The 72,089-nt window shown below is 40.6% G+C and overlaps 2 protein-coding genes across 2 annotated transcripts; one reads left to right on the top strand and one right to left on the bottom strand.

Annotated features, from left to right (window-relative positions):
- Positions 1–31,594: 31,594 nt before the first annotated feature.
- LOC138907442 (uncharacterized) lies at positions 31,595–32,067 on the bottom strand. The gene is made up of 2 exons (XM_070198039.1): positions 31,983–32,067; positions 31,595–31,869 (listed from the first exon to the last, which is right to left on the bottom strand). The coding sequence occupies exons 1-2, from the start codon at positions 32,065–32,067 to the stop codon at positions 31,595–31,597; spliced, it is 360 nt and encodes a 119-aa protein (XP_070054140.1).
- Positions 32,068–34,812: 2,745 nt separating this feature from the next.
- On the top strand, positions 34,813–35,259 carry LOC138907441 (uncharacterized). Its single transcript, XM_070198038.1, has one exon. It carries the CDS (start codon positions 34,813–34,815, stop codon positions 35,257–35,259), a length of 447 nt encoding a protein of 148 aa, XP_070054139.1.
- The last annotated feature ends 36,830 nt before the right edge of the window (positions 35,260–72,089 follow it).

Raw genomic sequence — 72,089 nt, 5'->3', positions numbered from 1 at the left:
TGACTTAGTAATTAAATAGGTGCCCTAGTATATCTTTAAATATTAGGTGACGACTCTTTTTCATCAACAACAGAGAAACCACAGGTTGAATCTTTTTTTGACTTGTGCAAAATAGGGTGCAACAACATGGCGACTCTATTGGGAATTTCACACTTAGGTTCTGACCTTAGCAGACTTAGACTAAATTTTGCATTTAGATCTATTTGTACATTGCTTTAATTGTAGATAAAATTGCAATTACGTGCTTACCTGCTTTACTTGCTCTTTATGCTTAGTATTTTAATTATTATTGGTACACTCTTATCTGTTACTGCATTATATACACTGTCATCAAATTTCTTCCTATCGAGTCTTGCTCGTACACTATAACACACAATGGCATGCGAAAGTTATCTTTTACACCCTTCGAGCCTTCTTTTCAAAACCCTCTAGTTTTAGAGAATGGTTTTGTCAGGTCAATAGACATAAGTTCTCGCAGCCTTCAGTCCAGCTCAAAAATAGGAAATACTCTAGTCTAGCAAAATAGGTCATACTGCATAAACCTTAGGTGAGTCGGTGCTTGGCATTGACACACAATTAGGAAAGCCACCCTAATGTCAACAGGTCATGCACCCAACGATATAACTTATGTGGAAAGACAAACAAACCTAACAAGACACTTAAGGATACGAAGAAAACACTTACCAAACATCCTTCTTTTACCCACCTCAGAAAATAAAAATCAACCAAAACATCACTGAGATTAACATGGTGATGGGAGCGCCACACAAGTTGAAGTAGTGGTGGAAGAACATTCGTCGGGAACATATAGATGATATTGGGGAACACATGGGGGCACTGGCCGCTTTGCTAAACATCCGAGCAGATAGTGTGCTCACTCGCCTGTTGATAGAGTTTTGGGATCTGGCTAAGGTGGTATTCAAGTTTGCCGACTGTGAGTTAGTACCGATATTGGAAGAAGTTACTAGTTTCACAGAGCTGCCGTTCAATGGAAGGAAGCCGATACTTCTAGTTACTATACCCGGTTACATATTTTTGGATGCTTTAGGCCTGACTAATAGTCGGGGTTTGAGAAATATTGAAGACGGATAGGTGAGCCTCGACCAACTATTTGACGGATTTGGACACCGTGAAAGCTATAAGTGGTATTCGGGAGAGTTTCAATGTGACCAAGCGATGTGGGAGAGTCTCAGGCCTATCACCTTCTCAATGGCACTGTTTGGATTATTGGTCTTCCTGTAGAGTAGGGGTCAGATCAACATCAACTTATTACCCATGGTTCTGGCGACCTTCCATGGAAACCTTCAAGCTACTTTGGTGCTGATGGTGCTAGCTGAGATGCTGAGGGCTTTGTCCGCATGTGCACGAGGGTATGATTTCTTTAAGGGCTATAACTTGCTACTTCATATTTGGGCTACCGAACATTTCTTCCAACAAGAGGCCACCATTGACTACTTTATTGGCGTCATCAACATGATCCGCAGCCATAACGAGAGGATGAGACATTGGGACTCCCCACACAGGTAAGAAAAGTGGAGAGAAATGCTAACTAATCTAAGTGGAGAATGGATCATTTGGAAGCTATCATGGTTAGGTGGAAGAGCAATCTTAAGGACTCCTCAGAAATACTTTATTGAGCTGATCGGACTTGAGGGCATTCAACCATACTCACCCCTGCGGGTTCTTAGACAGTTCGGGAGGATCCAGGATGTGCCTCTGTGGACAAGGGCAGTGTTGTATGAGGATGAGTATAACAGACAAATTCCAATACCTAGGATAAGAAGGCTCCAAGAAGAGTGGAACGACTTGGTCACAGTGCCAATGGGTCAAAACTCGTGGTGCAATCTTGAGTATTATGTCTGGATCAATGAGGAACACGAGCTGGCTCGACCAAGCAGAGAGGGTATAGTCTGGCTAGAGGATGCAGTGGCTGCTTTGCAAATTTTCCATGAGATCCTGCCATATTACCTTGTGACTACTTCGATTCATTGTCAAGAGGTCCCAGGATCCATCGATCCCATGTTGCCACCTACTGAAGACGATGACTGGGTAGTGGAGTGCATCTAAATAGAGTCTAGTACAAAGCCAGATGAGGGTCCAGAAGAGGGGTCAGAGTTCAACGATGATGAGGAGGAGTCTGAAGAAGACCCAAAGGAAGATACAGAAGAATAACCAGAAGCAGAAGATGGGTTGGGAAGCGACTCCGGGGATGGTTATTGGAGTTGGTTGATTTCCCCTTCTTCCCACTTTGTACCCTATCCCCATTTTTCTTTTACTTTCCAAAAGGGCAAGTTGTCCAAGCCCATGTAGTTCTATGAAACACTGATGTAATCTTTATTCCCACTTATCTCAGTCCAACTTATCAATGAAAACAAACTTGCTTCAGATTTAAATGTGTCAAGTCTGAATGTTTTTCAAACATCTACGATTTAGGCCTACCTCCGACAATGAGAGGTCCCCATGAATTTTAGGAAACATGCTAGCCTTAATGCGTGAATTAATTGCTCTTTGTGATTTCCTGCATGTATAAATGAAGAAACTGAGTCCTCCTTCTTTTTCTTTTCTTTCTTCTTATTTTTATTTTGCTTTATTATTACCCCCTCCCCCCAAAAAAGAAAAGAAAGTTGGTTTGTGTTATTCGAAACTGGCGGAACCACCATACAATCTAAGATCAAAGGGAAAGATGTCAGCTATAGAAAACCCGACTGAACATGCTCTAGTCATAGATGACAGCCCGGGGTGATCGGGGGAGAAGGATAATATCAGGAATAATGAACACGCAGCCAAGATGGCATAGGAAATGGAGTCTTTAAGGGAAGAAGTACAACATATCAGGGAATTAGAACATCTGGTCGTGACAACGCTGCCTCAACTACCTCGGTTTCCTTCTTTGGATTCAATTCCTGACCACTTTCCTTTCACATCACGCCAAAACAACAACACCCCAACTTCAGTTCCTACCACTCAAGTCATACCTCCAGTAACCCCCGCAAACCCACCGAATCCCCCTATCTACACTCCCTACATATCACAGTACGTTCAGACACAACAAAACCCACCTATCACCACCAATGCAATGCATACCCCTCCTCGTGACGGAGTCACTTTTATCACTCACCCAAACCATCATATACGTGTGGCATAAACCGCCGCTCATGGGCGATATGTTCCCCCTGTATATGCTATTTATGAACCTACCTTTACAGCGCATGTCACAATCATGGTGCCTTATGAGATTGACCAATATGCCGAGATGGAGAGGGAAGCTAGGCGTAAGGAAGAGGAGTCAATATTTGAGCAGCTGTAAATCTTGAGAAAGAAAATGAAGAACCTTCAAGTTGCCCGAGGAAGTGAAAGTTTGGACTACGTGGATCTGTGTATTCATCCGGATGTGGATATACCAATAGGGTATAAGCCTCTGAAGTTCAATATCTTTGATATGACGGGTGATCCCCACGTGCATTTGAGGGTATATTGTGACAAGTTAGTCGGAGTGGGGAGGAATAAGAAGCTGAGAAAGAAGTTATTTATAAGGAGCCCGCAGGGAGAAGCACTCACCTGGTATACTTGATAGGACCCGCAAAATTGGAAAACTTGGCAAGATATGGCAGAAAACTTCATGAATCGCTTTCGATTCAACACAAAGATCACTCCTGATAGGTTCACACTGGTTAACCTGCAGAAAAAACCATCCGAGTCATTCCAAGAATATGCACGTCGGTGGAGGTCAGAGGTCGCCAGGGCGCAACCTCTGTTGGACGACAATGAATTAACCAAGTATTTCATTAGAGCCCAGGAAGGGATATACTTTGAAAAGATGATGGGAATGATGGGATAGAAATTCTCCGAGCTTGTCAAGATGGGAGATTTCTTAGAAGAGGGCATAAAATCCGATAAAGTACAATCCATGGGAGCACTACAAGCGGCTAGGAAGGCAATCCAATCAGGGTCAATCGATAGCAGAAAGAATAAGAAAGTGTAGGTCTCGGCAGTCGTCCCTTACTATCAACCCAACCCACATCACGGAAACACTTCCTATTCCCCATACAATCATTCACCATCACCCACTTACGCTCCAGTCTATAACACCTAACCATATTATCGTCCTCAACCACAATACAACACTCATCGAGCCAACAACAAACCGAATCCATAACAAACATATGCTCTTGTCCAAACCACTCCTCACCAAAACCGACCCGATTATGCACCATGCCTTCGTCCTAATTTTGAAGAGAGGGGTACTAGCAATTATACCCTGATTGCTGAGCCTTTAGCCCAATTATTTGAGATATTAAAAAGGGCAGGATTGATACATCTAGTGGAGGGAAGGGTCACTGAGTATCCCTCCAAGTATTTTGATGCAACTAAAAGGTATGTGTACCATTCTAATATAACTGGGAATGATACTGAAGATTGTATTATGCTGAAAAAGAGATTGAATCATTAATCCATATCGGAGCCATTCAGTGCACTCCACCGCCACCTAATGTCAATCGTAAACCGCTGCTAAATCACTGAAACTAAGGCGTTAACATGATCACATTAGATGAAGAATATGACCTAAAGGGAACGATTGTCACTATAGGAAATGTAGAAGCTGCCAGGATCCCTCCTCATAGGGCTCCAATGATTACAATACAAATGTGGCCTATAGTGACAATTTAAAATGATCAGCAATAACCTATCGTCAATACAGGGGACGAAGAGAGTCGGGAATACAAAACCGTCCCATGTACATACCAGTAGAAGGGGAAGGCCAAAATGACAGACTCTGCCGCAACCCATGGTATGACTAGGTCTGGAGATGCTATGCTCCTGAAGATGCCAATCGAGAAAACTTGGGAAGGGAGCAAATTCAAAGAAGGAACATAACATACCTAGAAGCCGCCGAGTTCTAGAAGAGAATATCGATCATGGACTTGTTAACGAGCTCCGATATCAATCATGGACTTGTTAATGAGCACAGATAGTCATAAGGATGCCCTGTTGAAAGTACTAAGTGGGGTAAGTGTACCAAGTAACACCACCAGTGAGGTGCTAGCCACGACAATTGGGAAAATGGTCGAAGCAAATATGACCACTTTCAGAAGAGATGAACTTCCCGTCGAAGGTGCAAGTCACAACAAAGCTCTTCATATCACTGTAAAATGTAGGGACAAAGTAGTGTCTCGAGTGCTGGTCGATGAAGGGTCAGGAGTCAATATTTTTCCGCTTTCTTCCCTAAAAAAGTTACAAATTCATTTGAGGGAAGTCAAGGAAAGACACGTGAGGGTGAGGTCCTTTGGCGGTTCGCTAAAGGATGTTATCAGAGAAATTTATTTGTCCTTACAGATCGGGCCGGTCGAATTTCCCATATTGTTTCAAGTAATGGATATCTCTTATTCCTACAACTTGCTGTTGGGAAGGCCCTGGATATACATGGAAGGGGTCATCCCATCCACTTTACACCAATGCATGAAATTTGAGTGGGGATGTAAGGAGATCGTGGTCCACAGCGAGTGGGATCACCCTGCTTATTTGGAGCATGATGTTCCATTCATTGAAGGGCTAGACGGAGTTGCTTTCCATGTAGTGGAAATCATACAGACTACCAAAATGGAAGAGATCGAACAAAACTTGGGAATGCAGTCACCATATAGATCCAAGATGGCTATGAGCGAGATGATGAAAAATGGATACATCCCAGGGTTGTTGGGAGCCAGGTCGGATGGGATCACAGAGCCAATTGAACTTAATGGGAAGAAAGGAAGGGCCGGCATAGGATATCAGTCTCCGATGGGGAAAGCTCATACTGTTAGCTCCGGGAAAAAGGTTTTAGTGCCAGAGCATGTTTCAAGTTCGGGTCAGGGTTCAGTACCAGAAGATGATATCATCAACAGGATGGGAAAGCTATTCGTGAATATGAGTGAAGAATGTTGTGAAGGGACAAACATCAAGACACCGACTATCAGGGATGCTAAACTAGGGGAAAAGCTGCAAAATTGGACCTCAAGTCCTTCTTTGGTTTGCTGGGAGTCTTGGTAGTATGGAACTGTAAAAGGCTTCTTTTGAAAAGCGCACGGTCAATAGAGGTCTACACCGTATCTGTATCTTTTGTCATTTGCCTCTTTTGAACGCTTAAGACGTTCCTCTTTTGATGAAATAAAAAGAATCATTCTCTCAAAATATTGCAAATTTATTTACTGCTTCATTTATATTTAGCTTTTATTTTCAGTAATCAAAATGCTAAAAACCCGCGTTCCGTGATTGTGACATATAACAAAACTGTCGAGCGCAACGACCTAGATTATGAGGAGTATGACAAGAGTATGATGCCAGACAATCTCCTAGAGGAGAGTCAAAAAAAAGCCCAACCTTGAAGAAATGGAAGTGGTCAACCTTGGAAGTGAAGAAGACATGAAAGAAACTAGAATCAACATTCATCTAGACACCGAGTGGAAGGAAAAACTGGCTGAGCTCCTTGTACAATACATCAATGTGTTCGCATGGTCATATGATGACATGCGGAGATTAAGCAATGATATGTCTCGCATCGACTGTCCACCGATCCTACCAGACCGTCGGTCAAGCAGAAACCCAGAAAGTTCAAATCTAATTTATGTCCGAGGATAAAGGAAGAAGTGACCAAGCAGATAGAGGTGAATATGGTAAGGGTCACCAATTATCCCAGCTGGTTGGCAAATATCGTCCCAGTACCCAAGAATGACAGAAATATCAGAATATGCGTGGATCACCGAGATCTCAACAAATCTAGTCTAAGGGACGATTTCCCTCTGCCAAATATCCACATCCTCATCGACAACTACACAAAGCATGAACCCATTTGTGGATTGTTTCACTGGGTACCACCAAATCTTGTTGCACGAGGAAGATGTAGAGAAGACAACCTTCACCACGCCTTGGGGAGTTTACTGCTATAGAGTCATGTCGTTCGGTATCAAGAACACCGGCACCACCTACATGGGGCCATGACGACCCTTTTTCACGACATGATTCATAAGGAGATTGAAGTGTATGTAGATGATATCATCATAAAGTGTCAAAAGAGTCAAAGCACTTGGACAATTTCAGGAAATATTTAGAACACCTGCGAAGGTACAATTTGAAATTGAACCTGGCAAAATACGTGTTCGAAGTCCCCACTGGAAAACTGTTGGCTTCATTATAAGTAGGAAAGGGATAGAATTGGACACATCAAAAATCAAGGCCATTCAGGAATTGCCACCACGAATGTGTAAGAAAGATGTAATGAGTTTCCTAGGTAGATTAAATTACATCAATCACTTCATAGCCCAGTCCACAATAATCTGTGAACCCATTTTCATGTTGCTGAAAAAGGATGTTGCCAAAAACTGGACAGAAGAATGCCAGAAAGCCTTCGATAGAATCTGAGAATATCTGTCAAATCCACCAGTGCTGGTGCCCCCTGAACCTGGGAAGCCATTATTACTATATTTGTCAGTCTTGGATAATGTCATCGGCTGTGTGTTGGGACAACATGATGAAACTGGGAGAAAGGAGCATGCCATCTACTACTTAAGTAAGAAGTTCATGCCCCAGACCAAGTATACTCTGATAGAACGCACTTGTTCCGCTCTGACTTAGATTTCCCAGAAACTAAGAAATTATATGTGAGCATACACTACACATCTGATATCTCGGCTCGACCCGATCTAGTATATCTTCTAGAAGGCTATGCCCATCGGAAAGCTATCTAAATGGAAAATTCTCCTCAGCGAATTTGACATTGTGTACATAACGCAGAAGACTATCAAAGGGAAAGCTTTAGATGACCACCTCATAGAGAATCCGGTGGATGGGTATTATGGGCCACTTACTATGTATTTTCCTGATGAAGAAGTGTTATTTGCTGGAGCAGATAATGCAGAATCGTACCCTGGATGGAGAATGGTTTTCGATGGAGCAGCAAACTTCAAAGGAGTCGGAATTGGGGCAGTTTTAATTTCGGAATCTGGACAGCACTATCCAGCATCGGCAAAGATAAGATTCACTTGTACTAATAATATGGCTGAATACGAAGCGTGCATCCTTGGGATCAGAATGGTAGTCGACATGAACATCAAAGAACTTTTGGTCATAGGGGATTCCGATCTATTGATACACCAGGTCCTAGGGGAATGGTTGACCAAGAATGTCAAGATACTTCCGTACCTGCACTGCATGAATGATCTATGCAGGAAGTTCACGAAGATTGAGTTCAAGTATGTCCCCGGGATTCAGAACGAGTTCGCCGACGCCCTTGCAACTCTATCATCTATGATTCAGCATTCGGACAAGAACTACATTGACCCTATCGAGGTAGAGATCAGGGATCAACATGCATATTGCTTCCATGTAGATGAAGAACCAAATGGTAAACCATGGTATCACGACGTCAGAAAATTCCTTGCAACCAGAGAATACCCGAAGAATACTACTAATGGTCAAAAATGAGCCCTCATGAGGTTGGCAAGCCATTTTTTCCTCAACGGGGAAGTCCTGTACATGAGGACCCCAGATTTAGGTTTGTTGAGATGTGTAGATATTGTCGAGGCAACCAGGTTATTGGAAGAAATACATGCAGGAACGTGCATACCCCACATAGATAGTTTCACATTAGGAAGAAGATCTTGAGAGCTGGATACTTTTAGATGATTACGGAAAGTGATAGTATCCACTACGTTCAGAAGTGTCACCAGTGCCAGATTCATGGGGATTTTATCCAGGTTCTGCCAAATGAGTTAATCGTAACGGGTTCACCCTTGCCATTCGCCACTTGTGGAATGGACGTGATTGGACCTATAGAGCCCACCGCATCAAATGGGCATCGGTTCATCTTGTTATCTATTGGCTATTTCACTTAACGGGTCAAATTACAAGGCCGTCACAAAGAAGGTAGTGACATGTACGGGGTTTCCCAATGGATGTTTTCATGGTGGTCTGATAACCTAGTAAGGCGGAAGATAGTTTGTTGTGCCATTTCCTGTGATTGGCCACTATCTTTCATAGAATCCTCTTGATATTCTTGTTGGATGCCTCTACTATTCCATTCATTTGTGGTTTGTAGGCTGTGGAATTGTGGTGGACGATTCTGAACTTCTCACAATTTTCTCTCATGAGGTCACTGCTGAGGCTAGCAGCATTGTCAATGATGATAGACTTCGGTATTCTGAATCTGCAGATGATGTTGCTACGGATGAAATCACCGGGGCAGTTGGTATTGAAGAAAATCTTTCCCCACCAAGAGGAAGCCAAAGGAAAGTTCGCACCAAATTGGAAGGTCCTTATGTGGTTCACGGAGCATTGTCGGGTGGAGGTCTAATCTTGGTAGAAATGGATGGAAGAATCAACACGAAGCCCATCAACTCAGACACAATCAAGAGATACTATATTTTGAAGATAAATATAGTTAGGTTTTGCTGTAACACAACTACGTTCAACTTGACTTCCTACGGAGGGATATGTAGGCAACACACATAGGGTTCGGTTTCTCTCCCCCTTTCTTTTGTAATAAAAAAAAACCAAATATCATTTTTGTATGTTGCTTCAGAACTACTCCGACTTGATTTCCTTAGAAAGGAATACGTAGGCAATCCTCATTGGATTCAGTCATCTTTTGTAATTGAACAATGTTCCGGCCTGATTCCATTTGGATACGCAGGTAGTTTGAGTCTGACTCGGCCATTTCATTATTAATCTCATCATTTTTCATAAGTTGTAATCGAACTACATCTTGACCTGATTCCATTTGGATACCTAGGCTAACTAAGTCAGGCTTGGTCATTTTCATCATATTTTATCATAATCCACAAACTACTTTTAGACTTGATTCCGTTTTGGATTCGTAGGCAACCATCAAGGGTTCGGTCAAAACCTTAGGAATACCTTTGTAATGCATTAGTTCAAATTAGGATGCAGTCGCAACGGCAAGCAGCCATGTTGTGGTACAACTAAGGATAATCTTTGAATCCTTTATAGGTACTTCGGAGTGAGATCACTGATACGGGAAAAACTTGTACATAGTAAACCTCCTGCTCAAACAATCAAAGCACCTTGTACAAAATGGACCATTGGTTTCATCCATGGAAGCCCTGTATATAGCAAACCGTCTGCTTAACTAATTAGAGCACCTCGTACAAATGAGTCATTGTCTTTACCTATTGAAGTCTTGTATATAGCAAACTGTCAGCTCAATCGATCGGAGCGCCATGTACAAATCGAACTTCGGCTTTGCCAATCAGAGCCTTGTATGTAGCAAACTGTTCATCTCAACAACAAAACAATCTGTATCACCGCTCCATCAAAACGGATGCTAGAACAGACAGTCGCAAACCTCGTCACCGACGTTCTGCCAATCGATGGCTGCAACTTCGCTTTGCAGTCAAGAGTATCTCTTGGGCATGCTTTCCTTTTACTTTGCTATTACTTTGAATGTTTTGACATTTTGCTCATATAGCTTCAGGCATGATTGCGGTCTTAGTCAATCACACCCAAGCGGAGATTACTTTACATTTCAGTGCAAAGCTCTCCCAACAAGCGGAGACGCACTCTACAAATCAAGCTCTCCCAACAAGCGGAGACATTTCTCAGTGCAAAGCTCTCCTAATAAGCAGAGACGCACTCTACAAATCAAGCTCTCCCAATAAACGGAGACGATTTTCAAATGCTCCGACAGCTGCGGAACAGTACATAGCCCGGCTAATAAATCGAGTGAAGATCAAGTATCCCATCATCCCGATCCCAAATAATGATTCGTTAGCAGCCATGCATCATCATTCCTGCATCATTTACATCACATCTTAATATATTATGCATTGCAATATATATGGGTATGCATGTATTTCATTTGTTTTGCAGGAACAAACATTGCGACGTGGAACTCTTTTTAAGCAGCAGACCAAGCCACAATGCTATGAGGGGCAACAAATCCATTAGCGGGCCAAGGATCCAAGTTCAAGCACAAAACAACCAGTGAAACTCAAAATTTTCAAATCCTTCAAATTAAGCCGCAAAATTCAAGCTATCATGAGTGCCCAATCCTCCATCTCATCGTATCATTATAATACTATATTGAGGTAGTCCTGCGAGTATCACTTCCTCAAAAAACCACCACTCCATAACTACCAATCCCGAGATATATAAGCAATTCGAAGAATCGAAGCCAAAATTCGGCCCCAATCCCTTCAAATTTCTTCCCAAAATTCTCCCAGAATCTTCCTTAACTCCCAATCAAGCAAGTCATAATCTTCGTGTCATTCCTGCAATGCATGCCTAAAGTCAGGACAAAATTGACTTTGATTCAATTTCTTTGTCCGAAAACTCTTTCATCGCCTTCAGTCAAAGAGGGGCAGCCATTGACAGCCAATTTTAACCCTCCCTTATAAAATTAATTTACTTATACTTAATAATTTACGATAAATATTTTGAAAGTATTTTCTATTAATAAATACCTATTTCTACAAATTAATTAACTATTAGTTTTGAATTAATCACTTAGTATTAGTATTGTGTAATTACAAATATACTTACTATTTTAAGATTATTAAAATAACTTTTATATACATAACATAAGCCTTATAATTAATTTGACAAATTACTCTTTAATTTCTAGTTAATTAGACTACTATGTTAATAATTTGAAATTAATGCTATAATTCAAAAATGAAGTATTCATAAATAATTAATTAAAATAGTTAATGATGTATATAATAATTACAATTTTACTATATTTTATTGAAAATTCTTAAGCTTATTTAATTTAATTATAAAAGGGGATCAAAAGAGGCTAAAGGCTATAATTGCAGTTCTCAACTAAACACAAATTGGCCATTCCTTAAACCAAATCCATCCCAATACCCAAGCCCAATCCGAAAATACTCGGTCCAAGTACACCACTCTCTTACCACTATGGAAATCCATGCCATCACATTTGAACCAATTACAGCATGCTATATCATTGCTCTCAAACACTCACACAAGAAACACACTTCATCTGGACCATTGATCCAAATGATCAACGGTCCACAATTAAACTAAAGTTTTCCTTTTATTTCAATACCCATCAGTGATTTATCTCTGCCGTTGGACTAAAAGAGATCTAAAGGTAGCCCTTTTTCCCAATAAATGTTTTTATCTCCGAAATATTGGAGCCTATATCACAATGATCCAAGGGCTCCCGTTCCTTCTCCCGTTTTAAAGATGGAGACAATTCTCAGCCCTAATCCTTTACCTCCCAATACTAGTCACCCATGTTTCCCAAAACTCTCTCTTTTTCTCATCCCTTCAACCTCCATCGGTCATGAAACCTTGCACAAATCGGTGCAAGGCCACAAAATCCCTCATCAAACCGTCCTTCCTCTTCCTCATCTGTGAATCCTGCTGATATTTCCTTTTTGCTCTTCAAATTTGAAACACCAAACATGGCTAGTAAAATCGAAGCACGCATTTCATCTTCGTTCTTTCAAATCTAAACTTGCAGAATCATCCACTTTTTCCCTAGGCTGTGAGGCATGTGATTCACTTTTTGTTTTCACTTATTAGATTCAAAACCCCTCAAATCTGAAACCCTAGATTGAAGATGTAACTTCAAATCACTTAAATCCTCTCTCGCTCCATCAAATAGGAGCATGCATTGAGTTTTTGAAAGAATTCATTATGAGGATTCTTTACTCAGAGGTCAAACATAGAGACCTATGGGTTTTAAGTTGTGACCGATGGTCTTCTGCCTTCAACAATTGATCTCTCTCTCCTCAGGTAAAAATCCTCATTTTTCCCCTTCTAATCTTCTCTGATTTCACTCAGTTTGATCACATCGTCATCTTCCACTATCATTTTTGAATTTTGTTGAACCCTAGAGGCATTGAATGCCACTTATAAAGGAGCCTTCAATTCTCTCACCTAACAGACGAGACCTAACACGAACATAAAAAGCAACAATAAGATTTCATAAAAAGTTTAGGTTTTATTACTGATTTCTGGTTTCTCTTTTTGTTTATGAGTTCTTTCACTGCTCAAGCTTGAAGCTTTGCGTCCTAGGCAATTAGAAAGAATCTCTATTTGGTCTGTTGCCCTAGAGAAGGTCACTACACCCCCACCTTTTCTCTTATGATTGCCTTATTCGAATATCTTGAACATGCTGTTGTCTTTTGTTAATTATGTTCTTTATGATATTTGTCATTAGTGTATAGATGTTACTTCCAGTTCATAATAATGTGTTGTTTACTTGTGATCATTTGTCCTACTTTTGAGTATCTCTAATTGGTATTGATTAAGTTATTACCTTACCTTAATGACTTTCATTATGATTTCGAATAGTCTACATGATTAAGTTTCCTTAATGTGCCTCAATGACTTCTCATATTTTCCTAGGCTTCAGACTTTTTTTTAATGATTCTGCTATGATCTCTATCCATACCACGCTATTTCTTGCATTTTGTTGTTCTGTAGTCGAGATTGTTGTTTGATAATTCAAACTAGAACAAACCTGAAAGCTCATAGTTTAATCCTTCACAATTTAGATGAATCATGTGAAGTTTAAATGTTTAATACTCTCCTTCTCTATATAAGTGTTTGTTAACTCTAAGAGCAGCTTCTGAGTCATTACTATGATAGTCTTATGTTTGTGTCTAACTGTTGGTTGCATCTCTAGGTCTCTCTATATGAATCAGTCTAATTAAGGTGAACTTTTATGAGCATCAGTAGCCCTTCTACATATATTCTATTGTGATCAAATTATCTTTTCATAAAAAATAGGATATATTCATGTTTGTTATAGTTGAATGATAACTGTTTTCAAGATGAGCATAACTACATAATGTTTAGATGTTAATATTAGTCTGTACAACTGAGTTAAACCTGTTTAGTACAATATCTTCCATGTCTTTAACCCCCTTTATGACATTGTCGACCATGTCTCATAATGAATGAAATTCAACCTGATTTTTGTAAGATCCTAACCTTATCTGAAACAACTATGTGCAGTTGAATGATAATGTTGCATGTACCTCTGTTTATCTTCATGATTTCATATTCTTGGGCATTGTTTTAAAACTGCACCCAGTCCTCTCTTTCCCTGCTAATCTGAACTGAACCTGGTATGTAAATCCGAAGAGAAACTTCTTATTATTACTGCCTGGACATAATAGTTTACCTAAGGTTAAAACTATTATGAAGATGTGATTCTGCCCTCAGTTCCAAAATGAAGTAAAATTGATAATCTATGATCCTGTTAAGCACCTTTAGGAATTCCCTATTTAAATCTGTATACATGTACTCATGCTAAGAGTACTGATTATGTTCTTATATCTTTAATAACACCCGTAGAGGTTGCTAACTATGGCTGTTTGTCTGAACCTTTACTGATGCTATAAAAAGTTCCAAGTAATATTGTTAACCTATATGTGTGCTAGTGGTAAGACGGAAGCATCTGTATTTCTAGATCTGTATTTCTAGGTTGTTGCATATCTGAATTGGGTACTCTTATCTATCCTTAAAATATGATTCTAAGTGTTTGGTTCCTTAGCAATAACATTATGGTGTTCCTGCCTCTATGTGTGCTTAGAATCTGACCTTCAGACTTGTTTAATTTGTGTTTCATTCGCTTAGTATTGGAAATGTAGTTATAAAATAAAACTGCTTCTGTGTCCTTATGTTATTCTGCCAAGAGAAGTATACTTTTGTGGTAAGGTATATTGTGGTAGTTGGTTTACATTAAAAGAGCCTCATTGGCACTTAACCTATGGAAAAATGAGTTGTTGGTGGTTAGGGGTATTTTAAAGTAGAGTTTAACTCTAGGTTGGGCTACTCTCGTTGATACAAGCATTGCCCTGGGCCTTGAGACCCTTGGGAACTTTTAAGTATTGGGGGATTCAAAGGGCTCTTTGGGTTTAGTGTTTAATGACAACGAAAGGTTTTCAATATAAATTATTTACCATATATAACCGCCACATTAGTATAAGTTCTCATAGTATTTAAGTATTGATAGTTTTTTATATTTTGCTCCAATCATTTACTTATATGTTTTATGCATGATTGAATATACAGAATATATATCTAATGACCTTGTTTTATACATGTACATTTGTTTGGGCCTGTTGAATTCTTATGGAACTCAGGTCCAAGTCCAGCAATACTTTGTATTTTCTGGAAATTTGAAGCCAGATGTCACCATCTCTATTACTGCTGGTCCTACCTTTTGAGGCCCAAATACCATAATCCAACCCTCTCCTTTAAACTTCTTTACTATTTACTACTTCATTGCCTTAGCCTTATTGTCTTGCTGTATTTTGTAATGTTCTTGTCGTTGTTTTATTTCACATGTATACAACAATTTTATATTGAATTGAGTGCTTTACTTTATATCTCAAGTCATATAAAACTTTGGCAAGCCTTAAAGAACCTAGGATTAAAAGAAGTATTAGTTAGTAACTAATCTCCCGTTTGCTAATTATAAGTTGTTTGTATCTTCAAACTGCTATGCCTTCGCTAACTGTTTCCTTAAAGGATTTTGAAGCCCAAAAGCTTAGTAAGAGACGTCAGCTCCATTTTCAAAAGGGAAAATCAGATTTGAAATGCAAGCTTGAACTTCAAAGGGGAAATCAATTCATTTCGAAAATAAAGCATTGTCACCCAAAAATATAAAGATCTTTAAATGGTTTTCTTCAAGTCTAAAAGCCAAGGTATATCTTAGGCTTACTTTCTTAGCACCTTCATCCCATTAGAGTAATCTAAACCTCCATGCTTCTTAAAATACAAAACATTTTCTAGCTTAACTCCTCTTTTCACAGGTTTCATACAAACATCATATATACCTTTAAGCTCTTTTCAAGCATATATGCACTAACATCACTTTTTCTAAGACTCCCTTTTAAATCCGTTCCGTTAAACTACACTCTCCCTTTGTAAGAATTATGTCCTAATATACAGTAAGCCATACCCTTAGAACACTAGTTAAGGTGTCGTACAAATAATTGATTCTAAATCTAGTCTAAATCCTATGAAGCTACCTCAGGTAGATTTTAAGCGGCGCCTAACACCTTCCCTTCAGAAGAACAAGAACCCTTGCCCATAATCTCATCGGTTAGCAGAGTAATAAAGAATATGACTTAGTAATTAAATAGGTACCCTAGTATACCTTTAAATATTAGGTGACGACTCTTTTTCATCAACAACAGAGAAATCACCGGTTGAATCTTATTTTGGCAAGTGCAAAATAGGGTGCAACAATATGGCGACTCTGCTGGGGATTTCACACTAAGGTTCTGACCTTAGTAGACTTAGAATAAATTTGGCATTTAGATCCATTTGTACATTGCTTTAAATGTAGATAAATTTGGAATTACGTGCTTATCTTCTTTACTTGCTCTTTATGCTTATTATTATGCTTATTGTTAGTACACTCTTATCTGTTACTGTTTTATACACTATCATCAAATTTTCACCTATCGAGTCTTGGCCGTACACTATCACAAACAATGGTACGCGAGGGTTGTCTTTTACTCCCCTCAGAACCTTCATTTCAAAACTCTCTAGTTTTAGAGAATGGCTTTGTCAGGTTAATTGATATAACTTCTCATAGCCTTCAGTCCAACTCAAAAGTAGGAAATACTCTACTCTAGCAAAATATGATATGCTGCATAAACCTTAGATGAGTCGGTCTTTGTCATCGACACACAATTAGGGAAGCCACCCTAATGTCAACGGGTCATGCATCTAATGATATGACTTCTGTGGAAAGACAAACAAACCTGACAAGATACCGAAGGATCCGAAGCAAATACTTACCAAACAACCTTCTTTTACCCACTTCAGAAAATGGAAATCAACCAAAACATCACTGAGATTAACATGGTGATGGGAGTGCCACACAAGTTGAAGCAGTGGGGGAAGAACATTCATCGGGAACATGAAGATGAGATTGGGTTACACCTGGAGGCACTGACTGCTTTCCTAAACATCCGAGGAAACAGGGTGCTCACTCACCTGTTGATAGAGTTTTAGGATTCGGCTAAGGTGGTGTTCAAGTTTGCCGACTGTGAGTTAGTACCGATATTGGGAAGAAGTTACTAGTTTCACGGAGCTGCCGTTCAATAGAAATAAGTCGATACTGCCAGTTACTATGCCCAGTTATAGGTTTTTGTATGCTTTAGGCCTGACCAACAGCCGAGGTCTGAGAAATATCGAAGCCCGAGAAAGTGAAACTAGATGAAAATTTAAATTATCAGGAGGTGACATAGCTATTCTTGATAGGAATGTGCGATAATTGAGGTCAAAGTGTAACGACCCGACCAGTCATTTTGAGCATTTGTACTTTGCTCAGTTGTTTGGGGGCATGAGTAACTCCGTATGATGTATTATGACTTATGTGAATCGTCGGTTTTGATTTTCAGGTTATTCAGAATCGATTTTGAAGAATGAATTTCATCATTGAAGCTTTAAGTTGGAAGAGTTGACCAAGATTGAGTTTTGTGAATGTTACCCTAGAGCAGAATTTTGATGGTTTCGTTAGGTCCGGATGGTGATTTTGGACTTAGGCATATGCCTAGATTTACGTTTAGATGTTCCTAGAAGGATTCGGCACTAATTGGTGAAAGTTAGAAATTTAAAGGTTTTGAAAGTTCATAAGTTTGACCAGAGGTTGATTTTGAGGTTATTGGGACTTGTGTGCAAAATTTGAGTTCATTCCGGGTTGATTTGATGTGTTTCGGCGCTAGTTTTGGAAGTTGAAAGTTCAAGTTTATTTAAGTTCGATTTGAGGTGTGATTCGTTGTTTCAACATTGTTATGTGTGATTTGAGGCGTCGACTAGCTCCGTATTATGTTATGAGACTTGTTAGTATATTCGTAAGGGGTCCCGAGGGGCGTAGGTGAGTCACAGACATGTTTTGGACCATCTTTCATTCTTGTGGGATGGTTGGCCCTTGCTAAACTTGGTGTAACCGCAGCTGCGGAATATTAGGCGCAGGTGCGGAGCTAAAAATATGGCCAAGTGAACGCAGAAGTGAAGTAAAGCTGGAGCAGGGCATCCATAGAAGTGGGGAAGTGGACCGCATATGCGGTAGTGCGGAAGCGGTAAGCGTGATCGCAGAAGTGAGGATGTGCGCAAGAGCACAAGGTGTTGCACCTACGCTTGCGTAGAAGCGGGTCCTGTTGCGCATGTGTGGAAGGGTGGAGTTCCGTGTTTTCCACAGGAGCATAGTTTTATCGTAGAAGCGACGCCGCAAAAGCTGCCTTTTTGTTTGCAAATGCCAAATTGCTGGGCAAACTCTATATATTTTGAGGTTTTGGCTCTTTTATAATATATTGAGATTTGGGGCTCGGATTGAGGTGATATATGAAGCAATTCTCACCATATGAATTGGGGTAAGTGCTCTCTACTTGGTTTTGATTATATTTCGTGATTCTATCTTCATTTTTGGTAATTGGATTATGAATTTTAAAGAGAAATTGGGGGTTTTAGCATAAAGTTTCATAGAGTGCGTTTTTGAGTTTTGAACATCGATTCAGAGTCAGATTTGAGTGAAACTAGTATGGTTGGACTCATAATTGAATTTATAAGTTTTGTCGAGTTTCGAGGTGCGGGCCCGGGTTGAACTTTTGGGTTGATTTTGGGCTTTTGATTAAAGATTCGACCTTTATCATTTGTAATTGTTTCTTTGGGCTTTATTTAATGTATTTGAGCTGCTTTTGGCTAGTTTCGAGCCGTTCAGAGGTCGGTACGCACGAGATAGCATTTCGGCGCATCACTTGGCTTGCTCGGTATTAGATTTGGCTTGTTCAAGGTAAGTAACACTTCTAAACTTGGAGCTGAGGGTATAAACCCTGATTATACGTGTTATGTGATTTTTTTGGAGGTGACACACATTCTAGGTGGCGGGCGTGTGGGCGTGCACCATAGAAATTGAGACTCGGTCGATTCCATTGAACTGTGTAGTCAATTGACTTGTATTTTTCATGTATTAGAAAAACTGAGCTGTGACTTATATTAGAAATCATGCTTAGGCAAATGCTGGTATTATTGGGACCCACCGAGATCATTTCTGTTGTCGAATTATATGTTTAAATTATAATTTCGTACTCAGTCATGTTCATTCATTGCATATCATATCTCAGTCTCTGTTGCTATTTATTGATACATCATATCAGCATATAGAGCTAGTTTCATGACATTGTGATCCCGAGAGACTAGAGAGATTGATGACTGAGTGAGGCGGAGTGCCTGATTGTGAGTGATATTTATGGGATCGGGCATTGTGAGTGATATTTATGGGATCGGGCTGCCCATCGCAGCTTGTTTCATTAATTTATGCATGTATATTATAGCGCTTGGGCTGAAGGAGCCCCTCCGGACTCTGCACACCCACAGTGAGTGCAATTGATATTATATTGAGGGATGGATCTTTACTGGGCATGGATCTTCCCTTGGCTGAATTGGCCCTATACAGTACTGAGTGACTTAATGTCAGTTATTATATATATATTTGGGATGGATCTTCCCTAGGCTGGATTGGCCATATACAGTGCCGAGTGATCGTGCTCAATATGTCATACATATTTGACTGGATCTGCCCTGTACAATGCCGAGTGACTGATTGTGTTGAATATTTAGTGTGATGAGTGGAAATGCGGGATAGTGAGATCGAGTTCTTTGAGAGAGTGAGTACATGGGTTCATTGTTGAGATGCATTGTATTTGACATGCATACTTGAGATACAGGCATAGAGAGGCATTTTCCTCATGCTATCTGAAAATGAAACATCTTGTTTATTGTTGAAGGTTTTTGAAAAAAATCACAATTTTCAAACTTATTCATATGCTTTTGGTGTTTTCGGTGAGAGATTTAGGATTTACTGTTCTACTTGATAAGCATGCCTATCTTTCCGTAACTGTGAACGAGTTGAGCATCTTACCTGTGAGTTATTTTTATGTACCATTTTATTATTATTGTTATGACTATTGCTGGTTATTGGAGTTGGACTCTGACCTTTGTCCCAGCTCGTCACTACTTTCAACCTAAGATTAGGTTTGTTACTTATTGAGTACATGGGGTCGGTTGTGCTCATACTACACTTCTGCACCTTGCGTGCAGATTTTGGACGCTGGTGTTGTTGTGTATGACAAAAGCTAGCATTGAAGAAGTACCTGTGTTCCAGTTACAACTGCCTCTTGTTCATGGTAGCCCTAGACTTATGAAAATCTGTTTATGTACATTCGGACAGATGATGCATTTATTTCATACTAGCTTTGTAAATTCTAAATCTTAGAAGCTCATGATTTGTACTACCAATCCTTGGGGAGTTGTATAAAATTCAGTTATCTTATCTTTGATTCACATCAGTGTTATTATATTATGTTATTTTGTTAATTGGCTTACCTAGAGGGTTGGGTTAGGTGCTATCCCGATAGTTTGAATTTTGAGTCATGACAAGGTGGTATCAGAGCTTTAGGTTCATTGGTTCTACAAGTCATGAGCAAGTGTCTAGTAGAGTCTTGCGGATTGGTATGATGATGTCCATACCTATCTTCGAGAGGCTACGGGGCATTTAGGATAAACTTCCTATCTTTACTTTCTTATCGTGCGACATAGAATCATCTTGAAGCACAACTCTTTGAATTCCCTCCATGCATTCATGTGTGCATGTGAGCGCTCAGTATCAGCTATGCATCGCCCGCTTGTGATTCCATGGATGAGGTGCGAGGTATGATTTCAATGTGCTGATGATGGGCCAGCCTGGAGGACTTCAGGACGGGGTTTGACTATAGCTTGAGTACGGGGATTTCGGTTGTGCGAATACGTTCTTTTGGACTTATATGTCTGATAGCGTCCCTATGAGTGGAATTTATGACTCGATGAGTGACTATATGGCTATATGATGAGTATGAAGTGACTGTGGAATGTATTTAGATGATTTGATTATGATGAGAATAGTTTGCTTGAGATGTAAGAAGGACTATTAGGTGCTAGATTGCTGTCCTGATGTGACGTATAGTCTCGAGTTATGAGTGTGTTGAAAGATTTTTTTTCATATTAATTAATTGTGGAACAAAGTAGATTTTTATGTCTTTTTGTGAGTTCAGACTCAAGAAGAGTAAGTGATGGCATAGTAATCGTGGTTGCAAAAGGGTATAGCAAGATGCCAATTGAGGCTAAGAAGGTGGGTTATCTCATGTAGATTAATCTACAGAGGTATGATCCCTCTGATGTCGTGTGGAGAGTTTCTTTTCTACTATCGAGGTGTATGTGTTGAGATTTGAATTTGGTTGAGCAAGTTGACATGATCGTCATGTGGATGTCTGCGCGCTTAGTAGATGATTTGAGGTACTATATGGTTTGTGTTATGTGAGCTTATGAAGGATTTAGTTGAATCTCCATGTAGTATTATGTCAGTAATAGAGTATGGGTATGGTGAGTCATCAGATGTTCTATTCTATGGCATTGAGCTAAGTGGGGGAGTCTACTATCGACGCTTTGATTGCATGATTATATATTGTGTCGGTTTCAGTTTGAGGTATATTGTGAATCAGTTATGACTTGCAGAGGATGGTTTTGAGGATGACTTTAGCAAGGAAATTTCCAGATACGGGTTATATTACACTTTATGAGTATATGGAAATCATGGAATGATTTGAGTTGTTATACATGACGGATGTAGTACGCATGGAGTAGGAAATTGCTTGGTTGCTTAAAGGTGTGGATTACTTCTTTGGGTATTGTTGTGCTAATAGGGCACAAGTCATTTGGCCCGTTTGGATGACACAACTGAGATTTGAGCAGAATGGATGACTCTCGAGAAGGTTCTAATGGATTCAATATTTTTATGTTGCAATTGAGAATATATTCGGATTTGTATATGGCTAGACTCCAAGATTTGCATCCGATTGTGTCGGGACTCGTGATATTTCTGTATCACTATGAATTCTACATTTTGGTATCATGAAGGTGGAGGAAAAACGTCTTTAGATTCACAGAAGGTTTCTTCAAAATATGTATCTCGGTTGTCGTACTTTTGGGGTACTTAAGAGGGAATACAACGGCTTATAGGCCTTAGGGAGGTGTGGTTTTATTTTAGGATCTCGCGGGGTGAGTTTTGGTTAAGGATCATGGTGTTCTAGAAATAAGAAGTGTCACCTTGAGGGTAATTCAGAAGGAACTCAGAGAAATAGCACAATTTGGTAGTAGGTTGGATCAGCAAGGTAATAAATATGATCGGTTCTTTAGGTACTTATGACCAGAGTTGATCTGGAGCCCATTGTAGGCCCAAAGAGGATGTGTATTCTACACCGGGTCGGATTGGTTGACTTCATACTACTATTGTTGAGGGATGTGCCATTAAGTTAAAGTTGAGCTTATACGTGGTTTGATATGTTCTATGAGTTACTCTTCTATGCTACGAGAGGTTGTGATTTGTTGGTTATATGCACACCTGGTGCGGTTCTATTTGGTCCTTATAGCGGAATTTGAGCAAGATGGATATTAGTGTGTTGAATGGTTGATTGCGCCTTAGTTATGTTCTCTCTCGACTGTGGTATATTCTGCTATTTGCTTCTCCGTGGTTATGGTCATACACTTCGTGTGTTTGATGACGAGTTGTGTGTAGTTGTTGACTTTGAGCATGTGGCTTGAAGTATTTCATGTGGAACAGTGTTAGGATGGGGTCATGCATTGCAGCAGAGTTATGTTGGGATATGATCCTTTGTTTTGGATTCCTGTGTCTGGGTTCTACTATGTATGATGGGTTCGTAGCATTGCGATTGTGGTGGTACTTGTTGAGCTTCCGGGACGATTCTCCCATTTGAGTCATTTTTTCGTTTTGGGTACCTTTGAATTGTTACGTATTAGTGCACGGATTGCACGGTTTGTGGATTAAGGTTGTATTAGCGTGGCATGTCGGTAGGACGACTGTATTTGATAAGATGAGGTCGTCAGACCTAGAACGGGTGCTATCAGATCTGATTGCGGTATATTTGGAAGGATAATATCGGAAGTCGGCTTAGAAATTGGCCATAATTCTTGTTGAAGGAGGGGGAGTTCCATGACTTGTTGATCTGACAAGTGGCTACGAGTTTCTACGTGTTTCTTTAATCATCGACTGTGTACAAAGGTTTTAGAGGGAGGTTTTGTTTGATATGAGGTTTATTACCAGTAACAGGTTTGTTTTGAGCAGTTATTGTGGTTGGAAGTTATTGCTACGAGTACGCGAGTTATGCGGTATATCATGTGATTACAACTTGAGTTATGGCTATGACTTGATACAACTTGTTCAGACTTATACAGTGTGTAGATGTGAGACTCAGCTCTTATAGAAAATTTTGGATGTTGGAAATTGGATTCTAAGGTTTACAGGCTAAGGTAGAAGTAGTGATCTTCAGTTATGTCATGTTGTGGGGGCTATATGGAATAAGGTCCAAAGATTACAAACTGTCTAAAACCAAAACATAAAGATGAAAAGCTACTACTAGTTATTATGTTTATGCTAACTATTACAAGGAGTAGAAGAGACAGCCTCCAATGTTTGATGTTGTGTGTATCCATAAGCCAAGGGTAAAACCTCACAATAGCATCTCTAAAGCTTTCACCAGGCGCCAAGTTTTGCACTCCAAGGGGCAAGGCAAATGTGAATCTCCAATCTATAACACCAACTTTTGAATCTGTCCAAGAATCCAACATAGCAACTCTTCTGAAGTCCTCCAAGTATGTGAAGATGTAGCAGCTAACTGACCTAAACATTGTGTGGAAACTGTGTATACCACAGTAGATATCCTTATGAAGAAGCCTGAGTAGTTCAATACCAATTCAACTCAAAGAAGCCAGAATTATACACCAAGGTGGTATGGAGAACAACATAGTACCTCACCTCAATAATTTGTCTACATTTACCAGACCATACACTGTTACAGCATTTCCAGATTGAGCATGTAACCAAGCTAATACCACTGGATAATGGTATAATAGTATACAACCACAAGTAGATCCAAACCAGACATTAAGGTCTTGCATTTGTAATCTATGATTTTAAATAATGTACCAATTACTGCACCCACAATGTAGAGTACAACAGTAACTTAGTAAGCAAAAATATGACCAGTGATCATCCTTGAAGCCATTTGTAAACCATAAGACAGACTAAGCTTGCCCTAGTATTTTGCTGTAACTATTTGAACTTACATGTGCCTAAGTGTAATTCATGTTTATCTTACCTGTTCTATATGTCTTTAGGCCACCACTCGAATGAGTGTGCTGCTATGCTAATACCACTGGTAAGTCACCTTATAAACACATAGACAATATAGAAGCAAATAGAAAAACAGTCTGTGATCTTTTATAAAGAGACATCAATCCAGAGCTTTTCTTTTTGCAACCCTAACCCTAAGGTTAGGAGTTTGAGACTTGTCAAGGTTGATTAACTTCCTTCCTGTGCTTGGTAGTTCAGAGAATGATTGAAATTGGATTGTACCTGCAAAATAAAATACAAGGTTAGTTAAATAATTAGCCACTGTGTCGCCCTCCCGTAATACAGCAGAAACAGCACATTAAAATGCTCTTTCATCTCTTTGATCCTCTTAACTTTAGCCCTGATACACCATGGAGGAACCCACTCTCCTTTAATGATATTCTTCATTCCCAGTGAGTCTGTCTCCAATATCAAAGGATGTAGGTCATGGGCTACATAATAAGACAATCCCTTTTCTATAGCCTTTGCCTCTTACACAATATTAGTTGTTTCCTCCAGTTGTTGTGCCTGAGCATACACCAAATCACCTTTACCATTTCTCACACAAAACCCAAGATAAGTGGGGCCTGGATTATCTCTGGATGCTCCATTAGTGTTGCATTTGTGCCAGTTAGTATAAGGCAATTGCCTTGTCACTCTTTTAGTTACAATCACTGGCCTATACTCCTAAAAAAACTTACTATGTCTGGCCAAAGATAAGGAATGTAAGTGAGCCAACTGTACCTAACATTTTCCAAGAAGTGTAGTGTCTAGTTGATCTCATGAATTACCCTATTAACTGAAATTGAACCTCCAATTTCTGTTAGTATTTCTCATCTTCCACAGCTCTCAAGTTACTATTGCTAGCACTGCCTAGAATAGTGGCTTCAATTTTGGACTGCATGCAACATTCCACCATCTCATAATAACCTAATGCACCTATAAAAATTGCAAATTGATCCCTACAATATTCATAAAAGTCTTCCAAACCCTAGTAGCAGTATTGCGTGTCAAGAATAAATGCTCAAAAGATTCCTCTTGTGTAGGTTGACAACACTAACACCAAGAAAAACATATGTACCCTTGCCTTCTCCATAAATAATCAGTAGCTAGTTCCACCTCCATAGCCTCCACAGAATGAATGAGATCTTGAATGGTAACCCTTTAATCCATATTTGCTTGTATTTTGAATTAAAGTTTGCTAGCTCTATGTCTCACTATATGCCAAGCAGTACTCACTATAAACTTACCTGAAGAGGTAAGTTTCCACCAAGGAATGTCCCGGTATCTAGTGTTGCCTTCAAACTGCACCTTTTGTTTAATATGTTCAGCAATGTCTTCAGGAAAAGTTTGGCCAATCAGCTCCTCATTCCATCTAGCTTCTTTCCTCAATTCTATCGCTTCTTGTAACTCATCATTGATATAAAACTCAGGTGGCACTAAGTGATACAATGCCCATAAGCCTTTCCGGTTTTCATGCCATACATTTGTTGTACCACTCTTCATCTCCCACAATATCTCATGCTCTACATCTTCCCTTGCATACAACATCTGCCTCCACACATGAGATCTTTCCCTAAACTGCACTACAGTAGGAAGCTCTTTCTTACAGTACTTGTTCCACATGAAGTTAAACCATAGTGATTTGGTTGTTCTGAATCTCTACCAAAGCATAGCAAACAAAGCTCTAGAGATATCATGTAGATATCTGAAACCTTGTCCACCTTCTTCCTTAGGCAGACATAACTTCTGCCAAGAAGCCCAATGCTGACTCCTGCCTTCCTCCTTTATACTCCAAAAGAATCTTTCAAACATCTTGTGCAAATGGTCAATAATATTATTTGGAGGATCAAGCACTAATAACAACTTACCTTTTCAAGAGTGCAGCTTGGATTTCACCTTTTTTATGAGATCATTATATTAATCTTTCCTTCTTCCAGTATAGGAGATAGGGCATCCCAAGTAGGTAAAAGGAAATTCTACTCTAGCAAAACCTGTAGCATTTCCTACTGCTTGAAGCAATGAATTTGAAATATTGGCATGCATATAGTATGAACTCTTAGCTTTATTAATCAACTGTCCAGAAATCCTCTCATAGCTTCCCAATACTGTCATCGCCTTCTTTAATCATCAACATATGCCAAATAATTCAGTGGTTTAGACCACTCAGGCATTCCAAATCCTACAAAGGCTATGTTTTCAAACAACGTTTTTAAAGATCTTGATAGCAGTTCTGCTGACAATATGAACAAAGCAAGAGACACTGGATCACCTTGTTTCAGCCCTCTCCATAACTTGAAGAAATCTGAGGCCTTCCCTTCACCAACATTGAATACCAATTGTTTGATACTATGTTCCACACCATATTAATGGAGTTCTTAGCAAACTCTATCCTCCTTAGAACATGTAACAAATACTTCCAAGAGACCCTATCATAGGCTTTAGACATGTCCAGCTTTATCACCACATTAGCTGGCTTAGCTCTCAGTCTTATATCAGCGACTATCTCCTGTGTGAGAAGAATGTTTTCAACGATACTTCTACCATTCACAAATAAGATTGATTAGGGGAAATCAGGGCAGGCAGGAACTTCTCCAATCTATCATGTAGCACCCTGGATATCACCTTGCTGATGAAGTTTCTCAAACTTATAGGTCTAAGATCAGAAAATATTTGCACCATAGGTTTCTTAGGCAGCAACACCAAATTAGTGTGTGTTATGGACTTTGATAGTGTAGCACCTCCATAGAAATGTAGTACCATGCTGTGTATATCATATCCACTAATCTCCCAGCAGATGTGATAAAATGTTCTAGTAAATCCATCAGGACCACTAGCACTGTCTCCATTCAGCTCAAAAACTGCACCCTTGACCTCTTCTAGTGATGGATATCTACACAACTCCATGTATTGCCTCACAGTCACCATAGAAGTTACATTATCAAGCAAGGAAAAATCTATAAGATTACCTTTTTTGGTAAACTGATTCTAGTAGAAGTCCACAGCAACAACAACCAATTGAACCTGATCTTCAATCCAGCTTCCATCTTCATTCTGAATCCACTTTAGTTGTAACTTTCTCATTTTGTCATTCATATGATTGTGAAAAACGTTGGTATTTCTATCACACTCAGCAAACCAAGTCATCCCAGCTTTCTTCTTCCAAATACTCAAGTATTTTTTTCAATTTTGTCTGGGCATGTTGGAGCACTATTCTATTAGAAATTGTTTGTTCCTCCTCAAACAACATCCCTTTCACCTTTACAATGTCCTCCAATATTGCCAACTGCATGAAGATGTTACCAAAAGTGACTTTACTCCATTTAGATAATGCAACCTTCACATTATTCAACTTGTCCTAGTACATAAGAAAATGATCACCATAACATATTTGCCAATGTCATGATGAAACATCTTAAGAGTCACCATGAATGTACCTTTGATTCTGAATTGGTTCCATCAATGAAATGACAAAGAAACTATGATCTCTTTGCATGTTGATCACCCTAGGAAAGTCCTGCCGTGTATTCAAAGACCTTATGTTCCAAATAAATGTCTTTATCATCATTTAGTTTATGAGGTTGCCCTCCTGGACAAAACTCTTGTAGGTTCCAGTGCCTCTTTATTTAGTGTCTGCTTCTTACTTTTCTTTCCACCCTTAGCACTAGCTATAGGAGATAGGCCAACCTCACTTGCCACTTGTTTGAAGTTCCCCGCTATTGACTCATCATCTCCTTCATTGTCAAATTGTTGTTGTTACATTAAAGATTTATCAATCCCCACAGGAGCCACATTATGTGTCACTAGGTCATGTGATGTCATAATAGGTGTCTTCAATGATACTTTGATCTGAAGCTGCATAGTCTACCCAGTTCCTGATGCCCAAGCCCGGAATTTGCTCAATGTCTCATGTTGCCTTTGGAACTATAGACTGCTCATTTTGCCCTTTAGTCATCATGTTTGCCTTCTCTAATACAATGGCATTATGTTGCATAGCTCACAAAGCCTCTTGCATTACCTAGACTAGGGTTTACTGTAGCAACCTGTGTAGAAGTTACTATTCCATTAAGATCAGAGGTATTTCCATCAGCTGTTTGATGGTTTGACCTTATTGTATCCTTTAAGACCTCCATATTAACATTCCCAACATGTTCACCACCCAAAATCTCTACCGGATCACCTCTATAATTGTCAAAAACCTGAACAATTCCTCTAGCATTTACTGTTCTATTAGAGTTCTTCTATCCAGATGTCCCCAAAACTGATCCACCGGTGATTCTAGGTTGTTCTAGTGATCCTTTAGGACCTCCAGTTGGTTGCTCAGGCTACTACACATTAGTTTCTTCCATATTCTCAACTCTAGTTTTTTTGCAAACTAGGGTTTACTGTAGCCCTAGTGTTAACTTTGTCTGCATGTTGCACCTGTGTATTGCCCTTTTGCTCATTAATTGCTGGACTATTATTTGCCTCAGAATTGTTTTCTATAACTTGTACTTCATCATTCCATAAACAACTACCATTCCTAGTTGATCCAGTTGATTTAAGTGATTCAGCAAATGTTTGTGAAGGCACCTCCTGACAGGAATGATTTAGTGTAACATTTAGTGCTTCCTTTGGTGTACCAAATCTTCTTTGTACCCAATCCACCATTCTTTGTTTAGTAGCTATATCTCCAGTCCCAGTACCACTAGGATTAGGGCTCCTTGCACCTACCAGATTATCCTTTCCAAGTTCCTTGCTTTCTTCCACCCTAATCCCTATATTAATATGATTAATATTTCCATCCTTAGCCGCTACAACAATCCCAACTTCCTTTGGATTGGAGCTGGAATTTTCAGCATTCCTCAACTACTTCTTCTCCTGTGCCTTCTTGGATTCATTATCCAGTTGTTTCTTCTCCTTATCCTTGCAATTGCCATCTCCTTTGCCATCAGCGATCATCAATGTTGGTTTCTCAATTTCATTAACTTCTAAAGCATCAAATTTATTCTTAGTTGCTACTGCATCTTCAGTGATCTTTTCTTTTAATTTTCCATCCTCCTTCTCCTTTACATTATCAATTATATGGACACTCTTACCTCTTTGATAATTATTCTTCCTCCTTTGCATTCACTCGTTCCTTGCCGGATTAGGAAGAGGTTTTCCCAACACATTTCCACTAGTTAACACCTTTGTAGTATTAGCTGCAGTACCTACCAATTCATTTCCTTTATTACCATCATCATCACCTTCCTCAAATCTTTTGTGTAATTCTGGATGAATTACCTAGCAATCAAGTTCATTGTGTCCTTGCTTCTTCCAAGTGTTACAATATTTATGAATGTAGTCGTATTTAATATTGATCCACTTAAACTCCTCAGGCCCAGACTCATCTTCTTCCTCTACTATTTTAATTCGTTTAGGAAACTTAGCTAATAAATTAACCTCAACCTTGACCTTTGCGCAATAAGGTCTAGTACCATTTTGAGTTGCTATATCAACATGTAATGGATTACCAACTGCACTTGCCAAAGAAAAGACAAAGTCTTTACCAAAAAGGTTGGGTGGCAACTCGGGAAAGCTGATCCAAGTTACTGTAATAGGAGTTTCGTCCTCAGGCTTCCACAATGGATTCCACTTCATGCACCTCATCTGCCATATCATTCCTTGTGCTTTCAAATAGAACGCAGGCTTGGATAGGAGATGAACATAATCCTCCATTAATGATAACCTTATCAAAACATAGTTGTCTTCAATTAAACCTATTGAACAGGCTCCTTTAAGCACGCATTGAATGGGAATGACTTAACGTATTCATTGATCATATGCTTCCAATAAGAAGATTTTCCAAGAAATGCTAATTGTAAACATTTTTGGATGATTGATTATTTAGCTTCTTGCTTCTTCCACTTGATAATAGGCTCAACATGAAGAAACTCGACTGGTTTGATTGGTATTTGGGCTAGGGTTTGCATGGGCGCATTTAATGTTTTTGGTTATAAACATTTCGCGTAATTTTGTAATGGATTAGGGGTTGTAATGGATTGGGGAGGCAATTGAGAGGTGTTTGGCGACTGACCAACCTTAGGAGGAGGCTGGCCAGTGGCCGAAGAAGCCATGAGAGGCCTGTTCGAACTTCGACAGTGAGTCTTTACAAATCGCGAATCGCTAGAGCTCTCCTAGCAATTATTATTAGTGTTTTATTGAATATTGTGTTTAGATTGAGATATTGGGATTTTTTATTGAGGCATAAATATTAAGATTTAGCTTTAAACTTGAACGTTAGGAAGATTGAAATTTGATCTCGACTAGCATAATTGATATTGTTAATTAAAGTTTTGGATAGATTGAGTCCATTAGAGGCCATTTGGTTGGTGTTCTTGACATTGGAAGGTTGGAGAACTTCCGGTTAGCGAGGTAAGCGAGACTTTAAGGTTTGATTCTTGCTTTTCAAAATCTAATTTTGAAAGTATATTTTGTCTTACTGCTCCATGTGTTGGGATGAGCATATGCTTGGCAGAATCGATAGTCTTTTATCGCCTGCAAATATATATTATTTTGTGAAAAAACTAAAATTATTTAATAAGTGATTTGTGTTGTGGCATACCCTCGTGCTATGGCGTTGGGGTGTTAGAAATTATTTCTTTACTACCGTAATATATTTGAGGCATTGTGTATGCTGCCGTGGTAGAATTGGAGCATTGTGTATGTTGCCGTAGGCTCGTCAGGGTGTTTGGTTAATTTCATGCGATGCCATTTATGACTAGTCCTTAGTGTAGATTGTGCTGAGATATATAATATTGTTGTTGAATAATTATTTGGACATTATGGAGTAATTATATGGTGAAAGGATTTATGTGTATATGATTTTTGTGCTCGTTGTATATTTATATTTTCTAACACTTATTCCAGGGGTACTTAAAGTGGCGGGTCGGGGACCTTACTGGGTTATATTTACGTACAACTCACTCCTTACCTATATGTATATGCAGATACAATTGCTGACGATGCAACATATAGCTGATGAGTTCCCCAGAGTTGATTCAGTTATTGAGGTGAGCCCCAACTTTGTTCGCGGAGGCTGCCAATAGAGTGTTTATTTATTTTTATTTATTTTATTTAGAATTAGTTCACCTAGATTTGATTCTTTTGGTAATTCTTTAGATGCTCCATGGTCTAGTGTGGGAATTGGGCAAGAGTTTTAAATCTGTATTTTGAGATATTAATTATTCGTAATTAATTATCAGCCTGTTTCGACACTTATTTAATTTATTAAATGCTCTGAATTGATGGTTAAGGTATGAAAATCTGGTTCTCCTGGCGGGTGATGTGTGCTGGGTGCCAGTCACGTTAAAGTGTTATTTGCGACGTGACACCATACACGTTAGAAACACAAATTCGACCCTAAAGTCGCAATACACCATTATCGCCAATGACCACCTCCTTAGCACCACCTCGCAATACAGTGTCCTTAAGCACAAGCAAATGAGTATCATTATACTGGCATATATTAATATGCTCAAACAATGATGATTGCACAACAACATAGGCAAGAACTTTACTAGGCTCAGAAATATCCAACCTCACAAATCTATCGGCCAAGGCTTGGACATCCATTGACAAACTCCCCATACTCTCCACCTTCCTACTCAAATCATCTGCTACCATATTCACCTTCCCTGAATGATACAAGATAGTGATATCATTATGCTTCAACAACTCCAACCACCCCTGATAGCTGCTAACTCCAAATCATGTATCCGATAGTTCTTCTCATGGGGCATCAACTAACGTGATGCATAGACAATCACCCTACCATCTTGCATCAACACACAACCAAGGCCAACGTGCAAAGCATCACAATAGACAGTATACATCCCCGATCCTCAAGGGGATACAAAAATTAGAATGTAGTCAAAGAAGTCTTGATCTTCTAAAAGCTCTCCTCACACTCATTAGACCATCTAAACGAAGCACCCTTCCGAGTAAACTTGTTCAATGGAGTTGTAATAGATGAAAATTGCTCCGCGAAGCAATAATAGAAGCCTGCCAAAGCCAAGAAACTCCTGATCTTTATGGCTGTAAAAGATCTGGCCCAACACTAAACTGCTTCAATCTTCTTTAGATCCACCTTGATTCCATCACTATACACCACGTGGCACAAAATCGCGATCGAATCCAACCAAAACTCGCATATGGAGAACTTGGCATGCAACTTCTTCTCCCTCAGAATCTAAAGCACAATCCACAAATGCTGCTCTTGCTCCTCCCTGCTATGGGATATACCAAGATATAATCGATGAACACAATAATAAAAGAATCCAAATAAGGTTGGAATACACTCTTCATCTGGTGCATGAAAGCTGTTGGGGCATTAGTCAAACCAAAAGACATCACCAAAAACTCATAATATCCATAACGAGTCCTGAAAATCGTCTTAGGAATGTCTGAAGCCCTAATCTTCAACTTCTGATAACTCAATCTCAAGTCAATCTTCAAGAACACCCTGGCACCTTAAAGATGATCAAAAAAACCATCAATGTGAGGCGATGGATATTTATTCTTGATAGTGAGCTTGTTCAACTACCTACAACCAATATACATCCTCACGGAACCATCCTTTTTATTCACAAACAACACCGACGTACCCAAGGAGAAACACTTGGCATGATGAATCCTTTATCCAACAACTCTTACAACTACTCCTTAAACTCCTTCAACTCAGTTAAAGCCATAAGGTACAATGGAATAGACATAGGTTGAGTGCTCAGCACAAATTAGTATCAAAATAAATGTCCATATCGAGTGGCATGCCCAGTATATTTGTACGAAACATATCCGAAAACTCCCTCACTACTGTAACTGCATCAATAGTAAGAGTCTCAAAACTAGTATCTCTAGCAAAGCCAGATATGCCAAACACCTCTTTTCAGCCATCCGTTAAGTTGTCAAAAATAAAATCATCCTACTATGAGTATGACCAAGAGAACCCCTCCATTCAACCCTTGGTAATCCCAGCATAGCCAACGTCACAATCTTAACATGACAATCAAGAATAGTGTGGCACGAAGATATCCAATACATACCCAAATCACCTCAAAATTGACCATATTAAGCAATACAAGATCAACCCTAGTCTCATAGTGCTCAATCTTAACAACACAAGACCCATATACATGACTAAATTTGGCATTTAGATCCATTTATACATTGCTTTAATTGTAGATAAATTTGGAATTACGTGCTTATCTTCTTTACTTGCTCTTTATGCTTATTATTATGCTTATTGTTACTACACTCTTATCTGTTATTGTTTTATACAATGTCAGTGTTTCGTAGATGCCAAATTACCGAAAGATTTTGCACTTTTGTACTCTTTTTTGCTCAATTCCACTTCACTTGAATTCAAGTATCTTCGTGGCATCATTTACCTGAAAATCTAGCAATACACACCATAAACAACCTCATATTATAATTAAAGGACGCAAAATCTAAAGAAAAGAGACTGGAATGAGTGGTAAAATCACCACTCATCAGTCTCCAGCATCTGTTCAAGCATAAGGACCTTAATTTACGGCAGCGGAGATGGTTAGAGTTGCTTGAAGACTATGATATAACCATATTATATTATTTGGGAAAGGCTAATGTAGTGGCTGATGCATTCAGTAGGAAGGCAGAGAGACGGGCAGTTTGGCATATTTACCGGTAGTAGAGAGGTCACTAACTATGGATGCTCAGGCCTTGGCCAATCAGTTTATGAGACTGGATTTTTAGGAGCCTAGTCGAGTTCTTGGTTGTGTTGTGGCTCAGTCATCATTGTTGGGGTGTATCAAGGCTCACCAGTTTAGTGATCCTCACTTGATGGTGTTGAAGGATACGGTGCAGTGGGGTGGTGCTAAGGAGGATGTGATTGATGATGATGGTGTTATCTTGCTTCAAGGTCGGATCTGTGTTCCAAATATTGGTGGGTTGAGAGATTTGATCCTTGAGAAGGCTCACAGTTCGCGCTATTCCACTCATCCAGGTGTGATGAAGATGTACCATTACTTGAAACAGTACTATTAGTGGTGGATAATGAAGAAGGATATCATTGTATATGTCTCTTGGTGTTTCAATTGTCAACAGGTGAAGTTTGAGCAATAGAAACCAGCAGGGTTGACTCAAAGATTAATATGCTGAAGTAGAAGTGGGAGCATATTACCATGGATTTCATAATCAAGCTTCCACAGACTTCGAGGAAATATGATGCAATTTGGGTTAATGTGGATCGGTTATCTAAGTTTGCACACTTTATTCTGGTGGCGACTTCCTATTCTTTAGAGCAGTAGGCTCCGATCTACATCCGAGAGATTATCCGCTTGCATGGCGTGCCCATTTGCATCATTTTTTACCAAAGCACGAAGTTCACATCACAGTTTTGGAGAGCAGTGCAGTGAAATTTGGGCACATGGGTTGAGCTAAGTAAAGCATTCCATCATTATACGGATGGACAGTCCGAGCACACCATTCAGATCTTGAAGGATATGTTACGTGCCTCTGTTATGGATATCGGGGGTTCATGGGATCAGTTTCGTCAATTAGCAGAGTTTGCCTACAACAACAGCTTTCAGTTAGGTATCTAGATGGCTCCTTATGAAGCCTTGTATGGGAGGAGATTTTGTTCTCCAGTTGGTTGGTTTGAGCCTGGAGAGGCTAGGTTGTTAGGCAATGATTTGTTTCGTGATGCTATGGAGAAGGTCAAGGTTATTCAGGAACAGCTTTGTACAACACAGTCTAGACAGAAGAGTTATGCTAATAAGAAAGTTTGCGGTGTTTCATATATGGTGGGTGAGAAGGTTTTGCTCAGAGTATCTCCTATGAAGGGTGTGATGAGGTTCGGGAAGAAGGGTAAGTTGAACCCTCGGTATATTGGCCTTTTTGAGGTGCTTGAGAAGATTGGGGAGGTGGCCTACAAACTTGTCTTGCCAACTAGTCTATCAGGTGTTCACCCTATGTTTCATGTTTCTATACTTCGGAAGTATTATGGTGATCTCACATATTTTGAACTTCAGGATGGTTCAGTTAGATAGGGATTTGATTTATAATGTGGAGCCAGTGGCTATTTTGGGTTGGCAGATTCGAAAGTTGAGGTCAAAGAAAATAGCATCAGTGAAGGTTCGATAGAGAGGTCAGCCAATTGAGGAGGATATACGCGATACAGAGCAGGAGATGCAGAGCAGATATCCACACTTATTTGAGACTTCGGGTATGATTTTAGACCCGTTCGAGGACGAACGTTTGTTTAAGAGGGGGAATGTAATGACCGGCCGATCGTTTTGTGTATTGTAGCCTCGTTCCCCTATTTATTGCTTATTTTATGTTCAATTGTGGTTATGTTACTTGCTGGGATGGTTGAATTGGTTTCGTGGAAGTTTCGAAATGCATTAGCACAATTAGTCCCAAGGTTGGAAGCTTAAGTTGAAAGAGTTTATCAGAGTTTGACTTTTGTGTACACAACTCCAGAATGGAGCTTTGATGGTTCCAATAGCTTTGCATGGTGATTTTGGACTTAAGAATATGTCCGGATATTAATTTGGAGGTCCGTAGGTTGGTTTGAGCCTTTTTGGCGAAAGTTGGAAAGTTAAAGGTTTGGAAGTTGAGAGGTTTGGCCGAGAGTTGATTTTGTTGATACCGTGTTTGAATTTCTGTTACATGAGTTAGAATCGGTCCATTGTTTCATTTGGAACTAGTGTACAAAATTTGAGGTTATTCGCAGCTTATTTGATATGGTTCGGCATTAATTTTAGAAGTTGAAAGTTCATTAGTTTCGTTAGGCTTTAATTGATGTGTGATTCATGGTTTTGGTGTTGTTTGATATGATTTGAGGGCTCGAGTAAGTTTGTATCATGTTTTAGGACTTTGTTGGGTGAGATTCTGATTGAATTCAAATCAAATTCAGATTAATTTTTGGACTTGGTGTATTGCTGAAGCTTATGTCTTCTAGTGTCATCGCACGTTTGAAGTTTTGGCCGCAGGTGCGGCTTATTGTGCGTAGATGCGGGCTGGCTTGGCTGGGGAGATTGTCACATATGCGAAGGGACTTATGTAGAAGTAGGCTCGCTTCTGCGAGTGAGGGACCGCAGGAGAAGAGTTTGGTTGGAGTTGTGAGGTGCACAGGTGCGAGGAATTTTTCCGCACTTGCGTGATCGCAGATGCGAGTTTTGTTCACAGAAGCGGAAGTCCAAAATTTTTAATGGGACCGCACATGCAGCCACTTTTCCGCAGAAGCGGGACCGCAAGTGAAATATCACTGACAGATATTATAATCGAAGGGTTTCGTGGGTTTTCTCATTTGGAGAGTTTTGGGACTCGACTAAGGGTGATGTTTGAGAGGGTTTTGGCTACAACTAAAGAGGTAAGTGAAGATTCATCACTTTTATTAATAAATATTGATTAGCCATTGATTATTACACCTAATTTTCATGAATCTAAGATGGAATTTAGGAAGTTTTGGACTATGTTATTGGAGAGTGAGATTTGAGGGTTTGAGGGTCGATTTATGGTTGGAATTGGATGATTTTGGTAAGGTTGGACTTGAAATTGAATGGGTGTCCGGAAATTGTGAATTTTGTCAGGTTCCAAGGTGCGGGCCTGGGATTGACTTTTTTATTTGAGTTAAAGACTTTAGCTTTATTGTTTGGAGTTGTTTCCTACGGCATTATTTGATGTTATTAAATTGTTTGTGACTAGATTCGAGTCGTTCGGAGGCCAATTCGCGAGACCAGGGCTTTTTGGGGTACTGTTTTGCTCGTTTTGATGTAAGAAACACATCTAAACTTTGATTTGAGGGTATTTTAACCTTGGGAACTACGTTAAATAAGGGGAATTTGGTGGCATACCACTAGGCGACGGGCGTGTGTACATGCACGTGTGTGTTCATGAAATAGGAGGCCTTTAGGCTATTACCGGGCATGTTTTGCTATCATACCTTGTTATACCCATATTTTTCCCACTTGTTTGATTACTAGAACTGTGATTCATGTTAGACATCATGTCTAGGCTATGTGCTATTTGTTTGATACTTGATAGGGCTATTCTTGCCGTTTCGGAGCTATCTGCCTTATTGTACAAATGTTCTCAATCAAGATGCTATATCTGTGCATCATATCACTATCTCAGTATTTCTTATTTGATTGCTCACATGATGTTGATGCCTCTTATGTGTAACAGTGATACACTAAGTATTGTGAGATGTGTTTAGCTGAGACCTGAACTATAAATGACCGAGTTTGGGCTACGGAGTCGGTTTGGTATTGATTTTGAGGTGTAACATACCTCGGGCCCATATTGGGCTAATTGTTACTATTTTGGGGCGATGCGTGCACAGGCCTCAATTGGGATAAATTATTATGATTAGCGCTTGGGTAGGATCCGCCCCTCTGGAGTCTAACATGCTAGCAGTTGGCGCATGAACAGTATTTTATATACATGCTTTGATGATGGGCAGATATGCTAGGCACCCATACAGTGCTAAGTGTAAATATTTGATGGATCTACTGTGATATTGTTGATTGACATTTATACTTGACATGTAGGCATAGAGATGTACTATCCTCATGCTAATTGATAATTGAAATGATTTATCTATTGGGATTTAACTATGATACTTGAAAGCATGCCTACATTTCCTGAAATGTTAAAAAAATGAACACAAAATCATCGGGCTACCTGTTTCTACTAGTTCCCCTTTATATTCTAAACTGTTATTGATTATTATATTGGCATCTGACTATTGTTACTGAGCTCCTCACTACTTTCAACCTAGGGTTAGTGTTGTTACTTATTGAGTATTTGTGGTTTGTTGTACTCATACTACACTCTGTGCTTCGTGTGCTTATCCAGGTACGTCCGATCGAGGTGATTTCCAAGTTTGAGTTGTTTCCAGCTTTTGGGAGACTACGAGGTAGCTGCTATATCATTCGCAGTCCTTGTAGTTCTCTTTCAGTTATTTCCATCTTTACTGTTCTATTGTTCAGACACTTGTTTTAGAGGATTTTGCTTGTATCTTGTTATTCAGTAGTGCATGTGTACTCGTTGATACCAGATTTATGGAAAGGTTATAGCTACATTTTGGTTACTCACATCAGATATTTCATGCTTTTTCCATTGTTAAGTTATTAATCTATGTCTTAGCAATTTCATCGTTATCATGTGGTTGTTGGCTTACCTATATGGTTGGGTTAGATGATGTCACAACTAGTGTATTTTGGGTCGTGAAAAGTTGGTATCAGAGCATTAGGTTGCTTAGGTCTCACGAGTCATGAGCAAGTTTAGTAGAGTCTTGCAGATCAGTATGGAGACGTCTGTACTTATCTTTCGAGAGGCTACTGAACTGCTAGGAAACTTCACTTTCTTGCATTCTTGTCACGCGAATTTGTTATTTCTGAAGTATGAAACCTAACTCTTCTATTCTCTCACAGATGGTGGGGACACGTGCGACCGAATCAGGCGGACGACCACCAGTACCACTAGTTAGGGTCTTAAGAGGCCAGGGTCGCGGTAGAGGCTGAGGTTTGGCTCGCACTATAGCCAGAGAAGCACCTGTAGAGCCACCACTCCCTCTAGCTGAGGAGCATGTCCCAGATGATTTTGAGCCGGTGGGACTAGCTCAGGCACCAGTAGTGCCCATTGTTGTTCCAAGCCTTTAGGAGGCCGTGGCCCTGATTTTGATGTATGCACGATCTTGGCTCAGGCGATTTCGATTCCAGCTACACCAGTTACCTCACAGGCTGGGGGAGTTACCCAGACTCTCGGTGCCCATCCTCCTGAGCAGCCAGCTCTGGACCATCAAACACTGGGGGTACTACTAGTTCAGACAACTATTGTTGCTTGTGCTGAGGTTGGTCCACCTATGAGTGACGAGGAGCAGAAGAGATTGGAGCGGTTCGGGAGGCTTAAGCCTTCAAAGTTCAGCGGAGAGAAGTCAGAGGATTCCCAAGATTATTTAGACATATGTTAGTGTATTATTCGCACAACGGGTATTTTGGAGACCAGTGGAGTTGCATTTACCACTTTTCAGCTGATAGGGGCAGCCTATAGATGGTGGCAAGCCTACGAGTTTAGCAGGCTAGTTGGCGCAGTGCCACATACATGGCATGAGTTCTCTTTTCTCTTCTTAGAGATGTTTGTCCCACAGACTCGCAGAGAGGAGCTACGTAGAGACTTTGAGCATCTACGAGAGGGGGATATGATTGTGACTCAATACGAGATAAGGTTCGCAGATCTGGCCCATGATGCTATATGGTTGGTTCCTATTGAGAGAGAGAGGATCAGGAAGTTCATTAATTGCCTAAACTATGGTTTACGATACAGTCTGGCTCGAGAGGCCGGGTTGTTACGATTGTCGAGAGTTGGGGCATGTTAGGAAGTATTGTCCCCATCATTAGAGAGCTCCAGTGCAGCAGGGAGGTGAGACTATGACCCCTGCACCAACTGCTACAACACCCGCTTAACCAGCTCGAGGTGGAGGTCATACGGGTCGAGGACGCCCTAGAGAGGGAGATCAGACAGTTGGGGGTTAGGCTCGATGTTATGCTTTTCCAGCCATGCCAGAGGTAGTTGCTTCCGACACTGTGATAACAGGTATTTTTTCAGTACGCAACAGGGATGCTTCAGTATTATTTTATTTTCCACTTATTCATTTGTGTCATCATACATTGCTCGTTTTTTGGATATGCCCTATGATTCGTTAGTTATGCATGTTCATGTATTTACTCAAATGGGTGATTCTATTGTTGTGGACCGTGTTCGGTCATGTGTGGTGACCATTGGGGGATATGATATGAGGATTGATCTTTAACTATTTAGCATGGTTGATTTTGATTGATATTGGGCATGGATTGGTTGTCACTGTGTCACACTATTCTAGACTGTCACGCTAAGACCATGACATTTGTGATGTCAGGGGTGCTGAGGTTAGCGTGTAGAGTTCTCCGAATTATGTTCCTAGTAGAGTGATCTCATATTTGAAGGCTCAACGGATGATTAAGAATGGATGTTTGGCATATTTGGCTTTCATGAGGGCTGTTAGTGCTAATACTCCTACCATTGAATCAATCCGGTAGTGAGGAAATTCCCATATGTGTTTCCTGCAGACCTATCGGGTATGCCACCTGATAGGGACATTGATTTCGGTATTGATCTAGTGCCGGGCACTCAGCCCATGTCTATTCCATTGTATCTCATGGCACTAGCAGAATTAAAGGAGTTAAAGGAGCAGCTTTAGGAATGGCTACATATGGGCTTCATCAGGCCTAGTGTGTCACATTGGGGTGCGCCAGTTCTGTTTAAGAAGAAGAAGACCTGTACTATACGGATGTGTATTGATTACAGGCAACTGAACAAAGTTACAATTAAGAATAAGTACCCACTACCACGCATTGATGACCTATTTGACCAACTTCAGGGTGTTAGAGTGTTCTTGAACATTGATTTAAAGTCGGGTTATCATCAGTTGAAGATTCAGAATTATGATATTCTGAAGACGGCTTTCTGGACCCGCTAAGATCACTACGAGTTTCTTGTGATGTCTTTTAGGCTGACCAATGCCCCAACAGCTTTTATTACTCGATGAACAGTGAATACCAGACATATCTTGATTCTTTCGTCATAGTGTTCATTGATGACATCTTGGTGTACTCGCGTAGCCGGGAGGATCATGAGTATCATCTGAGGGATGTACTCCAGTCTTTGAGGGAGAAGAAGTTGTATGCTAAATTCTTCAAGTGCGAGTTTTGGGTTGATTCGGTGGTGTTTTTGGGGCACGTAATGTCCAATGAGGAGATCAAGGTGGATCCGAAGAAGATTGAGACAGTTCAGATTTATCCTATACCGTTTTTAGCTACAATGATTTCGGAGCTTCTTAGTTTTGGCGTGTTACTATTGTTATTTTGTGGAGGGTTTCTCGTCTATTGTTGTACCTTTGACTACATTGACCTAAAAGGATACTCCATTCAGGTAGTCTGAGGAGTGTGAGGAGAGATTTTAGAAGCTCAATACTGCATTGACTGTAGTCCCAGTGCTGGTGTTGCCTACGATTCGGGATCTTACAGCATGTATTATGATGCAACACGTAATGGGATTGGCGCGGTGTTGATTCAGGAAAGTAGGGTGATTGTGCAAGCATCCCAGCAGTTGAAGGTTCATAAGAAGATTTACCCATTTAATGACTTAGGGTTGGCAGTTATTATTCACGAATTGAATATTTGGAGGCACTATCTGTACGGTGTTCATTGTGAGGTCTATACCGACCATCGGAGTCTCCAGCATCTATTAAAGAAGAAGGACCTTAATTTGCGGTAGTGGAGACAGTTAGAGTTTCTTAAAGACTATGATATCATCATATTATATCATCTGGGGAAGGCCAGTGTAGTGGATGATTCATTGAGTAGGAAGGCAGAGAGTATGGGTAGATTGGCCTATTTTCTGGTAGCAGTGAGGCCACTAGCCATGGATGTTCAGGCCTTGGTCAATCAGTTTGTGAGACTGTATGTTTCGGAGCCTAGTCAGGTTCTTGCTTGCGTTATGGCTCAGTCATCGTTGTTGGAGCTTATCAAGGCTCACCAATTTGGTGATCCTCACTTGATGGTGTTAATGGATACAGTGCATCAGGGGTGGTGCTAAGGAGGTTGTGATTGATAATGATGGTGTTATGCGGCTTCAAGGCCGGATTTGTGTTCCAAATATTAATAGGTTGAGAGCTTTGATCCATGAGGAGGGTTAAAACTCGCGCTATTCCATTCACCCAGGTGTCACGAAGATGTACCGTGACTTGAAACAGCACTATTGGTGGTGGACAATGAAGAAAGATATCGTTGCTTATGTCTCTCGGTATTTGAATTGTAAATAGGTGAAGTATTAGCATTAGAAACTAGGAGGGTTGACTCAAAGATTAGAGATATGGGAGTGGAAGTGGGAGCATATTACCATGGATTTCATAATTATGCTTCCACAGACTTCGAGGAAATATGACGCAGTTTGGGTTATTTTGCATCGGTTAACTAAGTTCGCACACTTCATTCCGGTGGCGACTTCCTATTCTTCATAGCGGAAGGCTTAGATCTACAACCGGGAGATTATCTGCTTGCATGGCGTGCCCATTTCCATCATTTTTGACCAAGGCACGCAGTTCACATCACAATTTTGGAGTGCAGTGCAGTGGACACACGGGTTGGGTTAAGTACAGCATTCCATCCTCTGACGGACGGACAGTGAGAGCATACCATTCAGATTTTGGAGGATATGTTATGTGCCTTTGTTATGGATATCGAGGGTTCATGGGATTAGTTTCGTCCATTAGCAGAGTTCGCCTACAACAACAGCTTTCAATTAGGTATCCATATGGCTCCTTTTGAGGCCTTGTATGGGAGGAGATTTTGTTCTCTGGTTGGTTGCTTTGAGCCTGGAGAGGCTAGGTTGTTGGGAACTGATTTGGTTCGTTATTCTATGGAGAAGGTCAAGGTGATTCAGCAGCATCTTTGTATAGTGCAGTCCAGACAGAAGAGTCATGCTAATAAGAAGGTTCGTGATGTTGCATATATGGTGGGTAAGAAGGTTTTGCTCAGAGTATCGCCCATGAAGGGTGTGATGAGGTTCGGGAAGAAGGGAAGGTTGAGCCCTCGGTATATTGGCCCTTTTGAGGTGCTTAAGAAGATTGGGAGGTGGCCTACAGACTTGCTTTGCCACCTAGTCTATCGGTTGTTCACCCAATGTTTCACGTTTCTATGCTCCGAAAATATTATGGTGATCCGTCATATGTTGATTTTAGCACGGTTCAGTTAGATGGGGGTTTGACTTATGATATGGAGCCGGTGGCTATTTTGGGCCGACAGGTTCAAAAGTTGAGGTCAAAGAATATAGCATCAGTGAAGGTTCAATAGAGAGGTCAGTTAGTCAAAGAGGCTACATGGGAGACCGAACAGGAGATGCGGAGTAGATATCCACACCTATTTGAGACTCTGTGTATGATTCTAGACTCATTCGAGGATGAACGATTGTTTAAGAGGGGAGAATGTAACGACCCAACCGGTCGTTTTGTGTATCGTAGCCCCGTCTCCTATTTACTCGAACCCTTAAATCACATCAAACAACACCAAAATCACGAATCGCACATCAATTCAAGCCTAGCGAAACTAATGAACTTTCAACTTCTAAAACTAATGTCGAACCATATAAAATCAATTCCGAATAACCTCAAATTTTGCATACTAGTCCCAAATAACACAACGGACCTATTCCAACTCCCGGAACTAATATTCGAACCCGGTATCAACAAAGCTAACTCTCGATCAAACCTCTCAACTTGCAAACCTTCAACTTATAACTTTCGCCAACCCAAGGTTAGCCTTGATACTTATTGAGTATATGGGGTCGGTTGTACTCATACTATACACTGCACTTCGTATGCAGATCTAGGTATGTCCAGTCGAGGTGATTTCCAGGCTTGAGTTGTTGCCAGCTTTTGGGAAACTGTGAGGTAGCTACTATGTCATCCACAGTCCTTGAAGTTCTCTTTCGATTATTTTTATCATTACTGTTCTATTGTTCAGACAATTGTGTTAGATGATTTTGCTTGTATCTTGTTATTCAGTAGTGCTCGTGTACTCGTTGATACCATATTTTGCAAAAGGTTGTAGCTAATTTTTTGTTACTCGCATCAGATATTTCATGAGTTTTCCGTTGTTATGTTTTTAATCTATGTCTTAGTAATTTCATCGTAATCATGTGACTGCTGACTTATCTAGCGGGTTGGGTTAGGTGTCATCACTACTAGTAGATTTTGGGTCGTGACATATAGACTGCTCTCGTTCTCTGAACTTCATAGTTTGTGAATTTCCCTACCCTTCAAGGGATTTATTTCTACTAGGGGCCCTCGGGTGATGTCAATCCTGAGAGTCTACTGACTGCATCAATACATGTACTGCTTTTCTTACATCCCGATCAACAGAGCCGGTGGTGGAACTAATGATGCTGGGGCCTCCATCAGCCCCTCTATTACTCGTGGAACTAGGGCTATCTGAGGGAGTGACTCACCCTGGTCCTCAGACGAATCTGTCTCAATAAAGGGCGTACATCTTATACCCCCCTCCCAATCCTTCCTTGATATCCCGACTAGCTGCAAGTCTTCTAGGCAATGACATTTCTATAAAACTTACATCAATGCATATGTTAGACTCTATTCCCTACAACTAAGCTCTTTCGCATGATCTAGAACATGAAAGGAAGGTAACCATCCTAAATGTCTTGCAGCTTCCTTTTTATAAGTGTGGCATGCAACACCCCCATAAACAAGACTCTACTAGACACGGCTTGTAGCCATCTCTAGGACAGAACTACTCTGATACCAAGTTTGTCATGACCCAAATCAGAGGGCTGCGACGGGCAGCCGGCGCCTTACTCAATCGAGTACCAACGTAACGTATCTTTCTTATCATACCATTATGGGTAAATGGGATAGAATGGCTGTCATGAGACAACCAGAATAAAAAATAAGGAATACTCGACATAGGACGATCCAACATAATGTACAAACTTATATAAGTGACATACGGACCTATAAGGCTGACATGATCATTTACACGCTCAAAACATAGGCCGACAAGGTCATTCAAGTATCCATATATATGATCTCTGTCTACAAGCCTCTAAGAGTATGAAAATATCATAAAGGTCAGGACAAGGCCCCGCCATACCAATCAATACATGTCCAAAGCGTATTGACCAAATAGGCAACTCCTGAGTAAGTGGAGTGAACCAACACCTTCTGCTAAGCTAATAGCCTACTAGGAGGACTGTCAACCTGTCTATCGGGACCTACAGGCATGAAACTGGCAAAAGGGACGTCAGCACGAATAAAGTACCGAGTATGTAAGACAAAAAAGTGTGTATATATATATAGGGCGATTGATATGAAATACTATATATATATATATATATATATATATATATATATATATATATATATATATATATATATATATATATATATACACTTTCAAAAACATATGCCTATGTGGGCATCATCATCAGCATATTGTATCGGCCGTAATACGCTCGGTAAAAATGCACTCGGCCATCATAAGTGTCACGACCCAAATCTCACATGTCGTGATGGTGCCGATCGCGATACTAGGCAAGCCGACAACTGCAGTAAACCACGCATTCTTTAAGTTTGAAAATATAATAAAATAAGCTTAAGAGTAAAATCTCACAAATAGTGAAATGAAAATACAATGACTCAATACAATATTCCGCCAAAAATTCGGATGTCGCTGAGTACATGAGCATCTAAATAACAACATAGTCTGACTGCTAACTACACTGTTTAGGAAGGAAGAACAGTAAAAATAAAACTAAAAGATAAAGGAGGAGAGTCAAGGTCTGTAGATGCCAAAGCAGCTACCTCGAGAATCTCTGAACTGATAAAGCTCCAAAATCAGCAATCATCGTACCCGGAAGTACCTGGATCTGCGCACGAAGTACAGATTGTAGTATGAGTACAACTGACCCAATGTACTCAATAAGTAACGAGACTAACCTTGGGCTGAAAGCAGTAACGAGCTCAACAGGTACAATCCAAATACAGAATTTAACAGTACAGAAATCTAAACATGCTTTCAAGTTCAACATTTAAGCTCAAAACGTGTGACTGGAATGAGGAATGATGCATCTCTATCTCTACATGTCAATTATGCATGCCAACTGTAATGCAACACAGTGATAAAATCATATGCATATTCTCTACTTATCAATTCAGTCAGTGCTTTCATTCACTCAATCCTCGCAGTCATTCATTCCTCACAGTCATACATTCCTCATAATTGCTCGGCACTCGCTCTTGGCACTCGCGCTCGCACTCAGTAGGTACCTGCGCTCACTGCTGATGAGTCATACTCTAGAGGGGCAGATCCTGCCCAAGCGTTATAATAAGCCAATCATGGCATGAATCAATAAAGCCTGCTGCGGCGCGTAGCCCGATCCCATAAATATCCTCATAAACAGGCCCTCGACGTCACTCAGTCATCAATCTCTCCAGTCTCTCGGGCTCACGAATATCATGAAAATCATCCCAAACAATGATGATATAATGTATCAATATATGGCAACATAGACTGAGATATGATATGCAAAAGATAAATGTGACTGAGTACATAATTGCAAATTAATCAAGTAATTCGACAGCAATAGTAAAACAAGCCCGGCAAGGGCACACAATACAAAAGCATAAGCCCGACAAAGTAATAAGTTTATCATCAACGCACAAATAAAGTATACTCCCTAAAGCCATACCCAACTGAAAACACCGCAGTGTCCTCACTGCACTATATCAAGATAAAATAAGAGTAGTTTGAGGGTCTCCCTCAGGTCTGCATCAAACTAGCAGACTGTGGGAAAAAGATAATCATTGTCATGTAGAGCTCTCGGACTCATCATCGTCGATATCATCGGTATTAGCATCAGAAGCATTCGACAAGAAGGAATATTCTTCACTATAATCTTTGTCTTCGACCGGTACCTTCCTGTTCGGCTGCCCCCATTTGAAGATGGCATTGATGCCTCTTCACATCTTTACCATGAACTTTCCCTTCTTCTTATTTCTCTCTTTCTTCTTCTGGAAATCTTCTTGAAGATCTACATGTACCTTGGCCATACTGCCATAGGCTGCCTCGAGCCTGCTAACAGAGGTTGCTAACTTCTCAAGAGACTCTGCTTGCTTTTTCTGGGCCTCTAGATATGTCTTCATTTCTTCTTTAGTACAATAATCAGGCCTAGGCTAGGAGTGTGAGGGTCCACCAGGGAGTTGTGACACTAAGTGACGAATGGAGACAAGCTGGGAATTCAGCATCCCAAATGGTCCCTCGGGTCGTGCTGCCTGTGAGAAGGACTCTGGTCCAGCAACTATGGTGATTTTCCTCTTCTTACTCTTTACTACACTACCCTCGCTCGTTACTCTCATCCGATGAAAGGGTTTGTCGGTCGGTAACCAACGGTTGGTGCTACGCACATCAACATTTTCCCGCCGGTACAACTCTGTAATCAATGCAGGGAACATTAAGACTGGACTATCGTCTAGCAAGTACTCTTCAGCTCCTGAACGATATAATAGCCGGCATTCATATGAATGCCGTCAAGTATGCATGTGATCATCAGGGCCCTGCCATATGAAACATCTGAAACATTGCCACAAGGGGAGACTCTGTTGCAGATGATGTAAAGACACATCTTGGCCTCAACTGTGAAGTCGATAGATTTTAAACTCTTTCTCTTATTGGCCCACTTTCCTCTCTTGTCTGTGGGATAAATTTAGAAGTTATCCAATCTCCGTTTGAGCAATGATCTTTTTCTCGTATCGACTCAAGTGGATGGTCCGGAAGTCCTAAAACATCATTGATCTGCTCAGTTCCAAACCTTATTGTTTTGCCTCTTATGGTGAGTTGTGGATCATTGAAGTTTGTACGCTTAAGGTTTGCATAAAATTCATGAACCCACTCCCTATTGGCCTCACACGGAGTAGGCATGAAACAAGACAGGCCGGTGGTGTGTAGACAGCCATAAAAATCTAGAAGTAGCTCGGCCAATTTATCCTCGGAGATCCCCTTTTCAAGTACGACCTTCTTTGTAAGAAGGTTGTCATAGTATCGGCAATGACAATCTGTAGACATGAAACGATCAGTTTCAAATCATTCCTCCACAACCTCTTCCTCATGTTCATGATCAAGTGTCGTATTTTCATTTATGTCTGGGTCCATTTTTTAAGCTTAAGTACCTAAAAAGTCAAAACCAAGTTAATCGGCATTATAATCATGTTGAGAAATTTAAAACAATGCAATTAGTCAAAAGAATCAAGACAAACGGGCCGAGCAAGCCAAAGTTGCATAGATACTATTTTTGCAAAAACTGCCAAGTCACCGCACTTGCGGAAAAACCATCGCAGGTGCGGTTCCAATTTTGCAGAACTCATTTTGATTTTATGAACTGTCACTGCTGGCCACATATCGCACCTGTAGAAGATATATCACATGTGTGAGGCCGCATCTGTGTCCCTTTTTCTGCTTGTGCGGTGTTCATCAGAGGGTTCAAAAGCCCTGAAATTGCCGACTCTTTTCAATTTAAATCACATTTTTGGCACAAAATTTATACTCAAGACTTCTAAATTTGTGCTCTACAAGATTATACGACTTGATTAAATATGATTTTACGGCACTTAGCAATAAAAGTTCTCTTGGACAAATTATTGAACATTTAACGAGCAAAGAGAGGTCATGCTTCTTTAAATAAACTAGGTACTCAAATTTCCCCAAATATTTTTCAACAACAATAGCACACTCTCAACCAATTTTCTCACCCCTAATATCAACACTAATCAAGATGGGGAAAAATGGGACTGTGGGGGATGACGGTGGAGAATAAGTGAAGAAGAAGAAGAAGAAGAAGAAGAAGAAGAAGAAGAAGAAGAAGAAGAAGAAGAAGAAAATTGAAAACAAAGCAGATAAGAGAGGGACGAAGACGATTACCTGATTGTCTTGTGTGAGAGCTGTAGAAATCGAGAGCAATGGAGATATTGAGTAGCAGTTATGTGAGAGATAGAGGAGTTAGAGTTTGGGGTAAGAGGGGTTAGAGTGTTACATGTTGAAAAGAGGGATTTGTTCTTTAAATATACCCGATAGGCCCCTTCCGTGAGTTTTTGACCACTTTTGCGGCTACGCTTTTGCGGCTAAGAAACCGCTTCTGCAAAGAAACTGCATCAGCGGTCCGTTTTGCGCTTTAGTGAGGTCGCTTCTACGTGAATAGTTTCGCAGATGCGGTTGCACCAGATGACTGATGCACAGACTAGGCAGTCATTGTTTTGGTTCATTCCAACACCTCAAACTCCTCAATTCAACTCCAAAAAATCTGAAACTTTGCAGATTAGTCAAAAACAATATAATAAACTATTCTAAAAAAGAGAATTTCAAAAAAAAAATGACTAAATATTTTGAAAATGATGGGTGTGTTTTTGGCCAATGTACAACCGCATTTTCGGTCATATAACTGTTATGTGGTCCGCTGAATTTGCATTCCACTGCATTTTGAGCGACCATAGCTTACGAACTTCTGATTTATTCCGCGACCAATATGCGGTCCGCATAACCACTATGCGATCGCATTATTTTTGCCGCAAAAAAGCAAGTTTAGCAACCTTTTCTTCACTTTCTCTGTACTCTAAGACACACACACACATCAATATGTTCAATAAAAACAACTAGCCTACAAAAATAAAAATCTAACAACAACATTTGAAAACGATGGGTTGCCTCCCATCAAGTGCCGCATTTAACATCGTGGCATGACGCGAATTAGCTTTATCACTTTTTTCTCTACTTGGAAGATATGAATTGGGCACCTAACTCGGAATCAAGCTTACGATCACTAGCAACGGGGGGTGGTAAGAAGATGATCAAGCCAAACTTTAATTTCTTTGTTTTGCATTTCTTGGCTCTCTTTTGAGGAATGTCATTTTGCGTTCTTGAATTTTCAAATTGCAAGATATACGACTCTTGTCTTTCTTCTTTGCACTCCCATATGGATCCACACGGCTCAATTACCATATCACCATGCTATTCCAAAGTTGAAAATGCTTGAAATGAGATAATTACCTCCCAACTTGCAACTCTTTTCGAATTTGACATCCTTTTTTTTCCCCGAACTAGAGTTATTTTCAATCATCATTTCAACTACATCGGTTGACTCTAATTCCATATTTTTCTTGACATCTCCAAAAAGCATGGAGTCGGTTGGCGGATGTTCAATTCTTGATTCCTCAAAATAAGGCTCACTTTCTTTCTCAAAGTTGGACTTTTCTTGAACTCTTTCCACACTCTCAAGTTGGTGGGCATAGTGAGCCTCAATAATATTTTCCTTTGATCTTCCAAGGTGTGGATATTCTCGTCATTTTGAGTTAGTACTTGTTTCAAGTCCTCGAGTTCCAAGTTGTGCATCTCCTCATTTTCAAGAATGGCCTCCAACATGAGCATCATCCTCTCATTTTGAGCATTTGAGAGTTCTTCTTGGTTTTGATCAAGTGCCAAAGAAGGATTTTTGGCTTCAACCTCTAAGGAAGGTTCTTGGCTATCATTCACTTCCGAGGCTTTTTGGACCTCTAAAGCTTCAAGCATTTCTCCCATTTGTGAGTTCAACCTTTCAAGCGCCAAATCATTTTGGAGACTATTTTTCAAAAGCTCCTCCAAGATATTTTGCTCTTTTGTCCTCCTTTAAGTAGGAATTCCATCATGAGCTTGAACTCTCCATTTTGACCATGCTCAATTTCTTTCGCTTCCATATCCCTATACTTGTCATCACAAAAGTAGAATCATCATAGTGGGGGTTCGGTGAAGGGAAGGACAAATAAGCACAATTATACCAATGGCCATTTTGACCACCACACTTATCACATATACTCCACTAATAGGTTTGATATTGTGCACACAATTCGCCCCCGGGAGAATATAAATAATTTTACCATGAGTGTGGTCTCCATAATAAGGACAAAGGTCATCAAAGTATGAACAATTATCATCGGCCAAGTTTCGTTACATGATGCCATATTTCAAAAACTAAGAAAATAAACAAGAAACAAACAAGAAAAGTAAACAAAGATAAGAAAATAATTACACAAATATTCACACATTTGGACCAAAGCACGTATGCTTATTTCTCAAACAATCTAAATACGCTAAATTGTTCCCCGGCAACGGTGCCAATTTTGGTGACATCCAAATTCACTATTAAAAAGTAAATGGACACGGTCGCATGCTATATAATATACTCAACTATGAATCGGGGTCGAATCTCACAGAGAATAATTTGTAGGCGATTAGGCATGTAAGAGAATTATCACTTATTATGCTAAGTCAAACACTAAAAAGGGTTTTGAGAAAATATTGATAACTAATCGAGAAAATATAAACTAACCTAGAAAGCAAGTAAAATGATCAATAGCTACAAGCATGGATACACGGAGAATTACACACAAGTAACGATCAATTGTATTTTACGATTTTACAAATATGAGCGAGTTTATGTTAATTAGCCTCGAGTAATAATTCTTTATTAGCTTCTTCCGAAGACTAACAAGACTTTCTAATTGAATTATCCCTAAAACAATTAAGATATTAAGCACAACCGAATATGGCTACAAGTAGTTCAATCCTATCACTGGGTAAAATCTATAAAATGAGGGTTAATGCCTCAAGTTCTTGTTAATTAACCTTTCCCAATCCCAAATCATCTTTTCCAAAATTAATTCAAAGTTTATGGAGTCCTAGGGTTAGCTAATCCCTTTGGAAATACTAAAGAAAAAGAATAATTAAAGAAACAATAACTCACTTCATAATAAATAAAAATTGTTCAATACATAAGCATAACAAGATATTTGATCTACACTTTAAATATGAATATTCCTATAAATAAGATTCAAGTGTTGAAAAAAATACTACACACTTAGATATATAATACAAAGCAAAGAAATGAAGAAATGAATATAAATGGGTAAGAAATTCTCAACCAAACGCTTCAAATCTTCAAGACCCAAGTGTGTGTGCAAGAACCCTAACTCCCAAACTTGTCTTCTCTAGTCAAGAGATTGAAAAATAAGCCAAAGATATGCCAAAGATGAGATAGGTAATATATTTGTTGGTTTGGAATGGAGAAAATGCGAAATGCCTAAGTTGCCCAGGTTTGAAGCCCGTTGGTCGCACTTGCGAAAGAATCGTCGTAGGTGTGGTTCCGCGAATGCGGATACTTGCTCGCAGAAGCAAACTTTGGTGAAGGTGGCTATTTTGCATAAGCAGACTAGTGGTCGCAGAAGCGTATCCGCAAATACGGACGTCAAACGCAGAAGCGTGACTGCAGATGCGGTTCATCAATCACAAATACGATTTCTGTCTTTCATGTCTTCTTCTGCGGATGCGGACCATTTCTTGTATATTCGCGACCGCAGATGCAGCCCATTCTGCGCAGATGCGATTCCACTAGAAATATTTTCACTTCATTTACTCTTTTTGCATAATTTAACTTCATTTGATCTCAACTCTCTTCAAGACATCATTTACCTGAAAATCAAGCAATACACACCATAAACAACCTCATATTATAATTAAGGATACAAAAACTAAAGCAAAAAGACCAAAATAAGTGATAAAATCACCACTTATCATTATATAATAGCGTATCGTTTACGTTCATTTCATTTACATATCATACCAAAAGAAAGAAGGAAGTGCCTAAGCATATTTGTATATCTCTTCCTTATTCCTAAACCAAGATCAACACAACTTCTTGCGTCTCCAACAAGTGAAATGATATTGTCGTCAATATATAGTGTCGTACCATCGTATTTGGCTAGTCGCATAGCTTACAAACAATCAGGCAGCAACTCCCCTATTTTTACTACATCCCAAAGACCACTAAGGTTCATCAACAACAACAATAACCAACAATAGCAATAACAACAATATAATCCAATATAAGCTTCTCCGATTATCTTAACAATTATATTGAGTGGAAAGCTCATTTTATCTAATCACAAAACATGAATTAAATCCAATTATTATTCCATAAATTAGTTTAGAACCTTAAGAACATCATACTTATACTATATGATTCCTAAGTCAAAACATCCACCAAATGCCTTCCAAAACAGCCCTGTACACCTAGCACATTATCTTTGATCGTCAATCACTTATTTTTCATGTTTTCTTCTTCAATCAACTTAATTATCACCTATAAAAGCTTAACAAACGAAGTCACAACATTTATCAAATTATTTCTCATAATTTTCGGCCACCACAAATCCTATATGTAGCCACAAAATAGTCAAACTAAAAAGAAAACCATGTCCCATGTTCTTCCAAGTGCTATCTTATAGTTTTTCACTCAAACAACACGACCAACACAAGATTAACCTTAGGTACAATCAAGAAGATGTTATACATACTTTAGACAGCAGCTACAATCCAAAACCCCATCTCACCTTAGATCACAATAGCCCTCAATCACACCACAACATCATAGAAGCATTTTCTTGTAGTTTTTAACACTTTTGATGATGATTTGAGTTGATTTCCCTTGAGTTTAGTACTTGGATATTGGGGATAAGTTAGAAAGTGTTTTTGGAGAGCTTGTAGAAGAATTTTGGATAAGAAATGACCAGAAATGAGGATGCAACATCTTTTAACAGAAGTAAGGTCCGTGACCGTCTGAAGTGGGTCCCAACAGGAGCTGCTTGTGTAGTCTCACGAAAATGTGAATATCTCTCTACTCCGACGTCGTATCGACGAACGATTTAATATATTGGAAACTAAACTCATAGATCTTCAATTTTACGGGTTGATCATCTCATAAATTCAAGTACATTGAGAGAAAATCTCAGTAACATTAGACCTAAAATTTCAGTAAAATTATGAATGTAACTTGTGACAACTTTTGTCGACTTTTGTTTCATAACACGCTTGGCTTTAAAAATTAATACATGATTATCATACGACCAAAATACCTCATAATATTACCTTCTTATCATCTTAATCACCCTGGTCTCATCCCACAATTACGGGTTATAACATTCTCAACTTATTGACTTCCGACGAAACTTATTTTCTTCGATTCGATTAGCTTCTTAATCTTCCAACCCTCACGATACTTCATTAAAATTTGCTTTAACCCATCATTATCTTTGTAAAGGTCATTCAACTCTCCGGTTCATATTGATTCACTTAAGATGAATTCTAACAAGAAAGTACGGGGTGTAACAAGAACCGTGGACAGAGCACCGAAAATTGTTGACAGAGAATCCTTGTAGCAATGGTGGATTCACGATGAAAATGGACTAAGTTTTACTTCAGATATTGTAAGAAGGTTTTAAGAGGTGCTTGGGGTGAAACTGACGATGGGAAAAAATTAGAAGAAAAATTGTGAAAGATGAGTGGAGAGTGGTGTAATGGTGGCAGGAATGTGGTAGTGAAAGCAGCGAAGGAGATGGTAAAAAAAATAAGAAAGAAAAAAAAGAAAAGAAATAGAAGAAGGGAAACTAAAAAACACACTTAAAAAAGATGAAATATATGTGGCAACACATGATTCGTGTGTGACATACACTGTCTTTTTAAAAAGTGGTGCTAATCACAAAAGGTGGTATTTCTTTCAGTTTCAAATTATTTTAGGGGTAATAGGACCCCGCAAAATTTAAGTGTTTAGATGAGGAAACAGGACAAGTATGAGGGGAAATTATGTATTATCCCTATTGGAGAACAACTAAAATTTGTTTGGAATTTTTCATAAGCTAATGGCTCAAGTCCTGCTAGGAGTAAAAACTCTATTTTTTTAATACACCTTTTCGGATTAACAAATTTTCTTCATATTTATGTCCTTCACTTGCCGAAAAATATGCACATTTATTTGTCTTCCCTCCAAAAGTAGCATGGTCTCCAGTTCGCGTCTTGACACTATCATCGATATTCAATTTTATCTTTAATGCACAACTAGGATATCAAGTTATTAGTTTGACTTTGTTTGAATATAGATGCTTGTGTAGAAAATACTTCAACAATTTTCCTACTGTAATCCTTGTTCTTCAATTTTATTGCGTCTATTGAGATAATTGCAAAGAAAACAATCTTGACGAATTGCTTATTCTTCATTTTACTGCAAGTGTTATGTCATGAACGGCTTTCCAACCATGCCCCATGACCCCTTGGACGCGCCCCGTGGCGTCCTGGCCAGCCTCCCAACGCCCGTCGCCACGGTCGGCCCCGTGGTCTCGGCAGCTCCAAGTGACAAGCGCACATGTGCCTCTGTTGCCCCACCGATAGCCATCGCCAGCACCCAGCTACAGGCAAAAGCCAACAGCGCCGCGCGCGCAGACAATGCCGCGCGCGCAGACTGTGATGCTAAAGACAAAGATGCTGCCAACGGACTTGTTGCTGCTTTGTAGAAGACTAAGTCCTTTTCATTGTAAATATAGAGTAGTTTTGCTGCATTTTCTTTAAGTGTGATTTTTCAGCTTTCATAGGTCTAGTCATGTAACTTTGGTTTATTTTTTTTAAGCATTATTAAGGGGGACCAAGCAATCAAAACTTTCAAGCAAGCAAACAATTCTCTGTACTGGTGTCTCTCCCCCCGACACCGTCTTGTTTTCTGTAATAGCTTTCATTCAATGCAATCAAGCTTTCTTTCATTCTCAATTCTCTTTTCTGCTCTCTTTCAATTGCTCATGACATTGGTTTTCCCGTACGGCGCTGACAATCTAGTCTAGCGTACGGAGGGGACCTCAGTTGGCGGACAGCAACCGTACTGACATCGGTTGCCTAGCCTTACGTCGCCCTTCTAAGGAACTTTAGGAAGGCGCCGCGTAACAGTTGGTATCAGAGCCTAGGCTTGACATCGGACGAGGGATTACATTGCAATTACCACCATTTCTGACCATGGTGAATTATGGGGATCGCATCGCGACCCTTGAGGGAACGGTTGACGCATTATGGCCCATCGTGGAAATGGTGCCCGATCTAAAGACCAGCCTAGTGCAAAGGTTGGATGACCTGGACCGCAGACTCATCCAGGCCGAAGTTGACATAGAAAATATCAGTCGCGACTCTGAAGGAGACCGGCAAACAGCAGCCACAAAGGCAGCTGAAATTTTTGGTAAATTTGAGGTCCTCCAGCAGGAGCGTGCCGAGAATTTAGCCAACAGGGAACAAGAGGCAGACAGGGTGACTGCCATGCAACAAACCATAGACAACTTGACAGGCCAGCTCAATGTTGTCAATACTGCTTTACAAGGCCTACTTCGAGCAGGCGGAAACCAATTTGGGGGTGGTGTGAACCTCGCCCCTATGGCACAAAAGCTGAAAATTCCTGAGCCAAAGCCATACAGTGGAGCTCGGAATGCCAAAGAATGGAAAATTTCACTTTCGACATTGAGCAATACTTCGATGCCGTGGGAAGCCTAGAAGAAGCTAAGAAGGTAGCAACTGCTGCCATGTATCTTCAGGGTGATGCCAAACTCTGGTGGCGGGTGAAGTACGAAGCCATCAAGGCTGGTGAAGATGCCCTCGAGACATGGGCGGAACTAAAGGTAGCCATACGCCTACAGTTCTTCCCCGAAAATGTTGAGTACAATGCCAGGAGAAAGTTGCGGGAGCTCCGCCAGACCAAATCAGTGCGTGATTACATGCGGGAATTCTCCGCGCTCATGCTGAACATCCGTGACATGGGGGACAAAGACAAACTCTTCACCTTCCTGGAAGGGTTGAAACCTTATGCCCGGATGGAGTTGTAGAGACAAAGGGTAGACACGTTGCCTAAGGCAATCCAAGCAGCAGAGTGCCTTGGGGATTATCAAGTGGAAGCCCGGAAGGATAGGCCTCAACAGCCTGTCCGAGGAGGATACAAAGGGGGCCAACCAAACACTGGTGGCCCTAGCAAAAGTGGAGGAGACCGAAGTGCACCCAAATCCAAGGCTCCCTCTTCCGGCAGTACTAGTGCTGCATCTAACAACAATGATCGGGGGAGGAAGCCCCCCTCAGGATGTCGTCATTGCGGCGGACCACATTGGAATAATGAATGTCCACATGCACAGATGAACGCCCATCAAGCTTTTGAGGATGGGACGGATGACGACGCCGATAATACGGACTAGACCGAGCTAGTAGGTGTATTCAATGCAATTGTTGGCTCCATTTCTGAGCCCTTAGCGGGAACCAGTGCCGGTATCCGCAAGAAGAAGGACCCCTGTCCAATTGCCAGGAAAGGAAATAAGAAGGCTAATTTGAGGACTCATCCTCATCAAGAGAGGACCCTAATGTTCGTTGACATGAAGGTAAATGGCAAGCCCATTCGGGCAATGATAGACACGGGTGCCACCCACAACTACTTAGCCTCGACTTAGGTGGAGCGTCTTGGACTAGTTGTAGGAAATGGCAAAGGTCGTGTGAAGGCTATCAACTCACCACCTCAACCAATGGGTGGAATAGCCAAAGAAGTACCAGTGAAGCTTTGCCCTTATGAAGGAAAGTTCAACCTGCGCGTAGTGATCATAGATGACTTTGAGTTAATAGTGGGGTTGGAATTCCTGAGACAGACCAATACCATGCCCGCACCATATGCAAACATGCTACTGATGATGGGGGCAAATGGGGCCAAGCCCTGCATTATTCCGTGCGTTCCCATGAAGATGGCAGCCGAGAACATCTCGGCCTTACAGTTGAAGAGGGGGGTAAAAAGACATGAACCCACGTTCCTGGCTACCCTCTGCATGGAAGATATAGAACGCTCCTCGGGTCCCATTCCTGCACCCGTGAAGGAGTTACTTCTGGAATTTGAATACATCATGCCACAAGACATGCCAAAGCGTCTTCCGCCTAGGCGAACTGTGGACCATGAGATTGAGTTGGTGCCGGGTGCGAAGCCACCTGCCCGGGCGCCATACAGAATGTCACAACCCGAACTCACCGAGCTTCGGAGACAATTGACGGAAATGCTAGACACAGGGATCATTGTGCCCTCCAAGTCCCCATACGGGTCCCCTGTGCTATTCCAAAAGAAACATGATGGTAGTTTACGACTCTGCGTGGATTACCGGGCTCTAAACAAAATCACCGTGAAAAACAAGTACCCTATTCCGCTAATGGCAGACTTGTTTGATAGACTGGGTGGTGTGACGGTATTCACCAAAATAGACCTGAGGACAGGTTATTGGCAAGTTCGGATTGCAGATGGTGATGAGCACAAGACGACCTGTGTGACAAGATATGGGTCGTACGACTTCCTGGTTATGCCCTTTGGCTTGACTAACGCGCCAGCCACATTTTGCACCTTGATGAACCAAGTCTTCCGAGAATACATTGATGAATTCGTCGTGGTTTATTTGGATGACATTGTGGTATATAGCCAGACACTAGAAGAACACCTGGAGCATTTGCGGAAGGTCCTAGCCCGATTGCGGGAGCACGAATTATATGCGAAGCTATCCAAGTGCTCCTTTGCTCAGAAACAAATTGACTTCCTCGGACATGTCATCGAGGAAGGGAGGATCAAGATGGACCAGCAGAAGATTCAGGCCATTACAGAATGGCCGCCTCCTAAGGATATACATGCCTTGAGGTCGTTCCTTGGCCTATGCAACTTCTATCGGCGGTTTGTGAAAAGTTACTCCCTCATTGCAGTGCCGCTGACAGAACTTCTCAAGAAGGCCACCCCGTGGGATTGGGGCCCCAAGCGGGCAAAGGCCTTCGACGCATTGAAGATGGCTATGTCCAGTAGCCCAGTCTTGGCCCTCCCTGACTTGGCCAAGCCATTCGAAGTGCAAACGGATGCCTCCGACTATGCACTTGGTGGAGTATTGCTACAAGAAGGGCATCCCGTAGCGTACGAGAGCCGGAAACTGAAGGATGCAGAGCGACGCTATGCCGCCCATGAGAAAGAATTATTGGCTGTCGTTCATTGCTTACGCCTTTGGAGGCATTATCTACTGGGAGCCCCATTCGTGGTCAAGACAGACAATACAGCCGTTAGCCATTTCATGACCCAGCCAAAGCTGAATGGACGACAGGCTAGGTGGCAGGAACTCCTAGCGGAATTTCACTTCAACCTGGAGTACCGAAGTGGAAAGACCAATCATGTTGCTGATGCACTCAGTCGGAGAGCTGATCTAGCATCGATGTGTGTTCTCGCCGCCCTAAAGGGAAGCGAAGTAACCACCACCATAAAAGACCAGATACAGGATCTACTCATCAAGGATCCTGCTGCACAGTATTTGGTTGATTTGGTAGGACAGGGCAAGACTCGCCAGTTCTACACCGAAGATGGGTTCCTGAAGGTGAAAGGGAACCGACTTTATGTTCCTAAAGGAGGAGATCTGCGACGGACTCTTCTTGCAGAATGCCACGATACTTTGTGGGCCGGTCATCCCGGCGAGGAACACACCATGGCATTACTTCGCCGTGCATATTATTGGCCTCAAATGGTCGATGACGTCGCTCAGTATGTGAAGACTTGTCTAGTATGCCAAAAAGATAAGTCAGACCACTTGACGCAGGCAGGGCTCTTGGAACCACTAGCTGTACCAAAATGACCTTGGGAAAGCATTTCCCTGGGCTTCATCACCGGATTGCCCAAGGTCGGAGATCTCACAACTATCTTGGTTGTGGTGGATCGGTTTTCCAAGTATACTACCTTTATAGCAGCCCCACAATATATATCAGCAGAAGATACAGCTCGACTATTCTTCTCTCATGTCGTCAAATATTGGGGCTTACCTAAAGACATTGTTAGTGATCGCGACTCACGCTTCACTAGCAATTTTTGGACCCAACTCTTTAAGTGCCTCGGGTCAAAATTGAGTCATAGCTCAAGTTTTCATCCGCAATCTGATGGCCAGACGGAGCGATTCAATGGCATGCTAGAGGAATATCTCCGGCACTTTGTGACCGGATCGCAGAAGAATTGGGTGAAGCTTCTGGATGCTGCTCAACTGTGTTTCAATTCACAAAAGAGCTCAAGTACCAACAAAAGCGCTTTTGAAATTGTTACCGGACAGCAACCGCTACTCCCACACACAGTGAATGCACCAAACATGTCAAAATCTCCTCGGGCTGCTAGCTTCTCAAAAGAATGGAAGCAAAATTTGGAGATAGTGCGGAGCTATCTTGTCAAAGCCCAAAAGCGGATGAAGAGGCATGCTGATCAGAATCGCCGCTTTGTGGAATACCAGGTGGGAGACAAAGTGATGGTCAAAATCCCAAAGCGGTACTTGTTTGCAGGGGTCCATGACCCTCGCCTATTGCAAAAATATATTGGACCCTTGTCCATTGAAAGGCGCATTGGGAAAGTTGCATACCGGGTGGATACCCCAGCTTGGTGGAAAATCCATCCTGTTTTCCATGTCAGTCTCCTGAAACCTTTTTGGGAAGATATGGAGGATCCTTCACGAAGCCAACTCACAATACCAAGTATTCGAGGCCCCAATTCAACCGGGAAAAGGCGTGCTGAAGTTATTCTTGATGATTGAGTGATTCACGCCTCAAGAAAAGATCACCAGGAGTTCTTGGTGAAATGGCAGGGATGTGATGTAGAGGAGAATACTTGGGAGAGGGGAACAAACCTCAAAGCCTACAAGAGCCTGATTGATGATTACCTTGCAAGGAAGGCGCCGAGGACGTCGCCAACTCAGGTGGGGGAGAATGTCATGGGCGGCTTTCCAACCATGCCCCATGACCCCTTGGACGCGCCCCATGGCGTCCTAGCCAGCCTCCCAACGCTCGTCGCCACGGTCGGCCCCGTGGTCTCGGCAGCTCCAAGTGACAAGCGCGCATGTGCCTCTGTCGCCCCACCGATAGCCATCGCCAGTGCCCAGCCACAGGCAAAAGCCAACAGCGCCGCGCGCGTAGACAATGCCGTGCGCGCCAACCATACTATTTTCACTCAAATCCGACTCCGAATCGATGTTCAAAAAACTCAAAAATTCACTCTATGAAAATTTAGAAAATAACCCCTAATTTCTCTTTTGAATTCATCCTCCAAATGTAAAAAACGAGAATAGATTCATGAAATATAATCAAAACCGAGTAGAGAACCCTTATCCCAATCCATATGGTGAAAGTTGCTTAAATAATCGTCTCAATCCGAGCTTTATAGCTCCAAATATGAGTAAAATGGCCAAACACTCAATTTAAAGCTTCTGCCCAGCCATTTTCGCTTTTGCGAACAAATGACCCTCTTCTGCGATAATACATCCGCTTCTGCAGAACCAGCTGAAAACTCAACCCTCACACCTGCTGACAAAATATGCTCTTCTGTGACATTACAGGTGTTACAACCCATGTTTTCGTACGTACGAGTACGTTGTAAGTCAATTGATGTAAGCTTAGAAATGAAATCATATTTGAAAAGTTTACAAAGTTAGTTAATCATGTTAACTTGGAGGTTACAAATATCTAAGATCATGGACTGCAAGTACCAAGAGGGTTGGAAGGCTTAGAAGCTAAACCAATTGAAGAAAATAAGTTTTGTCGAAAGTCGACAAGCTGGGAATGTTATAATATATACTTTGGGGGTGAGACTAGGGAGATTAACATGACAAGGAGGTTATGTTATAAGTTATATTAGTCGTATGATATTCGTGTGTTATGTTTTGAAGTCAAGCGAGTTGTGAAACAAAAGCCGATGAAAGTCATCACAAGTTACGTTCATAAGATTTACTAAAACTTTGGGTCAAATATAACTGCGATTTTCTCCCAATATACTTAGAGTTATGTGGTGTTACACCCATTAAGTTTAATATCTATCGGTGTAGTTTCTAAAGCATTAAACGGTTTAGCGATACGACATCGAAGTAGAGTGATATTTGCAGTTTCGCGAGACTGCACAGACTACATAGGTGACAAGTAGGTGTGTCACTAAAGCTTTTTGAGAAATATATTTTGTGTGTTATATGAGGTCTTTTTAAGACTTAATATATACCAAATTGAAGGTCTTGGAATATAGTTTTCAATTCTCTTAACCGTTCATTCATACAACATCCGGATAAAAAGATATAAGCATTTGAAAAAGGGCCAATGATAGGGTGCCAAGTAGCACCTTTTTGACTTTTCAAACAAATTGGATATTTATATCCTTATTTCATCTCCTTCTTCAATTTTCCAGAGAACACGAACAAATAAGACCCCTAACTTTACTCTCAATCTCTCCACAAGGGTTTCCAACAAGATTATCATCCGGGGCACGAAATCAAGTAGCGATAATATTAAAACGATCCCTACGACGTAAGTATCACTATAGTGCCTCTCTTTTTCTATGTAGTTTGAGTTTTGGAAGGTATTTAATAGTTAATAAAATTCCTTCTTTCTGTATTTAAGCTTTTAAATATTAATAAAGGTTGATAAATTCATTTCCTAATAGCTAAAACTCACGGGACGGTGATCGGAAGCCGTGAGTTCGAGTTATTCACTTGTAGCGGACTGTTTTGTGAACTGTTTTGTGTTGCTGTTGGACTGCGTGTTTTACTACTATTTTGTGGAGTTTTGGAGGAGTAAGAGCGTGGAGAAACACCACATAAATTCAGGGTGGTAGGCTGATCGTTCGTCGTAACATTTTCGGGATATTTGACACTTCTACGATGGTCGTTTTGTGTATGAAGAGATTGGGGTGTGTTGGGTTGTTTTGTAGTATTTTGTGGTGTATATAAGGTTGGAAAATAATGTATACATGTTGATATTTTGTATTCTTGTGTTGTTGGTGTTATCTTGAATTTGGAGGAAGTAAGGATTATAGGGGAGATGCTGCCCGTTTTAATATAAAATAAGCTTGTCGTTCGTTGTGCGATAGTTGTACCTTTCGTAACTTAATGATAGTATTATTATCGTTGTTGTAGATTAATGTACGAAGAGGCGAGTTCGACTTGGTGATTGGAAAGATTGTGATAAGGTATGTTAAGGCTTAACCTTTCTTCATTTTGGCATGATCCCGTAACTACATGAGTTTGATAACGAGGCATAAAGAGAAGTTCGTATTCCTGAACTTATGTACATTATCCTAGTCTCATAAGTTACAGTATTCTCCCTTATCGGGACTTCATATTCAGTTTAGTATTGTCTTCTTTCAGCCAAGAGAGCAGAGAGAGAGTGTGTGTATATATATATATATATATATATATATATATAGTATTATAGTATTTTCACCACCATTGAGCTATAATCGGTGGGCAGGCCCTTATTGGGCAACCTCTGATAAGATGATAAGTTATATACCGATCCTACTGTGGTCGAGCGCCTATGAGCGAGCCCAGAATGGCCAAGATACAGAGCCTAGTATGGCGAGCGCCTATGAGCGAGCCTACTACAGCATAACAGTTACACATACCGAGCCTTATAGGGCCGGATAACTATTTTACTTACTATATTGAGAGAGAGGAGTCAGTATTAGCAGGTAAGCATATCTTCAAATTATATTTGACTCCCAGGTACTTTCAGTTATTATATTATCAGTTCAGTTTCAGATTTCAGTTATCCTGTTGCCTTACATACTCGGTATATTATTTTATACTAACGTCCCTTTTGCTGGGGACGCTGCATTTCATGCCTGCAGGTCCTGATAGACAGCTGGATAGACCTTCCCAGTAGACAAAGTCAAACATCTGCTTGGTTGGTAAGCTCCATTTCCTCGGAGTTACCGAGTCTATACCTTGGAGTCCATTTTATATATACAGGTTTGATGGGTAGGTCGAGGCCCTGTCCCGACCATGATACAAGTCAGTTATCCCTAGAGGCTTGTAGATGAGTCCTGCACATTTTTTTTATATCAGTATTATGGCTTTACCAACCCTATGTAGATGTTTAGTTTAGTATTGCTGGTTGTAGATGTTATTTTCAGATGATTCAGAATATGGCCTCATTGGCCTAAGTTGGGGGTTACCTCTCCAGAGTTCACAGTTACAGAGTGGTACGCTCGGGCCGAGTATGGCACCGGGTGCCGGCCATGCCTCTTCAGGTTTGGGGCGTGACAGCAGGTGCGAGCTATCATCCGCTCCTGTGCAAGACCTCGCTTCTGCACTCCAGCCAACCACACCTGCGCTCAAAACTCCGCTTCTGCGATCTTTCCTCACTTAGGCTTTTCTCACTTCTGCAATGCCACTGGCGCTTTAGCGGCTCCGCACTTGCGCCCATATCTCCGCAGGTGCGGTTACTCCAGAACCCCTGTCAAACCAGCCTTATCCAAAATAATTCAAAACGATCTGAACCTCATCCGGAACGTATGCGAGTCACTTGGGACCCCGCTCATAACATAATACAGATCTACTCGAGGCCTTAAATCACGCATAACAACATCGAAACGACGAATCGCATCTCAAATCAAATATAATAACTTTGAACTTTTAACTTTCAAAACTCGTGCCGAAACATAGTCAAATTAACTCGGAATGAACTCAAATTTTGCGCACGTCTCAAATGACGTAACGAAGCTATTCTAATTCCTGAAACCACAATCCGAATCCGATATCCTCAAAGTCAACTATCGATTAAACTTATGACTTTTCTAAACCTTCAAATTTCCAACTTTCGCCAATTAGTGCCGAAACCTTCTAGAAATATTCAAATACAAATCCGAGCATACGCCCAAGTCCAAAATCACTATCCGGACCTAACGGAACCATCAAAACTCCATTCCCAGGTCAAATACTAAAAAGTAAAACTTGGTCAACTCTTCCAACTTCAAAGCTTCAATCATGAAATTCATTCTTCAAAATCAATTCCGAATAACTTGAAAACCAAGACCGACGATTCACACCAATTATAATACATCATACAATGCCGCTCACGACTTCAAATAGCTGAACGAAATATAATTCCTCAAAACGGCCATCTGGGTCGTTACAAAGAAGATCTAAAATCATCCAACAAATGAGAGAAATGAACAAAATAGCTAGTATCCCGACTTTAATAAAGTCTTTGTCCAGACGCCCATCCTTCGCGATCCCGAAAAGGGCCTCGCGATCGCGAAGGCAAAGCCTGCCCAGGCCCTGAAACTCTTCTTCGTAGACGACACAAGGTCCTCTCAATCGCGAAGGCTAGACCAACCCAAGCATCGCGAACGCGACCCGCCCTTCGGGAACCGCGAAGGGCAATGACCCACAGACCTCTGACCCTATAACCCTTCTACGCGAACGCGACCAGGCCATCACGAGCTTCAAGGCTACAGGTCCGGAAGCTTCGCGAACGCAAAGAGCTAAAGCACCCAGTCCCCAAATCCTTCATTACGAACGCGAGGGTCCTTCCGCATTCGCGTAGAAGGAAACTAGAACCAGTACACCAACAGTTTTGGACTTAGCTCCGGGCTGTCTGAAACGCACCCGAGCCCTCCAGGACCCTGTCCAAATGCACCAACAAGTCCATAACCATAATACAGATCTAGTCAAACCCTCAGAACACATAAAATAACATCGAAACTAAGAATCGCACTCCAAAACCAAATTGAATCAACTTATGAACTTCAAACTTCTCTACTAGCTCTGTACGTGCCGAATCATGATCAGACTACTCGGAATCACCCCAAATTTTGCGCACAAGTCATAAATCACCATAGAAACTATTCACGGGCTCGGAATCCCAAACGGACCTCGAGAACACCAAAGTCTACTCCAAATCATATTTAAAGAACTAGAAAACCTTCAATAAACCTACTTTCAACATTAAGCGCCGAAATGCTCCCGGATCACCCGAAATCCGATCCAAACACAAGCCCAAGTCCAAAATCATCAAACAAATCTATTGGAACCATCAAATCCCGGTTCCGAGGTCGTTTAGTCAAAATGTTGACTCAAGTCAAACTTGAACATCATAGGCCACTAACACGGAACTAAGTATTCCGATTTCAACCCGAACTCTTCCAAACCTAAACCAACTATCCCCGCAGGTTATAAAACAGTTAAAGAACATACGAGAAATTTTAATTAGGAGAACAAGAATCTAGAAACCAAAATGACCGGTCAGGTTGTTACAATTGGTAAACCAACTACAACGTGGAGCACTCATATCATAAGAAGTGGAATCATAAACAACAAATTTTATTGTTTTACTTTTATTTTTAATTACTGCATTTATAGATCAATAACAAAACTCAACTTGGCAAGCTCGAATAGATAAAGAATTTTAGTTGATTTAGTAAGAAGTTATCTACTCTCCATGAAGTCCTGACGAAAAAAAGCAGAAAAGGTTGGTGAGGTCTAAAAGGAGTAAAAGTTAAACACCTTGTAGTTCTTGACTATAAAATGTTGTTATAACTGTTATGCGGCGCCTTCCTAAAATTCCTTGGAAGGGCGACGTAAGGCTAGGCAACCGATGTCAGTACGGTTGATGTCCGCCAACTGAGGTCCCCTCCGTACGCTAGACTAGATTGTCAGTGCCGTACGGGAAAACCAATGTCATGAGCAATTGAAAGAGAGCAGAAAAGAGAATTGAGAATGAAAGAAAGCTTGATTGCATTGAATAAAAGCTATTACAGAAAACAAGACGGTGTCGGGGGGAGAGACACCAGTACAGAGAATTGTTTGCTTGCTTGAAAGTTTTGATTGCTTGATCCCCCTTAATAATGCTTAAAAAAAATAAACCAAAGTTACATGACTAGACCTATGAAAGCTGGAAAACCACACTTAAAGAAAATACAGCAAAACTACTCTATATTTACAATGAAAAGGACTTAGTCTTCTACAAAGCAGCAACAAGTCCGTTGGCAGCAACTTTGTCTTTAGCATCAGGGTCTTCATAATTGAATAGGTTGTCGGATCCCAAGGTGCGGGCCTAGGTTTGACTTTTTTGTTGACTTTGGACTTTTGATTAAAGATTCCACCTTTATCGACTGGGTTTGTTTCCTTTGGAATTATTTGATGTTCTTGAGTTGCTTTTGGCTAGTTTTGAGCCGTTTGGAGGTCGGTACGGGCGGGATGGCATTTTTAGAGCATCGTTTAGCTTGCTCGATGTTGGATCTGGCTTGTTAGAGTTAAGTAAAACTTCTAAACTTAGTGTTGAGAGTATGAACCCTTGAATATACGTGTTATGTGTTCGGTGTTGAGGTGATGCGCATGCTAGGTGACGGGCGTGTGGGCGTGCTCCGTGTGAAGTATGACTCGGTTGATTCTGTGATACTGTGTAACTACCTAATCTTATCTTTATCCATGAAATTTCTACGTGCTAGCGTAATTGAGCTGTGATCTATGTTAGAAACCATATTTAGGCTATATGTTTATTTTGTTGGGACCCACTGAGGTCATTTCTGTTGTTGAGTTATTTGCTTAAATTACATTTACATACATAGTCATATTCATTCATTTACATATCATATCTCAGTTTCTGTTATCATTTGTTGTCACATCATGTTGTTATCATTTTTGGGGTTGTTTGGCATGGAATTTTTTTAGCCCGAGAGACTGGAGAGATTAATGACTGGCTTGGGGCCTGAGGGCCAGATTGTGAGTGATATTGATGGGATTGGGTTTCACACCGCAACAAGTGTTATTGATTCATGATGGGATCGGGTTGCATGCCACAACAGGTATTATTAGTTCATGATTGGATCGGGATGCACGCCGCAGCATGCATTATTGATTTATGATAGGATCAGGTTGCATTCCGCAGCAGGTTATGTTAGCGCTTGGGCAGGATCCACCCCTTCGGAGTCTGCACACCCACAGTGAGTGCATTTACTGTTGATTCATAATGTGATCGGGCTACGCCCCGCAGCAGTTACCGCACAATGCTGAGTGACTAAGTGTGTTGAGTGTTTGAGCGTGATGAGTGGGAGTATGAGATTGTAATATTGAGTACTCTGAGAGTGTGAGTACATGAGTTCATCATTATGGCGCATTGCATATGACATGCATACTTGACATACAGGCATAGAGATGCATTTCCTCATGTTATACGGTTTTGTGACATTTATGACTTTACTTGCACACTGACATATAGGCATAGAGATGTACTTTCCTCTTGCTATCTGAGATTGAATCATCTTTATCTGTTGTTGAAAGTTTTTGAGAAGAATCAAAGGTTTCTGACTTACTCATATTTGGTGATTTTGGTGGACGATTTAGGTTTTACTGTTATACTTAAAAAGCATGACTATTTTCCGTAACTGTGAACTAGTTGAGCATCATATCTGAGAGTTATTTCTTGTACCACTTTTATTATATTGTTATGAGCTATTGTTGGCTATTAGTGTTGGACTCTGACCTTTGTCCCAGCTCGTCACTATTTTTAACCTAAGGTTAGGTTTGTTACTTATTGAGTACATGGGGTCGGTTGTACTCACACTACACTTCTGCACCTTGCGTGCAGGTTTTGGATGCTGATATTGCTGTGTATGGAGGGATCTGGCATTGAAGGCATACCTACATTTCGGTCATAGCTGCCTCTTGTTCTTGGTAGCTTTAGAATTATTAAATTGTTCGTGTATATTTCAAACAGATGATATATTTATTTCATACCATCTTTGTAAACTCTAAATCATAGAAGCTCATGATTTGTACTACTAGTCCTTGGTAATTCTTTGTATAAAAGTTTAGTATATTATCATTATTTATCTCAGTAAATCTCATTTGAATTGGATTGTTATTAGTTGGCTTACCTAGTGGGTTGGGTTAGGCGCCATCACGACTAGTTGAATTTTTTGGTCGTGACAAGTTGGTATCAAAGCTCTTGGTTCATAGGTTTTACAAGTCATGAGCAAGTGTCTAGTAGAGTCTTGCAGATCAGTATGATGACGTCCATACCTATCTTCGAGAGGCTACAGGGCATTTAGGATAAACTTCCTATCTTTCTTTCCTTATCGTGCGGCATTGATTTAGCTTGAAGCATATCGCTCTAAATTCATTGCACTCACTCGTATGCGTACGTGAGTACTTGGTATCAGTTGTACATCGACGACTTTTGATTCTATGGATGAGGTACGAGATGTGTTTCCAGTGTTCTGGTGGGCCAGTATAGAGGACTTGAGGCTAGGTTTAGACCGCAGCTTAGGCTAGGTAGTTTCAGTTGTGTGAGCATATGCTTTTGGACTTATATGTCCGGTAGTGTCCTTATGAGTGGAATTTGCGGCTCGGTGAGTGGTTGGATGGCTATATGATGGGTATGATGTGACTCCAGGATGTATTCAAATGGTTTGAATATGACGGGAAGAGTTTCCTTGAGATGTGAAAAGGACTATTAGGTACTTAATTTCTGTCTTGATTTGACGTATATTCTTGAGTTACGAGTGGGTTGAAGGGTCTTTCATGTTGCCTATTTGTGGAACGAATTAGATTCTCATGTCTTGTTGATGAGTTCAGACTCAGGAAGATTAAGTGATTACGTAGTAGTTGTGGCTGTGAAAGGGTATAAAGAGATGTTAGTTTAAGGCTAAGCAGGTAGGTTCTGACCTGCGGGGTAATCTACGGATGTGTGATCCTGATGATGTTGTGTGGAGGACTTCTTTTCTACCAATGGGTATAAGTGTTTCGATTTGAGTTTGGATTGGTTAAGAAAGTTGAACTGACCGTCATGAGAATGTATGTGAGCTTAGCAGATGATTTGAGGTACTATATAGTTTGTGTTATATGAGCTTATGAAGGATTTAGTTGAATCTCACTGCGGGATTATGGCAGTAATAAAGTATGGGCATTGAATGTTATCGCGTATTTCGATCTGTGGCTTTGAGCCAAGTGGGGGAGTCATCTATCAACGATTTGATTGCATGGTTATGAGTTGTATTGGTTTCGATCTGAGGCATACTTGTGGATCGGTTATGACTTGCAGAGGTTGGTTTGGAGGATGACTTAAGCAAGAAAATTTTTGGATGCATGGTGTATTACACTTTATGGGTATATGGAAATCGTGGAATGATTTGAGTTTGTTATTCGTGATGAATGTAGTGTGCATGGAGTAGGGATTCACTCAGTTTCTTAGAAGTGTGGGTTATTTATTTGGGTGTTGTCGTGCTAATGGGTCATAGGTCGTTTGGCCCGTTTAGGCGGTGCAATTGAGATTTGAGCAGAGTGGATGACTCTCGAGAAGGTTATAATAGATTCAAGAATTCTATGTAGCAATTAAGAATTTTTCGGATTTGTATTGGCTAAAATCTGAGATTTATATTGGATGGGTCAAGACTCACGGTATTTCTATATCATTATGGATTCTACATTTCAGTATCTGGAAGGTGAAAAAATGACTTTAGATTCACAGAATTTCTCTTCAAAGTGGGTGTCTCGGTTGTGGTACGTATGGGGTGCTTAAGAAGGAACACAGTGACTTACGGGACTTAGGGCGGTGTGGTTTTATGCTAGGATCTCTGGTGGTGAGCTTTGGGGGAGGATCGTGGTGTTCTGGCCAGAGAAGTGTTAACTTGAGGGTAATTTGGAAGGAACTTGGAGAAATTGGATAATTTGGTTGTAGGTTGGATCAGAATGGTAATGGATTTGATCGATTCTTTGGGTACTTATGATGTGGTGAGTTTCTACATGTGTTTTGTGGCAATACTCTTAGGTTTGGCGACCCGCATGACTTGATTGAGTTAGAGAGATTCAGTTCGGTTGGCTTGATTATGTGCGAATGGGTTTTGGAGAGTTCACGATGGTTTCTACCACGATTTGATATGGATATTTCCTACTAGCAAGAGGAGCATATTGCGTATTGTGATTTTCTCCTGGGAGTGATCAAATGGAAGGTTTCCGACTAACCAAGTATGTATTCTGCTTGTGACTCAGAGTTGATTATGAGATTCTCGTACTTTTCATATGATGGCATGATAGATGCGGTATGTTGTGTGGGATTGAGATTTGCATGTGCAAGGTTGCGATTCAGTTCTGAAGGGAAGGTCATGAATTCTTAGACAACACAGATAGTTTTCGATGTTTTGATGAATGTTATAACTACTTGGTAATACCTGAAAAGGGAGCGCATTTCAGAAGGCGCATTGTATTTTGACTTACGTATGCTTCATTGGTATTGTGGCATTCGCCTGATTGATCGACTGTTGATGTTCAGATTTTTCTATATGGCACAGAAGACTTATAGAAGTGTTCCTCGTGGGATGATCGTGTATAGAGAGATGTGTTAGACATTCAGGAAGTTGAGTTGGGATAAGATATGGTTATTCATGTGTTCTATGGATTTGGAGATTGGGAGTTCTCATAAGCATATTGTTTCGAGGTTGCGGACTGTGAAGATGTGGCCAAGGTTAGCTAGACGGTGGTACGTATTATGGTTAAATCCTTGTGGACTGTTAGAGGGCTATCTATCCATTTGGGGATGACCGGAGTTGATTTGGGGCCTATTAGTATGCCTGAGAGGGTGTGCATTCTACATCGGGTCGGACTTGTTGACTCAGAACTGTTAGTGTTGAAATGTGTGTCATTCGGTTAGAGTTGAGCTCATTCGTGTTCTGATATGTTCTAAGTGTTATTCTTCTATGATACGAGGAGTTGTGATTTGTTGGTTATATGCACACCCGATGTGGTTCTGTTTGGGCCTTGTAGCGGAATTTGAGTGAGGTGGTTGTTGGGGTGTTGAATGGTTGATTGCACCTTGGTTATGTTCTCTCTGTGGCATATTGTGTTATTTGCTTCTCTATGGTTATGGTCATGCACTTCATGTATTTGATGTCGAATTGCATGTAGTTGTTGATTTTGAGAATTGTGGCTTGAGGTACTTCATCTTGACCAGTGTTTGGATGGGTTACGCAATACAGCGGAGCTATGTTGGGATATGATCCTTTGTGTTAGATTCGTGTGTCTTGGTTCTACTATGTATGATGGGTTCATAGCATTGCGGTTGTGTGGTGCTTGTTGAGCTTGCGGGGCGGTTCTCTTATTTGAGTCATTTTCCATTTTTGGGTGCATCGAATTTTTGCGTATTGGTGCATGGATCGCACGGTTTGAGGCTTAAGGTTGTATTGGTATGGCATGTTAGTAGAGTGGCTGTATTTGATAGGATGAGGTCGTTGGACCTAGAATGGGTGCTATCGGATTTGATTACGGTATGTTTGGAAGAACAATATTGGAAGTCGGCTTAGGATTTGGCTTTGGTTTTTATCGGATGAGAGACAGCTCTATGACTTGTTAACCTGAGGGATGGTTATACGTTTCTGCGTGTTTCTTTCATCATTGGCAGTGTACGAAGGTTTTGGAACGAGGTTTTATTTGAGATGAGGTCTATTACCGGTATTAGGTTTGTTTTTAGCAACTACTGTTGTCAGAAGTTATTGTTGTGAGCATCTGAGTTATGTGATACATCATGTGAAGTCATCTTGGCTTTGGTTATGGCTTGATACAGCTTTATCATACTGGTACAGTATGTATATGCGAGATTTGGGT

The sequence above is a fragment of the Nicotiana tomentosiformis genome, chromosome 3, assembly GCF_000390325.3.
Source record: "Nicotiana tomentosiformis chromosome 3, ASM39032v3, whole genome shotgun sequence".
NCBI classification, from domain to species: Eukaryota; Viridiplantae; Streptophyta; class Magnoliopsida; order Solanales; family Solanaceae; genus Nicotiana; species Nicotiana tomentosiformis.
This window is presented reverse-complemented; position numbering and strand designations above follow the sequence as displayed.

Bases quoted from the DNA above. Each gene is read 5' to 3' on its own strand.
- LOC138907442 (XM_070198039.1), bottom strand. From the start codon at position 32,067: ATGTATACTGTCTATTGTGATGCTTTGCACGTTGGCCTTGGTTGTGTG. The intron at 31,870-31,982 runs GTTAGTTGATGC...TGTATCATTCAG, and splicing joins GGTGATTGTCTATGCATCAC to GGAAGGTGAATATGGTAGCA.
- LOC138907441 (XM_070198038.1), top strand. From the start codon at position 34,813: ATGGCTCCTTATGAAGCCTTGTATGGGAGGAGATTTTGTTCTCCAGTT.